General features: G+C 36.1%; 3 protein-coding genes and 1 non-coding gene across 4 annotated transcripts; 3 read left to right on the top strand and 1 right to left on the bottom strand.

Moving 5' to 3' along the window:
- Window positions 1–3,312: 3,312 nt before the first annotated feature.
- On the bottom strand, window positions 3,313–3,384 carry TRNAD-GUC (transfer RNA aspartic acid (anticodon GUC)). Its single transcript has one exon. It is a non-coding gene; the product is annotated as a tRNA-Asp (tRNA).
- A 20,419-nt stretch (window positions 3,385–23,803) lies between these two features.
- LOC136229114 (UPF0496 protein At2g18630) lies at window positions 23,804–25,819 on the top strand. The gene has a single exon (XM_066017691.1). It carries the CDS (start codon window positions 24,452–24,454, stop codon window positions 25,625–25,627), a length of 1,176 nt encoding a protein of 391 aa, XP_065873763.1. The 5' UTR covers window positions 23,804–24,451; the 3' UTR covers window positions 25,628–25,819.
- A 12,617-nt stretch (window positions 25,820–38,436) lies between these two features.
- LOC136230919 (pentatricopeptide repeat-containing protein At2g01390) lies at window positions 38,437–43,001 on the top strand. Its single transcript, XM_066020128.1, has 2 exons — window positions 38,437–39,400; window positions 41,371–43,001. Exons 1-2 carry the CDS (start codon window positions 38,626–38,628, stop codon window positions 42,399–42,401), a joined length of 1,806 nt encoding a protein of 601 aa, XP_065876200.1. The 5' UTR covers window positions 38,437–38,625; the 3' UTR covers window positions 42,402–43,001.
- Window positions 42,641–45,730, top strand: LOC136229898 (uncharacterized). Its single transcript, XM_066018764.1, has 2 exons — window positions 42,641–42,736; window positions 44,632–45,730. Exons 1-2 carry the CDS (start codon window positions 42,648–42,650, stop codon window positions 45,728–45,730), a joined length of 1,188 nt encoding a protein of 395 aa, XP_065874836.1. The 5' UTR covers window positions 42,641–42,647.
- Window positions 45,731–72,089: the final 26,359 nt, after the last annotated feature.

Here is a 72,089-nt window from a genome sequence, read left to right as displayed (position 1 = left end):
AGATTCGATTTTCGATGCTTGTGGTCGGGTTCTCAGTTGAATATTACTTAAGAAAACGATGGTGAATTGGAGAAGGAATTAGAAGAGAAAGATAAATCAAATCGACTACGAAGTGCTCCGGCGAAGTGTTCGTTGGAAAAGAAAGAAGAAGAAGAAGCTCAAAAAGAAGAGGAGAAAAGTGCTTGTTAGAAAAGAAAGAAGAAAAGCAGCCCAAGAAAAAGAAGAGGATAAAATAGAAGGAAAGAATAGCAGAATCTGAACTAATTAATGGAAGGAAAAACAAGAAATAATACTAGTGATGATCAAGAGAGATTGTGAATGGTGACGATGAAATGATTTCTACAAGATTTAATTAGGAGTTCTATAGATTAGGAAAACAGAGCATCTAACTGTTGGAGTGAATCTGTTAGAGATGTCCAAAATTGGACCAAATTATTAACCTTAGGCCTTTAATTGTACCATTTATGATGTTGGGGATAATATTGCTCTTAGTTGACAACGTTAGAGGCATTTTCGCACCTTATCCCTTAATATTATAAATGATATATTTAAAGGTTTAATGTTAATAAATTAGATAAATTTTAGATATAATTAGCGGAGCTTTTTTTTCCAAATAATTCTATTATCTCTAATGTACATATATATAATGTTATCATTTGTTAATAACAAAAAAAAAAAACATGTATACATGCGAAAAAGTTAAAAAAGAATTTATTTCGTGCTCTACACATACACATTGCATAAAAAGAAAAATTAAAAATTCAAATATTTTAATAAAAATATAATATTTATTTCTAAATCAACATATATAAAATTGCTGCAATACGAATAAGATATTTATGTTTTTTCAATGATGTATTTATCATGTTAGACTTTCAATTTTATTATTTATAACATTAGATATAAAAATTATTCTTGATTGATAGCTTTAGAGATAATTGAATAAGATATTTATGTTTTTTCAATAATGTATTTATCATGTTTTCAATTTTATTATTTATAACATTAGATATAAAAATTATTCTTGATTGATAGCTTTAAAGATATTACAATTATATTTTTCAAACGGTAGAAAAAACGGTAGAAAAAACGGTAGAAAAAATTGAGAGTGAGTTAATTGAGAAGAAAAAGTAATAACTTATGCCAACCATGACAATCAGTGTAAATCACACATTTTCCGATCAGTGTAAATTACACATTTTCCGATCAAAATGAAGAAAGAAACGGAGTTCTCATTATACCTCTTATTACCCTGTAGGTATTTCAAAGTTAGGAAAGTAAGCGTGAGAAATATGACTTGGAACTAAACTAAGGTATTTCCTTCACTATACCTCTTATTACCCCGTAGGTATTTCAAAGTTAGGAAAGTAAGCGTGAGAAATATGACTTGGAACTAAACTAAGGCATTTCCTTCTTGTGATGAGAAATATGAATTCACTCGTGGAACAAAGACAGAATTGGTAAAGATTGGAATCCACAAGCTCGAAGCAAAAAGAAAGCTTGGCCCAGTTGTTATTTCCGTTACCTCAATCTCTTGAGCGTTTCAGAACTAACCTCTATTCTTTACTTGCTTTCTACATTACAATATTACATATATAGAGTAAAGAAGGTATAAAAAGAAATATTCTGATAGTGAAGATTTTTTTTTTTTTGAGAGAAATGCTTGTATTTTCATTACATTGATAGAAGAAGTACAACAAGCAAAATACAAATAATAAAACTTCACACAAGTAAAGGCTAAAGGCAATACAAGATCCACAAATAAATAAATAAAAAAGACTACAAAGAGCAAATAAAACCATAAAAGGTATAAAAAACATCAAACAACAATATAACATATATTTTTCGTAAATCAAAATCTGTAGAAAAACATTTGCAATCCAAATTTCATCCTTTAAGCCATTCCGAACATTCGGATCTGAGTCATTTTTTTGTTGCAACCACACAGATTTATTGATCCACGGATAAGATAAACCGTTTCCGTTCTTGCTAAATCCGAGAAAGGTATAAACAATAGAATAATAGAGAGCAGATACAATTCAAACGGATAAAGAAGATCCGATAAAATATATGATACAGACAAAACAAAAATAATAATAACAAAAAATATAGAAACCTAACCCGATAGAAGGAGGAAAAAGGAAGACAAACTTCCTTTATCCTCATTGTAGTATATCAACAAAACAGGAGACTTTAACACACAGAAAGACACAGGAAGAGAAGAGAAGAGAACACTAGTTTAATCTTAATTAAACTCTATTTAAGCAGATACATTATGCAAATTACACAGCACTCAAAATACAAATCAATCCCAAAGAAACTCAAAATGCAACGTGGTTGTTTTATCCTCTCCCTCCTTTTCACCATTTCACTTTTCCATCTCCGGCTGACTCTGGTGCTGGATCAAATAAATAAACTTTCAAAGGTACAGAGGAAGAGTATAATTGCCGGAAGAAAATTCTCTTTTCCTGATAGTGAATAATTGATCTGTGAAGGAAGTAGCTAACTATCCTTTCTTACATTACGTAATTAAAGGTTAACTTACTATCTAATTTTTTAAAATTTAATATAAAAGTCACTTAAATTTATATTTTCTAACATTATGGTCACTAAATTTCAACTAATACCTCAAAATCACAGTTGACGATTTCAAAATGAAAAATTTCAAGAATTAAATTTGTATAGAAACCACATTTATTATTAAACTACAATTTTTATTTTCTAAAATCACAATTTTGCTTTCTCTTCTAAACAACAAGATCTAAATGACCTTAAATTGAAAAAAATTATAGAATTAAAATTTATTAGAATATCACAAATTATTAAAATTTTCTATTTTGAGATCATGAACGGTTATTTTAAAGCATTAATTAAATTTTAGCGGTTATAATGTTAAAAAATATAAATGGAATGATTTTAATGTTATTTCAAAATGAAGTGGGCAGGGTGTAATTTATCCCAAACAATTAAACAATAACTAACATATATGATCCATTGAATCAAATAGGCAAGATGATAACATTGATGGTAGACAGAATCATTTATCTAGATAAAGGGAGAAGAATTTATATATATGGTATGATACTTATTATTACCTGAATTTCAAATATTTATTATCAGAATTTAATTTCCATTTATGAGTTTATGAGGGTGTAAATTCACTTTTTGGGTTTTGTTGGGCCACCCCCTAAATTCCTAGTATTATGGAAATTCTCAACTTCCAGGCCCACTATTTTCTTTTCACTTATTAATTGCGACATTGACCTGATGGGAAAAAAAAAATACAAAAAAGTAAAAAAAAAAAAAAATAAACGCCGTTGCCGGGGATCGAACCCGGGTCACCCGCGTGACAGGCGGGAATACTTACCACTATACTACAACGACTTGATGCTAAGATTTGATATTGATACTATATAAACTAAGACGTCACATGGTCAGACAAAATATGGGATATTGAATTTAATTCTAGGAATCAACTAACTCTTTCAATATCTTCGAAAATCAGTAGTATTAATGTACCTGATTCAGAAAATCTCACTTTTTTTTTTTCTTTTCTTTTTTTATGACGAATAACTTTCTCCTAAGCAATATTTTAGTTATACTTTATTAAATTAAGATTAGAAAATATAAATGATAATTAAATAAATTACGTGTGATTTTTATTATGTGGCAAATGATATGTACATTTTTAAAATGTTATACGGCTTTGATAAGTAATCCGAGTTTTATGTGAGGTTCGATCTATGATAAAATAAAAAGACTAGTCAAGGGAGGTGATCTATATGAGGTTCGATCCATAATGTTTTAATCTATAAAATAAAGAGACTGGTCAAGGGAAGTGAATGAGATCAAGTCAAAATCCTTAAAAAATGACAAATAAATAAATAAAGAGAGTGATTAATATGTCGAGTTGTTGAGTGTTATATTAGAGTTTTGGTGATTATTGTTCAGAAAATAACATATTATTTAATATAAATACAAGATTGAGTATTGATATTAATTCATCTATATATAATATAAAACAGTAACGATGGAGCTGAGATGTCATTTCCTCCATTTTTATTGATAAAAAATATAATAAAAAATATAATATATTAACTTTAGTTATATTATTATATTTATTTTTAAAAAGATTATTTTATCTGTACTATATCTAAGAGATCTACATAATTTAAATTAATCCCTAAAATCTCTCTAATTCTCTGCATATCTATATTTAAAAGTTATATCTAATTTAAATTAATCCCTAAAATATCTCTAATTCCCAGCATATCTATATCTAAAAGTTCTACATAATTTAAATTAATCCCTAAAATCCCTCTAATTCTCTGCATATCTATATTCTATATAAAACAGTAACGATGGAGCTGAGGTGTCACTTTCTCCTTTTTTACTGATAAAATCTATATTCTATATAAAACAGTAACGATGGAGCTGAGGTGTCACTTCCTCCTTTTTTACTGATAAAAAATATAATATAACTTGAGTTATATTATTATATTTATTTATAAAAAGATTATTTTATCTGTACTATATCTAAGAGTTCTAAGAATTTAAATTAATCCCTAAAATCTCTCTAATTCTTTGCATATCTATATCTAAAAGTTCTACATAATTTAAATTAATCCATAAAATCTCTCTAATTTTCTGTATATCTATATCTAAAAGTTCTGCATAATTTAAATTAATCCCTAAAATCCCTCTAATTCTCTGCATATCTATATTCTATATATAATATAAAACAGTAACGATGGAGCTGATGTGTCACTTCCTCCTTTTTTACTAATAAAAAATATAATAAAAATATAATATATTAACTTTAGTTATATTATTATATTTATTTATAAAAAGATTATTTTATCCGTACTATATCTAAGAGTTCTACAGAATTTAAATTAATCTCTAAAATCTCTCTAATTCTCTGCATATCTATATCTAAAAGTTCTACATAATTTAAATTAGTCCCTAAAATCTCTCTATTTCTTTGCATATCTATATATATAATATAAAACAGTAACGATGGAGCTGAGGTGTCACTTCCTCATTTTTTATATCATTAATTGTAATTATTAATTATATTTTTGTTAATATTTATATATTAAGATGAATCCGTGCATCGCACGGGTCAAAAACTAGTTGAGATTATAAATATGAAAGCGTATTTGTGCAACAAATTGAGGAGAAGAATTGACAGTGATATAAGTTGATTTGTTATTAGGGAAAGATTCAATTTTCACGTCTACTGTTGCGAAGCTGCACACAAAAGATGCATCTGACCTAGGAGACCTCACAATGTTTATGGATAAAATCTAATTGTTGAAATTACTAATCTGTCCATCGTAAAATCTGAATATTACAACCGAGTATTTACATATAATTAAGCTCATACCTTACTAATATACCTTAAATCCATAGTTCAAATTAGATAATTTAGTTGGACTCTAATATATAATTGGGTTAATTACAAGTAGATGTCATGTGGTTACACAAATTTGCAGATGATTACTTGAGGTATTTTTCTTTACAAACGCAATCCTGCAGTTGCAAAATTTTGTATTTTTTTTCACTCTGCTAAATTTGGCTGATAACGACATCACAATAAAAATTTTCAAGAATTAAATTTGTTTAATATCATATTTACTGTGGAACCATATTTTAAATTTTTCAAAAGCATCGTTTTTTGAGTTTTCTCTCTATAAACATTAACTTTCTTTCTCGTAAAAAACAACATCTAAATGATCTCAAACCTAAAAAGTTGAAGAATTAAAGTTGCTTAAAATATTATTTAATGCTTGAAATTTTCATTTCGATATCATTATCGACCAAATTCTGACAAAGTGAATCCAAATGCAAAATTTACAAACCACAAGGTTGCATTTGCAAAAAAAAAAAAAAAACCCCCACAAGTATCCATCTGCAAGTCGGAAAAACCATATAAAATCTATATGTAATTAAATTAACCCTATATAATTTACAAGTACCTTAATCCATGTAAAGACAGTGGCGGGACCAGAACTTTGGATGAGCCGACGCTCAAATATTTATTGCAAAATTTTCATTACATCAATAAAAAAATATAATTATATCACGTATACAATTAATATTACATGCTGATATTTGTACTCCCCTTGAATAAATAAAGAGCGGCAATTGAATCATGGGATTATGCAAATTTATAACGTTGCAACATGTATAGATAAGGATAGCAGTAAAAATATTGAAATTGGCACCCTGAATTAGTTTATTTAAAGTGTATGTATTTCAATTTATTCAAAATCTTTCCATTCTTTGTCACGTAGATTTAAAAGGATTAATATATATGTCACTTTGAATACATTTGAGGTAAATGGAACGTTTTCGAAATATAGAGAGGCGATTAACTTTTCTAAACAAAATTAGGAACTAAAAATGTATATAGACTTAAAAATTACAAATTAAATCAAGTACATTGGCAAATTTTAGTTAGAAATTAAATGAAATATAACTTGCTTTGCATTGGTTGTACAGCTTCAATGAAACCACAACTCCATGTTCAACATCTTCAACCTAACAACAAACTCTCCTCGTTGAATTTTTATGAAACTATTCGTTGGACATCAACACAACCTACACAAGTGGCTGGAAAATAAAATTTCCACCGATTTCAGGCTCTAGTCCCGACTAGCTCCGACCTAGTTTTGTCTCTATCAAACGACTACTTATCAAATTTAGTTAAAGACTAGTTTTATATTGTTGTGTTCAACAGAAACAGTTGTGGAAGAAGTGCTTTGTCGAAAACAAGTGATAAATGTTTAGTAAATACACGATAAAAAAAGCGAAGAAATAAAAAAAAAATATATTAGGTTAATACTTGCCATTACCTGTAGCATCTTATAGTGGTGTATTTGGATAGTATCCTTTCTTATGTATCGGCTTGGCCTTTCTCTCTAATTGGGTCTGTTTATTTGTTCATCGCATCATATTGTTAAGGGAAATTTATATAATTAGTATAAAAATTATGATTAAATTATATTATAAAAATTAATTCTTAATATATTATTTTTTTATATACCATAAATAAAATATACTTTTATATTCTAATTTATAAATTCTAGATTTCAATTTATAAATTCTAAATCCTACAAAAATATATGTTAGATTTCTTTATAAACCTTAATATTTAAATATAGGGTTAAGGTGTAAAAATACTCCTAAAGTTTTGGGTTAGGAGCAATTTTACCCCTAACATCTAAAATGGTGCAATTTTACCACTAACCTTGAAAGCCAAGAGCAATTTTATCCCTAACGTCTAAAATGATGCAATTTTACCCTTAATGTTGATAAATTGGGTCAATTTGAGAAATAATTCATTAAACCTTCTTCTCGATAATGAATTTTGTAATCTACACTTCATACGTGTGTCATTTCATCAGTAATAAATCACAAACAAATATTGGGATGTGAAAAAAATAAAAAAAAAGATATAATGTCTTTTGTACGAATTAGATAAAAAAAATTCAAAAAATTCACTGAATTTATAAATATTAATCTCCAATTCTATTATTAAATTATAAAAAAAACATGAAATCTTTTTTTAGAACGAATTGATATGCAATTGGTGCAAAATAAGGAACAAAAATATTTGTGTTATATAATAGGGGTAAAATTGATCCAAATTATCAACGTTAGGGGTAAAATTGCTATTGGCTACAAACGTTAAGGGTAAAACTGCACCATTTTAGACGTTAGGGGTAAAATTGCTCCTGACCCAAAACGTTAGGGGTATTTTTGCACCTTAACCCTTAAAAATAAATACATAATTCAAATTATCAGCTTGAGATAATTATATTTAATCTTTTGAAAGTGAATTTCTGTATAATTTTCTCAATTTATATCAGGATAAGCCAATATTTTCTTTTCATTTAACCCTTTCATCCAATTCTTTAATAATAATATTACATCTTGGAGGTGTTATATCACCCATTACTTCAATCAATTCCTTTAAAAAGCAAAATGCTTTAATCAATTGGTTAATGTAAGTTTTCTCGTATATGAGTAATATTGTGTCAACAACTGACTGGGGATGCAATACGCTAGTGGCGGAACCAGGACCCGGAATAACCTGGGGTTCAAACATATCAGTAAAATAATTTTCAAAATGTCAAAAAAAAAATCGAAATTAATTGTGTGGTTGACAGTAAATTTTCAAATTCCAACCCGTTAGGGCTGGACAAAATTTTTTTACCCTCCAACGCATTAAAACTGTAAAAATGTTATAATTTTTTTAGAAACTAGCATTGAAATAATAGAAAATTAAACATGTTTATTTTTTTTAATGATAAAGACATAATAAAAATGAATATTAAATATGTTTACTTTTTTTAATGGTAAAGACATATTAAAACTGAATTCAAAAGTGTTATCAAAATAAAAATAAAGAGTCCATTTAAATTAATTAATAATGGTAACATGTTTTTATAATTATTGAAAAATAAAATTAAAATAAGTAAAAACTTTTTAAAAGAAAATGAGATTGAAAGAAGTTGAACATATGACCTCTCAAATAGAAGTAAGCATCCTTAACTATCTCATCTACCTTTAAACATTGAAATAATACTACATAGAGTCAATATAATTCTCTCCAAAATATTACCAGACACCATTACTAAAAAAAAATTCTCAATTCTCCGGCCGCCTGCCGAGGCTCAAGCCCCCCCAACCCCCCTTTGGTTCCGCCCCTGCAATACGTAAAGTATCTGCGGATAGTGCCAGTAATTACATGTTCTATTACTCTAATAGATATACTTTTTACATCTCATACCCGTTTCATTTAATTCGCGAGATACACACGGGTACTGTTAAGTATCACATAAAACAAAAAATATTACAAATTTAATAAAATATAAATTTGATAAATTGTCCATCTAAAAATTGAACAGATTGAATTTTAATCAATAAGAATAAAGTAGTTTGGTGGTATCACTCAATGATTGAAGAATATTGAATAAAAAGTTCGGGTTTGAATTTCACATCTTACATCTAAAAAAACAATATTTTTTTAATATATAAAAGAATTATAACGAGTACTGAATATTCTAGAGTATTTCTATATCCGTCTCATACCCGTCACAAATAATGTGTTTGATCTCATCTCCGCTCTATACCTTTTATACCCAAAAAAAATTTCTTTATAGGAGGGGGCAATAAAACATAATGACAACAAATTAGCTTTTGCCATAAAAGCTAAACTATAATGATGCACTCCCTTTTTTTTTTCTTTAAACTAAATTGATGCACTCCTTTATAATGTGTTTTATTTTAGATGTTATCTTAACTTGCAAAAGTGTTAAAATTTATTATTATTATTATTATCATTATTATTATTATTTGATGTTGTAGTCCGTAAGGGAGTAACTACACGGGAGGAGGAGACAAAAAAAAGAAAAAAATGGTAAAGTAAGTATATTATATAAAAAAGTTAGGTTATGTTTACTTTGTTTTTTACAAAATAAACGTTACTTTGTAAAAAACAAAGTAAACATAGTCTAACCCTTTTAGATGTTTTTTTTTTCACCATTGGATGATGATGAACTTTGACAAAGTAAGTTCATCCAATGGTGGAAAAAACAAAGTAAAGCTTACTTTGTAAAAAACAAAGCAAACATAGAAGGCACCTTATATAAAATATAGAAGAACAATTTAATCAATTTATAAACACAATCTCACACACCCTATTATAAAAAGCATATAAAAAAATCTATTTTATGGGGATGGCGTAACAAGTCTCTCTTCCAACCTGATTTTGTGATCCCTTACAACAAAGTTGTTTTTATCAGACGATGAGTGTGTGAAAACAAACGTTGCTGGTCTAATCTTTCGCCTAATCATATTGATGTGCATCGAGAAGAAAAGTGGCTCAAGCCTGCTGAGAATGTCTGGAAGCTTAACACTGATGGTTCTCATCGAGAACATTCTAATTTGATTGCAGCTGGGGGTATTCTCAGAGACCTCAATGGCCAATGGATAGGCGGGTTTCTACATAATATTGGGAAGGGAAGCTCATTCGAAGCGGAGTTATGGGGCTTAATCTCAGGGCTTCGCATAGCTGTTGATCTAGGGGCGAGGAATGTGGAAGTCGAGTCTGATTGTGCCGAAGTGGTGAACTTCCTCAAGAGTCCGTGCCCGTTACACCATCCTTCTCGCTCCCTGATTCGGACTATACAAATTCTCATGACAAAATTTGATCACATTTCTATTAACCATATCTACAGGGAGAAGAATAGATGTGCCGACTTTCTTGCGTCGAAGGCTTTTGAGGCTCCTATTGGTTGCATCACTCTCCACCGTGCTCCCCCCGAGCTGTCGAAGCTGCTGCAATGGGAGCCAGCCTTCCCCGTTTAATCACTACCTGATGTAGCCTTTTTTTCCTGTCTGCTGTGTTGTGTTTTAAAAAAAACTGGTTTAATGTTATTTAACTCTGACGTTACAAACAAATTTATCGATAAACTGAAGCAATTTTATACATTTTTAGCTTATTATTTGTAACTATATTAGTACCACATTAAAGATTTTTGATACATTGATAAAAAAATTGTGATTAACTTATATGTGACAGACTTATTTGCTAGTATTTTAACAGATTCTTTTTGTAACTGCGTTAGTGACACATTAAATATTTTAGACATAATTAATGTTTCAAAGGTCTTGCGTGACCGTTAACTAACAGTTAAACTAACATTTTCAAAATACAGTTAACGTGAAGCTCAAATTGATTTTGATTGGAAACGTTAGGGTTAAATTTGGACTATTTCATAAGTTAGAGCTAAATCTACACTTTGTTCAAATTACATTAGGATAAAATTTAGCCCTCATCCTTAAAATTTGAAAAAATGCACACTTTAAAGTTCACTCCAAAAAATAGTTACGTCCTTAAAAAGACAAATTTTATAAGAGCATATTTAATGGTAAATGGCAAAGTTTGTAAAAACTAGATGCCATAGGAAGCGGATACATATCCTTCGGACATGCCTTGTTCAGATCTTTGAAGTCGACGCACATTCTGTATGTTCCATTTGGCTTTTTGACTAGCACCACATTGGCTAACCACTCCGGATAGGTGACTTCTCGAATTGCATCTGACTTTAGCAAATCCGCCACTGCTTTTTCAATCGCCTTTTGCCGTTTAGGAGCATGTCCTCTCTTTTTCTGTCGCACTGGGGTTGCACCTTTGTCTACATTCAAATGATGGGTTGCTACGTCTGGACTTATTCCTTTCAGTATTTCATTTGGGGCGGAAAATACCGACTCACATTGGACCAGCACCTCGGCAATGGCTTTCTTCGTTTCTTCGGGGAGGCCCGTCGCTATTCGCACATTTTTGTCGCTTGAGATGGCGAATAGTTCCGTTTCTCCCAATGCTTCCGCTGGCAACTTCTCCTCTACCCTATCTTCCTCGTCTGGCTTTGGTTCAAGTGACAATGTATAGGCCTGTTGAGATACAAGTTGATCACCTTCAACTATGACTCGCCCTTGGTGTGTTGGTAAATGTAATGTTAAATGCTTCATTGAGATGAGCGACTCCGTTTCTGACAGGAATGGGCGTCCCAGAATTATGTTGTAGGCCAATGGGAGATCAACAATTGCGAATTCTAAATCACCTCGCCATTTTAGCTTTTTATCGCCCATTTCTGCCTCTAACACCACCTGTCCACTTGTTTGAGAGGATTGACCCCCAAAACCTGTTACATCCATGAATGTATGTTCCACTCGCTCGTCATTAATTCCCAACTTGTTGAATGCAGTCCGAGTAATAACATTACAAGAACTGCCAGTATCAATAAGGACCCGCTTGACGTCCCATCCTTCTACAGCCATTGTAAGTTAAGCTATGCTACAACTTCCTCTCCTTCGCCCCTAATGCCCTCTTGGACTGCGGCGACTCCCTCATCTCCTCCGGTAGGAGGATCTACTTCAAGCGAATCCTCAACCCTTGAATCGTTAACCGCTTCAGTAACCTCTTCGGTGAGAGGTACCTCTTGCACAGGTTGAGAAACGGCTTGGGGTGCCTCTCCTTCCGCGGGATGAATAGGGATCTCGCAGCTAATTGGAGGATCCTGAAGACTCTTCCAATCTAAGAAGAGTACCTCATCCATATCAGCATCCTCGGCTTCCAGCTTATCCCACTCCCCAGTTAAATCCTTTTCAGGGATGGGAACTTTGGGGCGGTTAAGTACTAGACCCTGATGCCCGTGCTCATAAGCCGCATGAATCTGCTCCCCATACCAGTAGATGCGGGCGCCATCTTCAGCCAAAATCTCCTCAACCCTCTTCTTTTGGGCCTCCTTGAAAGCAGCTAGGTCGTCGAGGGCTTTTTGCAGTTCATCGGACTTGGCCTGAAGGGATTTAAGGGCCTCCTCCTTCTCGCCCACGGCCTTCTGACAGGTGCCCTCTAGGACCTTCACCTTCCCTTGGACATCATCATAAAGCGACTTCTGAGTCGCCAATTCCGTACCAAGACTTTCCAACTCCTTGGCTCGCTCTGCATCCCTTCGGAGAATGCCCTCAGCGAAATTGATAATCTACATATAACACGTCTCACAAATAAAAATGGGCGAATAGAAATATGCGGTTACGATGAACACAAGATATTTGAAAGCGAAGGACAAAGCAATAATATACCTCTACAGAACGCTTCTCGATCCCTTCCACAGCAGTAGGGAGCGGTACTTGCTCGCGCACACGGGAGGCAGAGGGAAGTTGCCCGAGGACATTGCATATGGAAGATACAATATCCTTGCAAGAGAAGTTCACGGCCAGGCCGAAAGTCCTAGTCCACCATCCGCTAATATCGGGGATTGGCTGCAAAAGCATAAAGAAAAATATCAAGAGAACGGCAGATAGCTCATGAGGAAAAAGTAGCAATACGAGAGGGAGTAGATCAAGATACCTCGTGAATGGAGGTACTGCTCTTTCCTTTAGACGAGGCGGATACAGGTGCGCCGCCAACAGTAAGGGACACAGAAGTGTTCTTCTTTTTAGAATGAGAAGACTCTGTATCCGCACTTATCTTCCGCTTCCTGGTTAAAGGAAGATCCTCGGAGGCAGAAGCGAGACCTTGTGAAGCGGAAGCCCTAACCGGGGAAGCCGCCCCAATAGAAGGAATCGTCCCTCCAGAAGGATCCGCCCCTAAAACGGAAGCGGTTTCCGTCATCCGCTTCTTTCTTCTCGCCAGGGCTTTAGCCTCCCGATCTGCAGCGATTTGAGATAAAGGATCACCCCTACAAAGGGTTAAAAGAAACCATCAACTTGGAAATAAAAAGTACCTTGCACAAAAACGCGATAAGGAATATAGACAACGCGATCCCCCTCGCGGTACGCAATTGCTACTCGGCTCCTTAGCATATGAAAGGCCTGATCGTATGTCCATACAAAAGGAGGAGTGCTCTTCAAGAACTTGATAACGGCGGATTCTTCCTTGCTGGGATACCCGAAGTTCAAACTCTTTACGTTGGGTCGGCTCCAGCAACGAAGGAAGTTCAGGTTTTCCTCATTAAACTTGACAAAAAAGTAAGATCGATCCCACTCACGGATCTTGTTCAGCTTCTCATCAAAACCATAGTATCCGCTCTGGCGGATGAAAGTGAAATACCCCGCCGAGCTTTTGAAATGGTGGAGCTTGGAGAAGATTTTGGGCGAAAAGGGAACCTCCAAACAATCCGCCAAGAATTTGTCCAGAGTCAAATCGGCCCAGCCGTTAGGATGCAATTGCCCGGGCGCGATTCCGTAACCGCCTAGGACGGAAGCAATCTCATCCGCCAGTGGATAAGTGAAGCCGCAGATAATCTGGGCCACGGAAATAGTGAAGGACCCCTTTGGGTAATCGCCCGGTCCCCTATCCTCCCCAGGAATGATAGTCTCGAGACCTCGGAGCCAGGGATAATGCTCCCGCAAATCATCGATTGTCTCTTGACAAACCAGACTTCCCGACCTGTCCTTCTTTGGTAACAAACGAGGGGTTGGGACAGGTGGCGGAATCAACTTTTTGGGGTCAAAACCTAAACCCTCGTCGGTTGTATTCGCCAGATGAAGGAAGTCGGCGGGATGAGAATTACACCCAGGAGAGCTGGTTGAAGCTTCCTCAACCATCTCTTCGACCTCGTTAGAGACCTCGCGGACATAATCATCGTCAAACGGCGTGAAGTCGAGGTCTGACATGATCGATAAAAGGAAAACAGAAGCAAAAAGCCGAACAAGGAACAAATGTGAAAAGAAAAACTTACATGAAAAAGACAACACAGTGAAGTGACGGGATTAAGAGGTCAACGCCGGAAAAGAAGTAACGGAATTAAAAGGTCGACGCCGGAGAAAACGAAAGAGGGAAAATGCACAAATTCAAAACTTTGAAATAATCGGACAAAGACGAAGCGTCCCCTATAAAAAGACCCTAAAAGGGCTCTTGCTAGACCAAGGGGGAGGCATGTGATAACCCGCGAAGCCCAAAACGGGTTATATTCATTTCGCAAGCCCAGCCCATATTAAAGCCCCATGGGCTAAGATTGGACGGGACCCGAATGAAGGAAGCGGGCGCAGCGAGTAAACCGCCCCGAATTCCTAAACAGAGCGTCAAGACTCCCACTCAGAACCACGTTCGTTGCCATGAAAGCCACGAAAGGGACATGGCCTAAAAAGGGGTAACCGCCCTCAGAACGTGGCCCACTAAGGAGTAACCGCCCTCGGCGGTTACCCAAAAAACACCTATAAAAGGCCTTAAGAATAAGGGGGGAGGTATGGTCACATTTTTTTCCACAAAGCTATTGCTAAATTATAGACTCATTCTTACAAAAACTGACTTGATCGTCGGAGAGTTTTCCCGGAGATCCTGTCTCCGGTTTTGTTTTGCAGGTAACTCGGGCAAAGAATATCAAAGCGGATCCAGCAAGTTATCAAATAGATTTCAAGAAGCAAGATTTTCGTGGCTCGATGAAAAGACGATTAACACCGATGGAACGTTTGTTATCACTGCGAGGAAGATGTCTTCTCCATCCAAAGAGTGTCACAATCAGTGATGGAGGAGGCAATGACAACAATCGTGAGCTTAGTGGGTTAAAAAAAAGGAAAAAGGAGGAGACAAAGAGATTGGGTGTGATTTTACCCCTACAACATGCTAAGAAAAAAAAAAAACATGTGTGTTTTAATCTCTTTTACCTTCGTTCTTTAAACTTTCGTCTTCGTTAGAAAATGAATTGATTCAACTTACATTTTCGACCACGTTAAAGTAGTATATATCGTCTTCGTTAGAAAATGAATTGATTCAACTTACATTTTCGACCACGTTAAAGTAGTATATATATATTGGAAAAAGGATAATGTGTAAAAGTACTCCTAACATTAAAAGTCTAGGGTAACATATAACTCGTGACAAATACAAATATAATTTTTTAAATTATTTTTCATGTCAATTGATATGATTTTGATAGGCCACTGTTATACTTTTTTTTTTAATTTTTTTTTTATAACTTGTAATAACAAATACAATATGGTTCTGATCTTTTAAGAATGTGTGATAAAATGACGCACATGTGAAGTGTAAATGATACGATTCATGAATAAAAATACATTTTGATGAATTATTTCGTAAAGTGACCCAATTTGCTAATGTTATGGGTAAATTTGCTCTTTACTGCTAACGTTAGGAGTAAAATTGCACAATTTTAGACGTTAGAAGTAAAATTACTCTAGATCGTCGATGTTAATGGTATTTTTACACCTTATCTCTAAAAGAAATATTAAAGTAAGAATTTAGAAAGAAAAAAATGATTAATAAACAAAATTTTATTTCCATGAATATAATCAGTCAATCATTAAACTTAACAAAGTCAATGCGTAATTTAATTTTCAATTCCTATTCTAGTTTCAATTTAAATCAAATTTTTCTATATATATCTAATTTTTCTGTTCGAGACTCATCGAATATCTTAAATAAATCTTTTCCCAGCTAATTTTTTTAATATATATTTAAATTCTTTCCAGCCAATTTTTTTTAATATATATTTAAATTCGAATTCAAAATCTTTAATTTAAACGATTTAGAGCATCTCCAACAGCCTCTTAAATTGGCTCTTAAGTTAAAATTTGAGGAGGGAGAATAAAAAATCAGCTCCAATAGCATCTTAGTGGCTCCTCAAATCACTAAGAGCCTCTTCATCCTCTCTATTAGAACATCTCCAACAGACTCTTAGTTCACTCCCTAAAAATAATATAAAAAATTGACTCTTAGTGATTTAAGAGTTACTAATACATATCATCTCCAACAATACTCCTTATATTCACTATCTATTTATTATTTTATTAATAAAGTTATTAACTATTGTTATATTAACCAATAGTGAAACGAGAGAGTTAAATCGATAATTAATTATTGTTCTATCTACCAATAGTGAAAGGAGTGAGACTCATCAATAATAAATTATTAATAAAAAATAAGTTAAGAGTCACTAAGAGGTGGAGGGAGTCTCTCTATTAATAGAGAGGATGAGGAAGCTCTTAGTTATTTGAGGAGCCACTAAGAGGCTGTTGGAGTTGATTTTTATCCCTCCCTCCTCAAATTTTAACTTAAGAGCCAATTTAAGAGGCTGTTGGAGATACTCTTAATAGAGAGCCTCTCTCCACCTTTTAGTGCTTCCTAACTTCATTTTTTAATAATAATTTATTATTAATGAGTCTCTCTCCTCACACTATTGGTAATATAATAATAAAGAATAATCTTAATAATAAAATAATAAATAAGGAGTGAATATAAGGACTATTATTGGAGATGATATATCTTAGCAACTCTTAAATCACTAAGAGTCAATTTTTTATATTATTTTTAGAGAGTTCACTAAGAGTCTGTTGGAGATGCTCTTACAACCTTTAATCAGTAAACAGAACTTAATTACATGAATATTTGAGGGATAATTACTAATCTAACCCAATGAAGAACCCCACTTTACATATCTAACCCACCTTCCTTTCATTTTACCAAATTAGACAAATAAACCCATTTTGGACAAAACTACCCTTGTTCTCATATAACAACCATCTTCTCTTTCCCTTTCATTTACTTTCACATTCTCACAGGAAAATTCATCAATTCAACCCAAGATCTAAAGATATCCATACCCCATTCAAGTTCATGTAAGTATCATTCCCTCATTTTTCATACAGTTGGTTTTCGAATACATTTGCTTGAATCTTGACATTTTCCGATTCCGCCATTGTCTCCCGATGTGTCGCATTCGGTGCTCAAATGCGACACAGAGAATAAAATGCGACAAGGACTAACATATAGCTTGTCGCATTCATATCCATGTCGCATTTGCGATCGCATTTGGCGGTCGCATTTGATGTAGCATGTCGCATTTGGCAGTCGCATTTTGGTATAGCTTGTCGCATTTGAGTCGCATTTTGGTGTATCATGTCGCATTTGAGCATCATTTACATATGAATTGGCTTTATTATGTTTTGATCACGTGTCCATGTTACTAAATGTAGAAGTATGTCAACCAAAGAGAGGTGTACGTGTTTTTTATCTTAGAACGGACTGTGGACTACAGAAGGAAAAGTGATGACATACGTGGGTGGTAAAGCGAAGTTGTTGGTTTTGCCAATAGATATTGACTTGCAAAAGTTGAAAGAGAAAGTTTATGGTGCACTCCGCGTTGACTCAACCTCGTATGATCTCCAAATGTCCATGCAGGCGACATATGGTCCAAATAAACTGCGTGGTGGGATAGCAGATATTGATGACGATGGAGATGTCATGGGATTCATAGAGTACTGCCGAATGAATCCGACCGATTTGATTCCATTGTATGCTACTCTAAACATGCGAACAATACAAGCTTCAACATTGCGACCTAACAAGGATGGACATGTTGGTCAAAGCAAATCAACGGAAGTAGTAAGTAATGATCCCACCATCGAACTGGATGCTCCTATACATGGTAAGGATGACAACGATTGTGGAAATGGTATCGATGATTATATGAATAATGATAATCACGATCATTATGATGAGCATTATGATAATGATTATTGTTACGATAATGGTGACAATGTGGAGAATGAAGATACCACTCAGAATGAAATTCCTGTTAAAAGTGTTCACGAAACAGTTAAGCAATCTAAATGCGTCCAACGTATCCCATATGATGATGGCGATGAAGATAGAATGAAAAGGATGACTGATCTATTTCGATGGTGTCCAAAGCCATGCGATGCGCCCGTGAATATGATTGCACCTAAACAATCAAACGGAGGTACTACTTTGAGGGTCAATGATATATTTTCAAACAAAGTTGAATTGCAAGATTCACTTGGAAAATATGCAATTGAAAATTCGTTTGAATGGAAGGTGTACAAATCAAACAAGTCTTTGTTTGAGGTGAAATGTAAGGATGTGGGCAAATGTAAATGGAGGGCTAGAGGGATCGTCATTCCAGGTTCCAATTTGTTCAGGCTTTCAAGAATAGATGGTATGGACATGCATGCTTGTGGGAGAGATCAGATATGTCCGCACCATAGGCAAGCGGGGAAACGTGTTGCAGGGATACTACTCCGAAGCAGGTTTGATTTGGAAAATCGGGTGCATCGACCAAAGGATATTGTTTTCGATTTTGAACGAGATTTTTCCGTTAATCTTTCTTATATGCAAGCTTGGAGAGCAAGACACTGGGCATTAGAAGCACAAAGTGGTTCGCCGGAGGAATCGTTCATGTTGTTGCCGGACTACTGTGAGATGTTGAAAAGTACAAATCCGGGTACCGTGACACATATCGAGACAGATGATGATGATCAATTTAGATTTTTCTTTATGGCTATGGGTGCATCATTGAGAGGTTTTAAACTACATATTCGACATGTCATTGCCGTTGATGGAACGTTTCTAAAAGGTAAATATCCCGGCATATTATACATTGCAGTTGGTATTGATGCGAACAAAATTATCTTTCCTGTTGCATTTGGAGTTGGACCGAAAGAAAGTAATGAATCATGGCTCTGGTTTTTCAACAAATTGAAAGAGTGTCTGAATGATGTTGAAGATCTAGCCATTATATCAGATCGGAACCAAAGCATTATACATGCAGTTAGTTTGGTTTTTCCTAATGCTGTTCACGGGGCGTGCGCACGTCATCTGCAACAAAATGTTAAGGCCAAATTTCGTGGAATTCGTAAGATAGATAAGGCGTTTTGGAAATGTGCAAAATCCTATCGGTTATCTGATTTTGAGGAATCCTTTGCAACACTTCGTTCACTACATTCCGGTGCTGCCGAATGTTTACTGCAAGCTGGAAAAGAGAAATGGTCCCGTGCATTCTTCTGTGGTCGTCGATATAACATTATCACGACGAATGTGGCAGAATCATTCAACGCGTTAATGGTGGAGGCTAGACGTCTACCAATCACAATGTTGGTTGAGTTCATACGCATGACACTACAAAAATGGTTTTACGAGAGACGTACAGAAGCAGATTATAAACGTGTATTCTATTTTATTTTATTTTATTTATACATACGTAATTATTTACGAGATTAATATGTTGCTGCAGGAGAACGTGTGGGCTATTTGGCAAGGAAGCCGGAAGAAAAGATGATAAAGCATGCAGGGGCAGCGATACGTTGTTCATATTTCCCTGTGGATAATCACACCTTTCAAATCGGTGATCGGGTTAAGGGGGGACTTGTTGATTTAAATGCAGGAACATGTACATGCAGGAAATGGCAACTAGCCCAATTTCCATGTGAACACGTATGCAAAGTTGCTTCCAAACATAGGATGGATAACGCCTATAGGTGGGTACATCGCTACTACACCAACGAGTCAGTTAAGTTGGCATGGGGTGAGTCGATATATCCACTTGGTCATCAATCAGAATGGAAAGTGAACGAGAATCCTATGAAAGTACTTCCTCCTAAGAAGTAGGGACGGTCTGCTGGTCGACCAAAAGGTCAAAAAAGAAGGCCATCTGTGGGTGAAGATGTAATTCGCACAAGGTGTAGCAGATGCAGAAGCATCAGTCATAATCGTTTGAATTGTCCATCCATGCTTCCAAACACTACTCGGCTTCCTAGTGTAATCTCAAGTTCAGCAAGTTGTTCTAACACTACTACCTCGAAGCATTTATGATCCAGTTGATTAATATCATTTGTCTTTAGCATGTGCTTGTATGATTCTATTGGGGACAAACAAATTTATCTTGTACAATACTTTAGCTTGTGTGAATAAATTTATCTTGTACAATACTTTAGCTTGTATGATTCACTATCCCACCCCGGTTCATTGAACCCCCTCACAAACATGGCTTGGCACATACATCCAACAAAGTCAGTATCAACAGTAGTCCATTCTGCAGCCACATCAGTTTGTACTGACTGTCGTCTCGGGTTGGAACTATACCTCCTCGAGTATTTTCCTTAACTTCATCTTTCCCGGTCCCTCGACCTTTATCTTCTTTTGGAGCAACCACCTACAAAAACATGGTAATGAATAATTCATACTTGAAAGCTGTAATTCAACATTTTGTCGCATTGAAGAGAAATGCGCTCCAATGCGACAAGCCATAGTGCAACATCTTGTCGCATTGGAGATGAATGCGCTCCAATGCGACAAGCTATAATGCAACATCTTGTCACACTGGAGATGAATGCGCTCCAATACGACAAGCTGCAGTGCAACCTCATGTCGCATTAGAGCGCATTCCACTACAGAATGCGACCCAGAGATACGATGTGTATAAATTCAACCAACTTGTACCTCTTGCTGCAACTTTGGTGTCACTTTCTCAGGCACAGAATCATCAAGATGGACAACCTCATCTAATTGCGCAACTTCCTCCTACACAGAATCGTCTAGTACGACAATAACATTCTGAACCTCCTCATCACCCTTGGTCAAATCATCTTGAACCATAGCTGCCTCCTGTTCCTTTCCATCTTTCATCGGCTCCTCTTGAACCATACCTGCCTCTTGTTCCTTTCCATCTTTCAGCCGCCCCTCTTCGACCACTGGCTCCTCCCGAATTTTACTGGTCCCAGCCTCCTCATTCTCCACATTAGCATTGGGTCGACCCATCGCCTTTAATTCTTTTATATCTCCCTCAATCAATGATACCCGTTCATCTAGGTTGTCTAACCTACTGTCGACCTTACTAAATTGTCCCTTGCACCACCTATGATGCCTCTCAAGCACATCCGTTAGAACTTTTTGAAGTTGTTTTATCTCGGTCGTTTGTGACCGTGATGCAATATATATCTATCAACTTCATTATCCCCTTTCTCACCACCCTCTTCATCATCACCTCCATCACCTCCATCATCCCCCTCCTCCTCATCACCCTCCTCCTCATCACCTTCCTCTTCCTCAGCTTCAACCTTCTCATTACCTTTCATTATTGGGGCAAATATTGCATTTATATCAACTTCCCGTCCTTCAATATGGTCCACCAAATACGTGTACCAATCGAACTCTTTCTCTTTATCCTCAACCACAAGACGCGCGTCTGGAGGATCAGCAACCTTACATTGAAAAAAAAATAGCAATGTATTGGTAAACAAATACAAAGTAAAGAGAAACATACGAATCTCATTCCACTTACAGAAAACGTTTCTTTGACTGCTTTGTTTGATGGGACTATTCTCTGGGTCCATCTCAGCAAGCGTGGAAGTGGGTTGCCACTTCTCATTGTGTAATATGCATGAGTCACATTCCACAACTCAAGAATCCAAGTCTGCAAATAAGAGGTATCCCTTGATAAGAATTATAACATTGTCGCATTCCATTTGAATGCGCTCGAATGCGACACGGTTATAACCCAATCATGTCGCATTCCAATTTCAATGCACTCGAATGCGACACGGTTTACAATCCAATCATGTCGCATTATATTTGAATGCGCTCCAACGCGACAAGGTTAGCAACCCAACCTTGTCGCATTTGAGCGCATTCCATTCTAAATGCGACACAGGTGGAAATTGGGCGCATTCAAATACCAAACATATATACACAAATCATACCTGGAATACGTGTGCAAATCCAATAAGTTGATATGGAACACGTTTCCTATTTCCCGCTGCATTTGCCTCTAATTGCTTCAGTCTTTTGCTAATGGCCCAGTCCAAGAACCTATATGTCTCCTCCCAAGCCAACGTCCCCCATGGAAACTCATTAAACAGTCTTGGATAATCTGCAAGATCCAAAACCCAATCCTTTGCATGCCTCTCGTTAGCATTATCCAATACATTGCCATGCACAAAGTACAACATGGCAATCATCACAGCATCTTGGTTAAATCTGTCAGTCGCATCCTTCTTCTTCCATTGTATACTTTTCAAAACTTCAAAGAAGTGAATTGTCGTTATTGTCTCGTATTGGTTGAAGTACTTATTTCGCAACCTATGCGGCATCTCTAATTCATACATTCTTTCCATGAATTCCCCAATGTTTACCCCAAACCTTGAACCACTTATCAAGCCAAACTCCCAATCTCCAAACCGCATATCAACTCCCCTCACCCTGAACCACATCTCCCTGTGTTTACTTTCTTTATGTTTAATCTCCCGTGATAGGACATGATGCACTATTCCAGAAGAGAAACTAGCAACCTTCATATCCAAATATTGACCAAAACATGTTTTTCTATACATTTCTAACTGCTTTTCACTCAAATACTTCTTTATCATGACCCCAGAATCCACATTAAACCTCACTGTTACTTGAGCATCCGAATTAACCGCCTTGGGATATTTGAAAATGGAACTATGTTTTCTCTTTTTAGATTCACTGGGATCATGCTGTAACAATTTTAAACATGCACACATTAAATTCTCTAACAAAACTGACATATTCTATGTATAAGGCTTACAATCATGTCGCATTCGTCTGTGAATGCGCTCAAATGCGACAATGTTTCATGGTGTATATTGTCGTATTTGAGCGCATTTAGGTAATAAATGCGACAGTTTAATGGAATGGCTCGTCGCATATGTCGCATTTAGGTAACAAATGCGACACTATGTTCGCCTATTTTACCTTGTCGCATTTGAACGCATTTAGGTAACAAATGCGACCATATCTACATACAGTTAACATACGAGCGCATTCGAGCGCATTTAATCCATTAATGGCGGTAACAGGGAAGAAGATGATGCATGCTTACCTTATGCTTCGTCCGTCCTTCCTCTTCGCTTGCCGCCGCCGCCGTCGCCGTCGCCTTCCGTTTTCTCGCCATCACTTTCGCGCGCAGAAGAAAGAAACGGGAGGTGTCGAGGTAGGAGATGAAAATAAAAATGAAAATGTAGAGAAGAACAACCCGGATTATATATAGTGATGAGTTCAAAACGTAAAATGCAGTTGAAACGAACTGAAAATGAAGAAGATGAACAAAAAATGAAGTTGAATGGGAAAGGTCAGGTGAGGAAGTGGAAGTGGAAGGAGCGGGAGGTAGGAGATGAACCTTCAAACTAAAATAAGGGTAGTTTTGTCCAAAATGGGTTTATTTGTCTAATTTGGTAAAATGAAAGGAAGGTGGGTTAGATATGTAAAGTGGGGTTCTTCATTGGATTAGATTAGTAATTATCCCAATATTTGATTATTATGTGAGTCAAGATTATGCTTTAGACAAAGTGGATGTGTTGATTAATTAGCAGAAGACAAGGGGTGTTGATTAGTAGAAGACAAGGGGTAAAATAGACATTAGCCACTTGAAGGAAAGCAGGCAGGAGCTTGCTTGGATACTTCCTTCCTTCCTTTGCCTTTCTAGTAGTTTATAAAAATCAACAGCATCAGTCTTTTTGTCTCCGTCGTCGGGCAATAAATCAACTACACGCGTAGTTGAATCCTCGAATTCAATCGCATCTTTTACTTGACGACTACATTCTTCGGATTTCCCCTTTTCCTTTTTCCTTTTTCCTTTTAAAAACCATTTGACTGTAGTTTCTCTCATCTTCCTCCATAAGTTATTATAATCTGTCTTTTTCTTCACCCATTTCGTTTTGCCTCTCACAGAGCTCTTGGCTGCTTGAGATCTCTGCTTTTCTGCTTCACCGGTGGAGTTTAAGTTGGTTTTCAGCAGAATTTCAGGGTTTTGAGTTGAAAACCGCATTCTCATTCAAGGTTTGAACTGTAACCACAACTTTTTGCTTTTGAATCTATGAAGTTTATGCTCTGATTGTTGTTTTTGAGCGAGGATTGTCACTGGATGTTGGGTGTTATGCAAAAATAGTTGGTTTTCCCCCAATTGAAAAAGCTACTCTTGCCTCATTTTTGCTCAATTTTGTCATTTCGTTTCAAATTGATTTTTAGGGTGCTGCTTAAATTGGGTGTTTCATTTGAAGTGAAAAGGACCTCAGATTTGTGAATTCAGCTCATTATAGTAATATTATAGATGCAAAATCTCTTTTGGGTATTCTGTTGTTCCGATAAATTCAATTGGATATGATGGGAGGGCAATGTAGCAAATCTAAGGGTGTTGAAACCCCATCACCACCACCAGCTCAGCCACACCCACCACCACCACGGGTCCAAATGACTTCCAGTTCCCAGTATACAGTAGACCTGAGTGCATACGAGGATGCTTGTAAGCTTGATCCAGACCTTCAATCCTTTGATATCACTCTCCATGAAAGGACTAACCGTGTCATTAGCAGCCTTACAACCGGTGTTGAAGTTAGATCACTGTCTTTTGACTCGCTCAAAGAGGTAACTAATTGCCTCCTTGAGATGAATCAAGATGTGGTCAATGTGATACTAGAATGCAAGGAAGATATATGGAAAAACAAAGAATTGTTTTCTTTAGTTCAGGAGTATTTTGAGAATAGTGCTAAGACTTTAGATTTTTGTGGTGCTCTTGAAAGTAGCCTCAAACGAGCCCGAAATAGCCAATTGATCATTCAGCTTGCCCTTGGGAAGTTTGACGAAGAAGCAGGGTTGCAAAATGGGTTAGCAGAGAAGAACTTTACAAAGACATTGGAAGGATTACGGAGGTTCAAGGCTGCTGGTAGTCCTTTCAGTGAGGAGTTCTTTTTACTCTTCCAGTCGGTTTATAAGTCGCAAGTATCCATGTTATCGAAATTGCAACTTCGAAAGAAGAAGCTCGATAAGAAATTGAAATCCTTGAAGACATGGAGGAGAATTACGAATGTGTTATTTGTTTCTGCTTTCGTCGCTGTTTTGATCTTTTCGGTTGTGGCAGCTGCCATTGCTGCACCACCTGTTATAACAGCTTTAGCAGGTGCATTGGCTGTTCCAATTGGGTCGGTCGGAAAATGGTGTAATTCGCTTTGGAATGATTATATGAAAGCATTAAAGGGGCAAAAGGAATTAGCAAGCTCAATGCAGGTTGGAACTTTCATTGCAATTAAGGACATGGATAATATCCGTGTACTTGTCAACAAATTGGAAGTCGAAATCGAGTCAATCTTGCAGAACGCGAACATTGCTTTAGTAGAAGAAGATGCATTGAAGCTTGTGATAGATGAGATCAAGAAGAAGATGGCGGTGTTTATGCAGACAATTGAGGATTTAGGACAGCATGCTAACAAGTGTAGCCGGGACATAACACAGGCAAGAACTGTGATTTTGCAGAGGATAATCCGATATCCGGAACGTTGAAGTTGTTATTTAATACTAGCGTCTTGTACTATTGAACTTGGTTAAGCTAATGTGAAAGTTTAGCCATTTATAGATAATTTAAAGAAGGTTCCAACATTTTATGTTACTGACTTGAGTTGAACATTTATAAAGAGAAGACACTCTTTATCACTTGTATCAGAATTGCTTTCTGTGTGATTTTTCTTTAATATCTGAGTTTGAGTGTCACAGAGAAGAAATCTCTGAAAGTCAGGCTGAATGCATATCGGTAGCTTGTGACGGATCTAGGAGGATGCTCTTTGGTGATCTATGGGTGTTCAATTGATGCGTGTTTTGGGCGTTTTTGCAGAAAACTCTGTACACAGTTTTCATAGAGTTTTCCCGTGTTTTTCAAGAACGAGTACGAGTAAGTGCTCAAACCCGCTGCCCCTTTGGATCCGTAACTTATTTTCAGGTATGATTATGGTTGTTATCTTAGATTTAAAATGCTTTAAAGGAACATGCTTTTCCTATATTGTTATGATCTGATTTTGTATGCCAAGTGATGGTATACATTTCAATTTATCCAAATTCAATCTTATTCTGTCACGTGAACTTAAGAGTTAATAATGTCACCTTAAGCAGTTTGAAGACTAACAAGATACTTTATAGGTTTAGGAGACCAATCAACTTTTTAAGCTAAGTTCAAGGGGCTCCTAATGTATTATGCAAAGTAAATGTTATATCGTGATGTCTGTGATAAGTAACGGTGCGCTTTATGCGAGGTTCGATCCATGATGTTTAATCTGTAAAATACGAGATTGATTAAGAGAGGTGTATGAGATCGACGTCGATACTTGGACGATCAAGTCGGAATCTCTAGAGAGAGTGATTAATGTATCCAATACATGATCTATGGAATGTTTTTATATAGGAGGTCTTGATGATTATTGTTACCAAATTCTATGCATTCACTTGCCATTTGTGTGGAAGTAGGGTCGCAGTGTGGTGTACTTCTTGAAGATCTTGAGGATATTTTTTCGATAATAGTCGTGACGTTGTTCTAAATAGACTAATTTTTTTTTTACCGATGGTCATATTCGGGACAGTTTCAAAAAGAGTAAAGTTATTGTTGTTTCTTTTTATTATAATAAAGTCATTCTAATCATTTCACACATAAAAAAACTCATTAGAATAGTAACATAACAATCAATAACCACGTTGAAAATAACTTAGTCTTATGTATAACATGAGAGCAAAAGAAAAGTCATTTTTGATTTTGTAGCCATTTGCCTGAACTTTAATCCAGTAGCCATCTACCTCATCTATAATCCAAATTTTCATGCTCGTATTAAGCATATTGAGCTCGATTATCACTTTTTTTTAGAACATTGGTTTTCTAGTAATTTGATTCATTCCAACTGAGGATCAAATTGCTGATATTCTAACCAAGTCGTTACCTATTGCTCGTTCATAGTTTCTAGGGCTTGCTTAAATTCTTTTCCTTGTCCTCGGGTTTCAAAAGGGTTGTTAGAGCTAAAGATAATATTTTAGCTTATTCTTATTTCTTGTATTATTTATCATATATTTTTCTTATTTATAATTATCACATATTTTTTTAAGGATAACACTTACTATCCCTGTTAGACTTGTAATTTATCTTTAGCTAGGATTCTCTCACCCCTCTTGTATATATTTCAGCGATCGAGCCTTACAAGGTTAAGGATTTTATTCGATTAATCTTTTATTCAATAATTATCATTCACTCAATTAAAAATATCTACATATATTAAGACCCGGATCTCATAAATTGTTTTTGGTAACATAGGAGGGGAATGACCCTAAAGGCAAAGAAGAGAAAGAAAAAACACATTAGCTACTAATCATCCGAGCAAGACAAAAGCCACACCTATCAGCGAGAAGAAAATCCTAGATGTTTGCAGGAGGAGCAACATACTCGTCAAGTCCTAAGGACAATAGTCCTATATAGTTTGTCATCCAGTTGGTTGCATGGTTCCCTTCCTTAAACACATGCACCAGCGTCACCTCCCAATCCCGCTTAAGAAACTCAGCACACGTAGAGGTAAGTTAAAATGCTGATGTCGGGTACTTGAACTAGTATGCACTAAAGCAATCACCATTTGTAAATCTATCTCCAAAATAACTCTATGATAACCTCTTTCCTAAATAAACTATAAGCCAAAAAATAGATCCTAAAGCTCAGCTGCAATACAATTCCCTAAATTAACATCAAAGCCGTATAACCAACGGCCGCAGGAGTCCTGAATGAGCCCCCTAACTGAGGCACATCCCACATTTCCTTTAATAGAACCATTTGAATTCATCTTAACCCAATCCACCTTATGAAGCTTCCAACCGATCATAACTTCTTGAGAAACCCACGACTTAACAGTCGCCTAAAAGCATAAAAGCCTGAGTAATTTCTGATACTTGCATGCGAAGGAAGGAAACTTTCTCGAGAGCCATACAATTCTTAGTGTAAACATGATTTTGAAATTTCACATTTCACCATCCAAATTCAAGTTAAATTCAAATTATCTTGAGTTTTGTCAACATTCATTTAATTGCCATTTTTTTTCTTTTGTTCACATGTAATTTTTGACTTTAAATTACTCCGTTTACATCTCAAAAATTTTCTATAAATACCATGCATTGGCATAGGTTTGTGCATCCAAGCAATTGACATTCAATTGAGTTTTGTCAAACATTTATTTAATTTCCATTTTTTTCTTTTGTTCACATGTAATTTTTGACTTTAAATTCCTCCATTCACATCTCAAAATTTTCCTATAAATACCATGCATTGGTACATGTTTGTGCATCCAAACAATTGACACTCAATTGCTAATTTAAGTGATATTCTCCAAGAGAGAATTGTGAGGTTAAGAGTTTTGAGTGTTATTTTCTCCATTTTTTTTTGTACCACTTACGTTTCTCTAGTGAAATAATTTTCGGTATCCTTCGCCCTTGGAGTAGGCACGTTGCCGAACCACGTAAATCCTTGTATCATTTATTTTATTGTTCTCTTTTATTTTGTTGTCAATTTATTTATCCAAATTAAATATTTGGTTCCACTGCGGGGTTTTCCCTCTAAAAAAATAAAATTATATTACTATTTCTAAAGCCACCAGGAAATAGCGGAGAAAAAAAAGGACAAAGAGATTAGAAACCATCCAAGACTGGAGGTCAAGAGTATAGAAACTATACAGGCTCACCAGAGGCATGAAATTAGCCTAAACATCTTTAGTACAAGGACAGTCTTTGACTACATGTAAAGGATCTTCACGGCCTGAACAATGTTTACACCGATCATTATCACCCAAATTACGAGTAACCCGATGGTGATAGAGTGGGAGCCCCAAATACTTATCTACCTTTTATGTTTCATCAATACCAAGTTCCGCAGAAATAGCCTGATTGACCCTACTTAGACCAGGGCATGGGCCGGTGAGCCCGCCCGCCCGGTCCAGGCCCAGACCCATTTAGCCGGGTTTGGACACACGAAAATACTGTCAGACCCGACCCGGCCCAAGCTCGTATAAGCCCGCTAAAAATTGGACGGGCTTGGACTTTACAAATTTTACATTGGGCTGGCCCGGCCCGGCCCGATATAACATATATATAAATAAATTATAAATTATCATATAAATTATAAATTATCATATAATTTTATAAACATAAATATATTTAAGGTTTGGTGAAGTTTTTCTTTTAACCTAATCTCCTCCATGCAAATCATGTCCTCTTTTTACTTATTTCTGCATTCATTTTATTTTAGGGTAAATAATTATAAGGTCTTTGTGTTTTTACTTAATATACTACTTAGTCCTTCTGTTTTTAGAAATAATTATATAGTCCCTCTGTTTTTGTTTTTGTCAACTCATTAATCCTTATACTTGGGTCAATGGTCAAACTACACTAAATAAATTTTAAAATACCAAAATTACCCTTTACTTTATGTTTTAATAATAAAACATCTATTTTTTCTATTTTATATTTTTTTTCCTATATAATCACAATCTCTCCAATATAAACTCCAATATAAAGTAATTGATTTATAAATTTTTATATAATTATAGATTTTTAATTTAATAACGTAAAATTTATTGACTAAAAAAATGAATGAAAAATATTTCAAAAATTATTAAAATAGGAGTAAGACTATCATTAAAAAGTTTTTACAATTTTAATAAATTTTACGAATGAAGAAAAAAATATATGATTTTAAAAAAAATTATAATAATATTTAATATTGGTTTAAAGATATTATATTAAAAAATAATTACAATTTAAGAAAATTAATAATATAATTTTTCAAGTATATTGATTTCGGTCTATATGTAGTTCTAAAACTTCATTAAAATTAATTAGATTAAATTTGAAATTAAAAGATATAAAGTTGTATCTATATAACTAGGGGTAATTTTGGACTTTCATTTGCAAAAACAAATGGAAGGACTAAAGAATTTATTAAGATAAAACTTAAGGACCTTATAATAACATGATGGACTTACTAACGTGTTAAGTAAAAATTTAAGGACCTTTTAATTATTTACCCTTTATTTTATATGCATGGACTTTAAAAAGTATATGTATTGAATATTTTTTGATAGTTAATAATGTTGTTCTGTTTTTTTTTGAAGCCGTTGTTCTGTATTTTTTGATATTATATAAAGTGTGATAATTGTACAAATTTATAAAATAGTATGTATTTCGTTTTTTTTTCATGTACAGTATTTAAAATTTAATTGTATTCTTTTAAATATATATATATGGGCTTGGACGGGCGGGTTTAAGATTCATATATTAGGCCCGAGCCCGGCCCGACTAAATTTCCTGCAGGCTGGGCTGGGCTTGGGCTCATCATGCTTTATTAAAAGCTCGACAAGCCCGGCCCGAACCCGGCCCAGCCCGGCCCATGTCCAGGTCTAACCCTACTCAAAACATTCTTTGAAAAAACACCTTAGATTTAGGCAGACTCGCTCGTTGGCCGGAACAATCACACAAAACTGACCAAGGATATTCTTGATAACCGTTACTTTCCCCATCGAGGCTTCAGACGTCAAAATAATGTCATAAGCAAAGAAGAGGCGAGACAACCTGCGCCCATTCTGAGTCAACGAGATCGGAGTCCAATTGGTATCGCCAACATCATCAGTAATCATGTGGCTTAATCTCTCAATACACAACATAAAAAAGATAGGGGGAAAGAGGATCCCCTTTATGAAGACCACGAGAAGAGGTGAGTTTTTTCCCATTCCAAAGAACTGCAATAGATGGAAATAGACATGCAATGCATAATCACACAGATCCAATTATACAGCAAACCCCAAAAGGCACACACAACGTCTAACAAAGAAAATACCAGCTTATGCGATCCTACGCTACGCCGTTTCCAAGTCCAGCTTCAGAATCATAGACCCTCCCCTCCCTAATTTCTTAGGCATAGAATAGACAACCTCCTGCATTTGAGATGATGTTATCAGAAAACTAGTATGAGTGGGGCTAATCAGATGATACAAATGCTCATTTCACCGATTCACAGGACACTTAGGGTCTGCTTGGATGAAAGTTTCACAAGGTTCATTAAAGGGAGGTTAATTAAAGGGAGGGGAAAGGGGGAAGGAAGGTTAGAGAACTTCCAGATCCCACCAATTTGGTGGGACTGAAATTGAAGGTTTTTGAACCTCCATTTAACCCTCATTTAACTTTCATTTAAACTTAAACTCCTTCCCAAGTAAGGTTAAGCAAGGTTAGAAAAATAACCTCCATTTAAACTCCCACCCAAGCAAGGTTAGAAAAATAACCTCCCTTTAATTAACCTCCACTAACCCCAATCCAAGCATACCCTTAGTAACCACTTTATAAATCACATTATACATTGCTAAATTTAGAAAGAAAATGGCTTGAAATCCAGCCCACATCGGAAGATGTGAGACTAAGGAAGACTAAGAAAATGGCTTACAAATGAACAAATGCTTGAGACCTCTGCATTTCTGCTTCATCGGTGAAGTTTAAGGGTGCTATTCTCATTCAGGGTTTTAGGTTGAAAAAGGCATTCTCGTTCAAGGTTTGAACTCTAACCACAACCTTTTTTGCTTTTGAACCTTTGGAGTTTATGATCTGATTGTTGTTTTTGAGAGAGATTGTTACTGGGTTTTAGGTGTTATGAAAAAAAAAACTACTCTTTGCTCAATTTTGTCATGATTTTCAGGGTTATACTTAAATTGGATGTTTCATTTGAAGTGAATTCATCTAACTTTATTAATGTTACAGATGCAATATCTCGTTTGGCGTATTCTGTTCTTGGGGAAAATTCAATGAATGAGTTCAAATGAGGATGCTTGTAACCTTGACCTAGACTTGCAATCCTTGTATATCGATCTCCATGAAAGGACTAACCGTGTCATTAGAACCCTTACAACCGATGTTGAAGTTAGATCGTTGTCTTTCGACTCGTTCAAAGAGGTAACTAATTGACCACATTGACCACATCTTGATTCATCGGAAGGAGACAATTAGTTACCTCTTTGAATGAGTCGAAAGACAATGATCTACTTCAACACCGGTTGTAAGGGTGCTAATGACACGGTTAGTCCTTTCATGGAGATTGATATCAAAGGATTGCAAGTCTAGGTCAAGGTTACAAGCATCCTCATATGAACTCAGGTCTATTGTATACTGGGAATTGGAAGTAATTTGGACCAGTGGTGGCAGGGTTTCAGCACCCTTAGATTTGCTACATTGCCCCATATCCCATTGAATTTTTCCGAAGAATAGAATACGCCAAAAGAGATTTTGCATATGTAACATTAATAAAATTAGCTGAATTCATTTTAAATGAAACATACAATTTAAGGATAACCCTAAAAATCATGACAAAGTTGAGCAACGTGTAGCTTTTTTTTTTGCAAAACATCTAAAACCCAGTAACAATCCTCTCTTAAAAACAACAATCAGAGCATAAACTCCAAAGGTTCAAAAGCAAAAAAAGGTTGTGGTTACAGTTCAAACCTTGAATGAGAATGCACTTTTCAACCTAAAACCCTGAATGAGAATAACACCCTTAAACTTCACGGATGATGCAGAAATGCAGAGTTCTCAAGCACTTGTTTATTTATAAGACATTTTCTTAGTCTCCCATCTTCCAATGTGCGTTGATATATATCAGTAACTTGTGACGGATCTAGGATTCATTGATTGGGGATGCTATTTGGTGATCTATGGGTGCTCAATTTATGTGTTTTGGGCGTTTTTCTACACACTTTTCCATTGTTTTTGAATAATGAGTAAGTGCTCAAACCCGCTCACCCTTTGGATGATTGTGATTGTTATATTAGATTTAAAATGCTTTAAAGGAACATGTTTTTCTTATATTGTTATGATTTGATTTTATATGCCCAGTGATGTTGCTGCTTGCATATCTCTGGTCTAAATTATTCTTGTTGGAATTCAAAACTAGATCAAATCTGGTTATTAAATTGATCTAGGATTTCTGAAATTGGTCTTAAAAATTGATTGGTTCTTAAATTTATACAGTGTTTCATTACCACTGTAACTTTACTTATTAGAAATCTGATTTTTTAATGTGATCTATTAGTCTCTTGAATTTATTTATTATGATTTATTAGCATTTTGAACTTAGTTTAAAGTTATATACATTCTAATCTGTCTAAATCTTCTCTTGTTCTAGCACGTAAACTTAGGGGATTAATTGTGGCATTTTAATTAAGTTGAGCGGGGTAATGAGATATTCTGTAAGTTTAGAAAAGCAATTAGTTTTTTTTAGCAAAGTTTAGAGGATTCTCGATATGTTAAGCCATAATAAAAATGATAGGATGAATTTCAACCTCATCCTCTTGCTCTACCATGTGAATTAAGGGATTGATTATGTTATTTTAATTAAGTTTAAGGGCTAATAATATATTTTATAAGTTTAGGAAACCTATCAGATCTTTTGAGCAAAATTTAGAGGGATCTCGATACGATAAGCTATAATAAAAGTGATTGGATATTTCAACCTCATTCTCTTACTCTGCCATGTGAATTTAATAGATTAGTTATGTCATTTTCATTTAGTTCAAGGGCTAGTGAGATATTCTGTAATTTAGGAAACCAATCAGTTTTTTTTTTTTTTATCAAAGTTTGGAAGTATCTCGAGATGTTAAGCTATAATAAAAATGATTGGATATTTCAACTTTATCCTATTGCTCTATCATGTGAATTTAACAGATTAATTATATCATTTTAATTAAGTTCAGGTGCTAATGAGATATTCTGTAAATTTAGGAAATCAATAAGTTTTTTTGAGCAAAATTGAGGAGGCTCTTGATATGTTAAGCCATAATAAAAATGTTTGGATAAATTTCAACCTCATCCTTTTACTCTACCACGAAGAATGTAAATGATTAATTATGTCATTGTAATTAAGTTGAAGGGCTAACAAAATGCCCTATAAGTTTAGAAAACCAATCACTTGTTTTTTTTTTTTTGAGCAAAGTGGAGTGGACTTTGGATATGTTAAGCCATAGTAAAATGATTGCATAGATTTCAACATCATTCTTTTGCTCTACCACGTGAAATTAGTGGATTCATGATTGCATTTCAATTAAGTTCAAGGGTGAACAAGATACTCTTTGGATACGTTTGGTAATACGTAATGAGCTTTGTAATGGAATGCTCATTACATTAAAAGTTTATTACTATGTTTGGATGCCCTTTATAGTTTTATTAGAATGTAATGGGAATTTCATGATTTCAATTTTCTTCAATAAGTTTTGTAATGAGGATTACCAAAGAAATCAATAAGAATTCCCATTACATTCCAATATGTATTCCTAATTCCTTCAATCTAACATTTTCATTTCCTCCATTTTTTACATCACATTATTATTAATTTTTTATTATTACTATTGTTATATATATTTGTAAAGAGTAAATAGAAATTTATGATTATACATAGCAAAACAAACATGATAATTAGGGGTGTGCATTGGTTCGGTTTAAACTGCATACCGAACCGAGTGAATTCGGTTTTTTTAACAATTCGGTTCGACATCGATTTTAATTTTAAGTTTATTTCGGTATTCGGTTTGTTTCGGTTCGGCAGAAAATGTAAAAACACTGAACCGCACCGAATTACACATATTTTACATATATATATATACATATATATATATATATGTGTGTGTATATATATATATACATATATTTGATTATACAAGTTTGATTTTTTTTATTATTGTTGAGATAATAACCCAATATAGATATATTTTGGAAATATTTCAATTTTTGTTGTTGTTGAGGCAAATTTAATGAGAAAATATACTGATTTTTATTTGTTATTTGTTATTTTTAACTTAATTCGGTTTGTTTGGTTTAAACCGAACCGCATATTTCGATTCGGTTTTAATTCGGTTTTACCTATTACTTGATTCGGTGTCGGTATGAATTATTTTGATCGTTTTGGTATTCGGTTTTTTCGGTTCGGATTTGCACCGATGCACACCCCTAATGATAATGTAATGGTAATTACATTACATTAATTGTAAAATTTTACTAACCAAACATGGTAATGTAATGGTTATTCCATTCCATTACATTACAACCTTGATTACATTATAATCTTGATTACATTACATTGCATTACAACGTACCAAACGCACCCTTTAAATTTGAGAAACCAATCAATTTTTTTTTTTAGCAAAGTGGACTGTTGATATGTTATGCCATAATAAAAATGATTGGATGGATTTCAACCTCATTTTTTACTTTATCACGTGAATTTAAGGAATTAATTATTTCATTTTAATTAAATTCAGAAGCTAATAAGATATTCTATAAATCGAGGAAAGCAATCAATTTTTTTTAGCAAAGTTTAGAGGGATCTTGATATGTTAAGCCATAACGAAAATGATTGGATGGATTTCAACCTCGTGAACTTCAGGGATGAATTATTATAATTATATTTAAAGACAGGGTGTCCAAAGCCTCTTTTAAAGACATTTTGGACAAATCTAACGGTTTGTGTGCTAGCTGGAAAGCTAATTCTCTTTTCCTTGTAGGTCGCCTTACTTTAATCCAGTCTATCAACTGCGCTGCTCCAAATCACATCATGCAAGCCTGTAAGCTTCCTGAGCCGGTCCTCAACGACCTTGATAAAATTAATCGGCGTTTTATGTGGGGAGAGTCTGGGGATGGGAGGAAGATTCACCTGGTCCCTTGGAAGGAAGCCTGCCAGCCTAAGAGCAGGGAGGGTCTTGGTATAAGGCAAGCTAAGGACAATAATAAAGTCCTGTTAATGAAGCTTCTTTGGAGAATGTGGCAATCCCCCTCCTCCCTTTGGGTTCGTCTTCTGTGCGGCAAGTATAGGAAAGATAGAATCTTTGGTGGCCCGAAGGAGAGGGTTGTCAGCTGTTCCTTCCTCTGGAAAGGGCTTAGTGCTGTTTTTGCTGAGTTCTGTACGGGGATTGGCTTGGAGGTGGGTAATGGGAGATCCATTAGTTTCTGGTATGACACCTGGATTGGTGACAAACCGTTGATTGAGGTGTGCATCGCCCCTCCGCCGAATGATCTCCTCTCCTGGAGAATTGATGATGTGGTGGACTCGGAGGGAGACTGGATCTGGTCTAAGTTCGACTCCTTTCTTAGCCTGGAGACCCTCCTTAATATTAGAGGTGTGAAGATTAGTAATCAGGAGGAGGATAAGGACAGACACTGCTGGGCCTTGACTAATAATGGTTCTTATTCTTGCAAATCGGCCTATGAAGCTTTTACCCCTAATAGGGCTGATCCTCCCTTGGAAATTTGGAAGTCCATTTGGGCCCTGAAATTCCCCTACCGCATTAGGAGTTTCCTATGGCTGGGAGTCAAAGACAGGCTCCTCACGAATGCAGATAGACACAGAAGGCACTTGGCTGTATCTGGTGCCTGTAGCAGATGCAGCGGCCATGTGGAAACCTTGTGCCATGCTTTGAGGGATTGCCCGAATAGTAGAAAGGTTTGGGAAGGGGTCCTTCCTCACCACATCCTTCCTTCCTTTATGGGGTTCTCTGATATTGACTGGTTCTTTGAAGGCGTTAATGGGAATTTGTTGGCCAGTATGGAGCACGGGGCTATTCTCTTCGCTATTATTTGTCACCAAATGTGGAAATGGAGGAATGAAGAGTTATTTGTTGAGAAGACTGTCTTTATTCCTGACCTCCGGTTTTACTTCTCGAAAAAACTCTCTGTTATTACAAAGAGTTTTGAAGGAGAGCCCCTGGTTCACCCCTCCCCGGTTAAAGAGGTCCAGTTAGTTGGTTGGAGGAAGCCCAGGGAAGGGGTTGTCAAGTTGAATACGGATGGCTCCTGCCTTAGTAATGGCAGAATTGCTGCTGGTGGAGTTCTTCGGGATGCTGGTGGCGCCTGGCTGGCTGGGTTTACCCATAACTTAGGTACGGGCTCCTCCTTTACTGCGGAGCTCTGGGGGATCTTGTCTGGCATTAAACTCGCTATTCGCATGGGTGTTAAAAGACTTTCGGTGGAGTCTGACAATTTGGAGGCTATCAACAGGATTTCGGATAGACAGGCTGTTTGTCTTAAGAGTCAGAATCTCATTAAAGCCATCTTGAGGCTTCGTCCTGCCTTCGATTCTCTTACCTTCTCCCATATTTATAGGGAGCAAAACCGCGTGGCGGATCGCTTGGCAGCTGCTGGGCATGGGGGATGTTAGGTGTTTCTACCCTTTCCGTTCCTCCTTCTTTTCTGTTACCTTCTCTTCTTGAGGATAGGATTGAGGTCAGTCTTCCTAGACTGATCCCGGGTTAGGTTTTTGTTTGTTTGTTTTTTTTCTTCCCTTCTTACCAAAAAAAAAAAATATTTAATATTCATTATAAATAAGTTTGTTTTTTTTATAAGATGCAAAATTTCCCCTAACCTCTTGAGTCCTAATGTTCGAAATTGTACAATACTCCTAACGTTGTCAATTAAGTTCAAGTTTATCCATACATAACAAAAAAAAAAAGAAAGAAACTAAACTGATTGTTATATTGTTTTTGAACTTGCTATTTAGTTATCACATCAGACCTTTATCAATTATGTCTAAAATATTTATTTTGTTACTAATACAGTTATAAATAACATATCAAAATGATAATATTTAAATCAGCATACAAGCTAATCACACACACACAAAAAAAAAAAAAAATACTTACCATGTTATAGAAATATGTATAAACAACTAGTCAAAATACACATAACTGCTTTTTTTTATCGACAAACGTGTTTGGAAGATCCGATATGATAGTTGAATAACAGTTAAATCAGTCAGTTCAAATTTTATAGTGTAGGGGTAAAATTGAACTTTCTTAACAACTTTAAAAGTAAAATTACACAATTTTAAACATTATGTGTAAATTTGCACTTTTCCAAAAATAATAGGGATAAAGTTGAATCTTATTTTTATTTTTTTACTAAAAAAAATGCATAAAACATGCTACATAAACAATCTCTGGAATGGAAATTCTCTTATGTTGGGTTTAAAAATTTCCAAACCCGTTTTTTATAGGTTGGATCTGGAGATATATATTTAGTATTTAGCACGGCTCGATCTAAACCTGAAAAAGTCTGAACTTAAAATGATTGGATTTAGAATTATCTCAATATTTAAAGTCTAATCCGGCCCGACCCGAACTATAAAAGTTCTATATAATTTAATTATATTCAGTATTTTACTTTATATTTATAATATTAGTTTTAATTATTCTATTATCATTTTCGCCCGTTTCTCTTTCTCTGAAATAAATATATTAGGTGGATGGATATGGTTGGACATGGTTTGAGAATTAATTTTTTCAGTTCAGTCTAGCCCGTCTAAGCCCGATGTAAATGCCCGATGTAAATATAATATGAGGTGTACTGAACTTGAACATAACAGTTATATGTAAATAGCGACTCGTAGTTTACAAATTCCATTTTCGCGCAATTCCTGTAACTTTCGATCCGTCAGATGAAGAGTTCAGATCTTTAAATCCTCATACATGTTGCGGGCTAATGGTGTCAATAGATTTCTTACCCAATTTTTGATTTCTTCATCCATATATAACAACGATTACCCCCTTCGCTATCTGAAAAATTTCACGAAATGTATCCATTCCCTTCATCAATCCAAGCCCCCAAATTCCGTCAAGCAATTCACCGGAAATTCAAGAAAACCAGCCAAATCAAGGACGAAGAAACACGCAGAAGACCCAAAAGTTTACATGAGGAACACCATTTCAAACATCTACAGAATCTTGAAATATTCCACTTGGGATACTGCTAAAGAGCAATTAACCGAACTTCGTATAAAATGGGACTCGTACACAGTCAATCAGGTGCTAAAATCCCATCCACCGATGGAAAAGGCGTGGCTGTTTTTCAATTGGGCTTCGAGTGTAAAAGGGTTTAAGCACGATCAATTTACCTACACAACAATGCTCGACATTTTTGGAGAAGCTGGAAGGATCGAGTCTATGAAATTCGTGTTTAAGCAAATGCAGGAGAAGGGGGTAAAGATCGATTCCGTTACTTATACTTCATTTATGCACTGGGTTTCAAGCTCTGGCGATGTTGATGAGGCTGTGAAGATTTGGGGGGAAATGAAGGAGAACGGGTGTTATCCGACGGTTGTTTCTTATACAGCTTTTATGAAGATTTTGTTTGATAATAAGAGAGTTAAAGAGGCAAGTGATGCTTACAAGGAGATGCTTGAATCTGGAATTTCTCCGAATTGCCGTACTTACACTGTTCTGATGGAGTATCTTGTTGCTGCTGGTGAGTTGCTTTTTTGTCCTCTAAGTGTTTGTTTAATTGCCTGTGTGAACTTGTTTTTTCGTTGATTAGTGTATGCACTTAAAGATGCCACTTTTTATATACAGACCATTTCCTAATGCTCGATACTGTATGCTTATTCATGTTTAAAGTATGATGCTCTTAGGAGTGTAATCGAGCTTTGACGTACTTATGCTAGGCTGGTTAGAAAATTAACTAGCTCAAGCTTAAGATTCTGTTCGTAAGCCTTTACGAGATCGCGAGTAAAACATTAATTCTGTTCATGATCTTCACTAGTGAACAACTCGTTAATGATCATTCATTATATTGGTTTGAAATTTATTTAACACAAAAATACAAACCTACAAAATTAAAGTTTACACAAAACTACATTGTTTTACATTTTCCATTTTATAGAAATACTATCATTAGAAAAATAATCGAACCAAGCTCACTCACGCTCTTGTTCACGAGCTTGTTCATGAACCTGTAACCGATTCTTCTCGCGAGCTTTCGAATTGAGTTTCGCTGCGCTCAAACTTGGCTCGTTTATAAATCGAATAAAAAACGATCAAACTTTTATGGAGCAGCTCGGCTCATTTACAGCCTTAGCTGATCTAGTGGAATAGAATGTATATGTGAATGATTATGGTTGTTTCTTTGGCCTTGTGTCCGCATTATGCTGACTTGTAACTATCTTAACTGGAGCAAATTAAAAGAATTACTAATTTAGTTGGCTAATACTTCAACGATGTAAACTATTTGTTAAGCTGTTGTTACTAGTAACAGAATCTATACCAACCAAGGCATAGTTATCAAAGGCGCTAGGCTCTAGGTATATTGCATGAGAAGCCAAAAGGCAGGCTCTGTTCAAGAGGTGCACGCCTGAGTGTGCCTTTATGAGCCTAATGCCTCGCCGGAAGCAAAATTTAGAAGCTACGCAATGTTTTTTGGGGTTCCAAGTTGAAAATAGGATGTTTTGGTCTGAGTCTTTTCCTATCTATATAACTATGACTGAACTGAAGTTAAATTAGACTAAAAAGGAAAAGAAGATTTGGACGACAGAAATATCAGAGGGGGTAGAATATCATTGCAAACCGGGAATGTCTTAGGATGAAACCTAGTAGTGAAAGTTTTGCTTCTCAAATTTAGGTCCTCATTGCCTAGTATTTAATATAAAACAAGAGTTTCTACTTCTGGAAGAAGAATATCGTTGTAACAAAAATAAGAAGGAAAAGGAGATTTAGACAACAGAAATATCGGAAAGAACTAAAAACAAGCTGCTCCATTTTGAAGAGTTGTGAAATATCGCAAATGGAGATTTAAGTCTTGATGAAAAATAGTTGTTAGACTAGTAGTTAATTAACTTTGGGAATGGTTGAACTTTAGTTTTTAGATTTAGAATATTTATTATAAATAATGATTATGGAAAAGTTAGTAGTTAATTTGGAATTTATTTCATGCATTTTATGATTAAGATTATGGATAATTAGATATGATTTAGTAATTGACTATATGTTGCAATTTAGAAATGTTTATCGTTGTTCATGATTTTATTTATTATTTTTCTTCAGTGCGCCGTGTGTCGCTCAGGCCCATGCGTGAGCCTTGCGCCTAGGCTCCAAGACCTCCTTCCGCCTTTGTGCGCCTTTAATTACTATGAACTTGGGGGTAGATTACCATTGGAATATGGGAATGTCCTAAGCTGAAACCTAGTAATGCAAGTTTTGCTCCTTAAATGTAGGTCCTCATTGCCTGGTATATAATATAAAAACAAGAGTTTCTACTTCTGGAAGAAGACTATCTTTGCAGCTTAAAATTCTTTTATGTGCTGATAGTTCTTGACATTCCGGTGTTTTGTTTTGCTGCAATTGTTGAAACTTTCATTGTAGCCTATCATGAAAGAGGCTGTCTGATTTGAATTGTTGCATTTACCTTTTGAGAGGCTAATTGTGAATTCCTTGATGGTTTAGGCAAATGCCAAGAAGCCCTAGAGATTTTCAGCAAAATGCAAGAGGCAGGAGTGCAACCTGATAAACCTTTATGCAATATTTTGATCGCAAGATGTTGCGAAACTGGTGAAACAGACACGATGCTCCAAATTCTTCAATACATGAGAACTAATTACCTTACTCTTCGTTACCCTATATTCTTACAAGCACTCAAAACGCTACGAATTGCTGGTGTGAATGATACCCTCCTCTTTCAAGCTAATCCTCACTGTGCTACCGATGCTATCGAAACAACCGATCACAGTATATCCGGTGAGTTTTTCGACAGAGGACTTCTACTTATTCTCTTGAAAAAGCAAAATCTTGTGTGGGTTGATCGTTTCCTGGCCGAGTTAATGAACAAAAACATGTTTATGGACTCTTGGATTGTTTCAACCATCATCGTGGAAAACTGCAACCGATGCAGAACAGATAGTGCTTTGTTGGGTTTTGAATACAGTATGAGAATGGGCATAGATCTTGAAAGAACAGCATATGTTAGCTTCATAGGGATATTGATCAGATCAAATAATTTTGTAAAAATTGTGGAGATCGTGAAGGAAATGATTACGGCTGGTTATTCTCTCGGATTATATTTAGGTGCTCTATTGATTTATAGACTTGGATGTGCTAGAAGGCCAACATGTGCGTCGAAGATTTTCAATTTTCTACATGATGAAGAGAAGTGTTCTGCTACTTATACTGCAATGATTAGTGTATACTTCTCTGCTGGAAGTCCCGAAAAAGCTGTTAAAATTTATAGAACAATGAAAAATAAAGGGATTAATCCTTGTTTAGGTACTTATGATGTTCTAATATCCGGTTTTGAAAGACGTGGCAGGCTTTCTGAAACAGATGTATATAGAAAAGAAAAGAAGAGCCTGATAGCTCACGGCTATTGCTCTGATAGTGTCTCGGAGGAGGAAAAGATGTGCGACCTTCTATTTTCTGGGGGGTCAGTGCAACGAGCCGGTTCTGAGGGGGGATGTCGGAGTGGAAGGTCTGAGCAATAAACGGAAGGATGAATTGAATCTCACATCGAGTGATTGAATTATATTTAAAAAGTGTGTTTCCAATACATGTTGACGTGTTTTAAAGCAATGAGACTTGATAAATTGGATTTGGGCTAAAACGATAATATTTCGTGGGTGTTGCTTTTGATTCATTTGCTCCCCTTTTTTGGAAGCTGTGGAAGAAAACTTTTGGGGTTTTTCTACTTTGACAGCCAATGCTTCTTCATAAGTTAAGAGAAAAAGATTATGCACAGGGCAATGATAAGCATTAGCAGCCATAGAAGGGATAGCAGTTCTGTTGATGCTCATTTTGGCAAACCATGTAGACGATTCCGGTAAATTACATTCACGGCCCTTGAACTATAGTGCTTCATATACTTCAATTCTTGACATAAAAAATAAAAATCCTTAAACTTTATATTCTTTAAAATTTAAGTTGAAATCAACAAAATTAAGTTAGAAATTTAACGAAATGACGAGGGTAAAAAGAGGTATTTGACCATAATTTTGGTGACATGATAAAAAAATTCATCATTTCGTTAATGTTTTTTTAACTTTAATATTATATAATGTAAAATTTAACATTTTTTTCCATGTCAATGAAATTTAGAGGCTGTAATGTTTGTGTTAGGATGTATGTTACTTATAAATAGGGAGAATTACAAAACTAGCACATTTTAAGGTGTTAGTTTTCTTTTCTAACTCATTTTGAAAAACTAACCAAAACTAACACATTTTATTAACTAAATTCTAACCTTGCCCTCCTCTCTAACCTTTTATAACGTTGTCTTTCCCCCCATTTTCCTCTTTTTCTCGCGCGCTCTCTCTCTCTCTCTCTAAAGAACAAATCAATTTACAGACAACGATCTACAATCAATCCAACCCACAGTTTGTGCTTCAAGATTTTATACACAATCATGTAAGTTTTTCATTTATTTACAATATTTAAAGCTTCGTCCTATTCATGGTTAAGATGTAGCATTTTGTTTCTCTAAAACCCAATGTATATTGTTGCTGTTGCTTTTTCATGTTATTCCTGTTCGTGCGAATCCCTAAAAACAGTGACATTGTTGTAGGAAGATGCATTTGGTTTGTGACTTCACTCTGTGATTTTTCCCGAAATGGTCGATATACGTCGATATCTTATGAATATCGACAGACATATCGGCGTCGATAGCTGATGAATATCGACGTATATCGACCTCGGTTAAATGTGATTTTCCATTCTAAATCATAATATTCAAACACAAAACACAAAAAACATAGATAAGAATAATATTTTTATATTATAATAAAAAAAATACATAAAACATCAAAAAATGAACAAAAACACAATAAAACATAAGAGACAAACACAAAACACATAAACAAAAGAGAAACAGACACAAAACACATAATAACAAAAGTACATAAACATTAAAAACAAAAAATACATAAACTAAACATTCAGGTACTCAGGACCCAACAGGGCGTCAGCGTAGTCCATCTTGGACTTCTCCTACTGCCTTTTGAGGCGCCTAATTGTCCTCATGAGCCGCCTGTTTTCTTCCTTAACTGACTCTAGATGGTCAGTCATGGCATCTGCAGTGAAAGACATGGTGTGCTCCATGCCCCTCATGAAGCGGATAATTTCGTCCGTGTCCCCTTCACGAAACGAATCGCTGAACGAAGCTATTAGTGCTTCGAACTCAGACAGAGGAGGTGGTGGTGGTGGCGCTTCCATTTTTGGATAAACTAGAGTGTTTAAGACTTTACTAGAATGAATAAAGGGACAATAACTATGAACAGACAAAGCGTCTATTTATAGGAGAAAGAACCATAATGTTCATGGGGAATCTCAACAGACTAGCCTCATATTTAATTAATGCTTAGAGTGATATTCGAAAAAGAGTGAAAGTCAAAGTGATCATTACCTGCATTTAATGCTCATTAACAGATCATTCTAGAAAAACGTCTTTTGATCTTCCGTCGATATCTGTCGATATATGATCAATATCGACAGCTATCACGAGAATGCATCGTAGATATATGTCAGATATCGACGGAGGAGTTAGTCGATATATGCCGATAGGTGTCGATATGTGCCGATAGGTGTCGATATTTATGTTGTATCGACATATATCGACGTATCTTATAGTTTGAAATGTGTATACCATGATATGTTTCAGTAGGTTTCTTCGTTAAGTTACAAATAATATATAATTTACTTCTTTTTTTTATGATAATGCAGAAATATGTCCACCCCGAATACTTGTCTGTGTATGCTTTCGTGGGATGGAGTATGGAAAAAAGAGGGGCCCATGGACACAATGATATATGTTGGTGGTCAATCGAATGTGCTCCATTTTTCAACGTATCAAACTTTGAGAGATAGAATTCACGCTTCGTTGAACGTTGATGCAACCTGTTTTGACATACAAATGGCAATGCACACAACATACGGTCCAAATAAACTTTTTGGAAGATTAGCAGACATAGTGGATGACAGTGATATTGCTGGATTCGTTGAGTTTTGTCGATGGAATAAACCCGATGTGATGCCATTATATGTTTCTATGACTCCTCGAACAAGTATTGCGGAAGTACGGCGACCAATTGTTGCTGAAGTACGGCGACCAAGTGTTGCGGAAGTAAGACGACCAATTGTTGCTGAAGTAAGACGACCAATTGTTGCTGAATTATGGCCACAAAATGTTGCTAAAGTAGAGGCAACCAGAATAAGTTCTTGTGTTCCCAACATAGCAATTGAGACTCGTGCTCCGGCAAAACATGTCATGAATCCATATACCCAATCTCCTCTTGGGCTAGACGATATTATATTGGATCACAATTGTGGGTATGAGAATGTAGTGAACGGGGATGATCAAGGATATGGTAATGGCTGTGATAACGATGATCATGGATATGATAACGATTACAATGGATATGACAATGATGATCACGTATATGATAACGATGATCGCCAAAGATCCGTTTCAGAACCATCGATTGATAATGTTCAACCAAGTTTGAATGAGATTGATGATGAAGCAAGAATGAGAAGGAGAACGGATCCATTTCGGTATGTTCCACAAGTACCAGAGGAGGGAGACATTCTGATGAAAACTACAGAATCTTCGGGGGATGGTGGTTTGAAGGCGCACGATATGTTCAAAAGCAAACGAGAACTGCAAGATGCACTTGGGAGATATTCAATTGATAATATGTTCGAATGGAAGGTGCACAGATCAACTAAGTCTTTGTTTGAGGTCCGATGCAAAAATGTTGACACATGCAAGTGGCAGGCTAGAGGTGGAGTCATACTAGGTTCAGATATGTTCATGCTCTGAAGAATTGACAGTATGGACAGTCACACTTGTGATAGGGGTGGACAACTATTGCCGCATCATAGGCAAGCGGGGAAACGAATCACAGGTATCATACTTAGTGAGAAGTTAGACATGGAGAATCGGGTGTACCGTCCAAGTCACATCATTTGGGAGATTGAAAAATTATTTTCAATCAACCTATCCTATATGCAAGCTTGGAGAGCAAGATGTTGGGCGGTAGATAGCACGAGTGGTTCACCTGAAGAATCGTACATGTTGTTACCTGACTATTGTGAGACATTGAAATTTGTTAATCCAGGTACGGTGACACATATTGAAACTGACGATGAAGATCATTTTAAATTCTTCTTCATGGCTATGGGTGCTTCAATCCGGGGTTTTAACGCACATACTCGCCCCGTTATATGTGTAGATGGAACACACTTAAAAGTTAAATATGGCGGAGTACTTTATGTTGCAGTTGGAAATGATGGTAATAATCAAATTTATCCACTTGCATTCGGAATTGGGCCGAATGAATGTAATGAATCATGAGCTTATTTCTTCACCAGGTTGAAAGAATGTATTGGTGATGTTGAAGACCTAGTCATAATATCAGACAGGAATAAGAGCATTGATTATGCAGTCAATATGGTGTATCCAAATGCGGTACATGGAAGTTGTGCTCAGCATTTAAAACAGAATGTGAAGGTTAAATTTGGGGGCGGAAAAAAGTTAGACATAGCGTATTGGCAAGTTGCAAAAGCCTGGCGGACCTCTGATTTTCAGGAAAGATTCGCCAGACTTCGTAGTATATGCCCGGGGGCAGCGGACTACTTAGAGGAAGCTCGAAAAGAGAAATGGACACGTGCGTACTTTTGCGCACATCGGTATAACAATAATTCTGGAATTTTATATTTTCAAGATATTTAGATTTTGTTCGGTTTAGAGAAAGAAAGTGGCTATTTAGAGAGAAAAAGTTATAAAAATGGTTATTTTAGAAAATTGAAAATGTATTCGTTCTAAACTTCTTTAATTTTTAGATTTTTCTATCCCGGGTTGGATTGATAAGAATGCTAGTTAAAGGTAAAAGTTCATGAATCTTTGAGCTAGTAGGCATACATTGTATGGGACTCCAATTCATACCTGTTTGAAGAATCTCTATGGTGTAGATTATTGTTTGTTGATTGTCTTTTGTTGTGGCTACATTAATCTATTTTTTTAAGGGACAGATAAACACCTTCTTCAATTAATATTTTTATGTATTGAATATGGTTTCTTGCTTGCTTTAAGGGAACTAACACAACAAAAAAAACATGTAAGATAATGATTCTAATAATAATAATACTATTAAATCCACCAAAACATGAAAACTGACATCTTTCCGAAAAAGGATTCCTATTTGAAGAATGCATAACCGTAAGCTCATACTAACTCGTCAATTTAAGATTAAGATTAGAATATAATGATATGGATGCATAATGCTAGAATTGGAAAAAGACTAATTACATAGATCTAAAACCTTGATTTAGTTTGAGATATAAGCTGAAAACAGCCCATGAGACTAGCTGCCTCCCATGTGAAGTTTTGAAATTATAAATATTGATACCTCTATCCATTATCCAATGAATTTCAATTCAATTCCTTTCACCTTCCTTCAAAATCTAAAAGGAACAAACATGTTGAGGTTCCTGGCTTTTTGGATTTTTTTATATGTTAGATTTTAAATCTTTCAAATTTATCCACTAAGTTTAAATATTATTTGGGATAAATAATTATAAAGTCCCTGTGTTTTTACTTAATACACTAGTCAGTCCCTTTGTTTTTAGAAATAATTATATACTCTCTCAGTTTTTGTTTTCATCAACTCCTTAATCCTTATGTTTGAATTAATGGTCAAACTATACCAAATAAATTTCAAAATACCAAAATTACCCTTTACTCTATGTTTTAATAATAAAACATCTATTTTTTCTACTTTATGTTTTTTCTCCTTTTTTCCCACATAATTTCTACAACATTGAGTAATTAATTTATTAAATTTTATATAATCGTAAAGCTTTAATTTAGTAACCTAAATTTTATTGACTAAAAAAATGAATTAAAAATATTTCAAAAATTATCAAAATTAGAGCAAAACTATATAAATTGTAAAAAGTAATTTTTATTTATCTCTAATAAATTATATAAATGAAGAAAAAAATATATGATTTTTTTAAAAAAATATTAATATTTCATAATAGTTTAAAGACATTATATTAAAAAATAAAAATTTAAGAGAATAAAAATACATTTTTAATGATTAGTATGTACAATTATATAAATTTCAGTGTATATAAATTTCATAAATTTTATTAAAACTATTTAGATTAAATTTGAAACTAAAAGATAAGTTTATTTTATGTAAATAAGTAGGGGCAATTTGGACTTTCATCTACAAAAACAAATGGAAGGACTAAAGAGTTGATTAAAATAAAACTTAAGGACTTTATAATAATATGATGGACCTACTAATATGTTAAGCAAAAACATAAAGACCTTATAATTATTTACCCTATTATTTATTAGATTTCAACAAATCACATCAAAATAATTGATTTGTATTAAATTTATAAAAAAATTAGACTCAAATACCTCTATTTCACCTTATTAATAATATTTTTTTAAAGAAAACTTCTTTTCAACTGTTTCGTGCCATGTTCTCTGTGGAAGAATTAATAACCGTCTCTCTCCTATGCTCTTTCTATTCTTTTTTTTTCATTTTTTGTTCAAATTTTATAATCTGTTAAGCTTCAGAACTTTTCTCTTTCAACAATCTACTTTGAGTAGGAAGAATAAAGTTTGTCTTACTTCTTTGCATTGGATAAGTGCCAAATTTTACTAACAACTCTCCTTTGCATTGGATAAGTGCCAACTTTTATTTTGTTGAACGAGGATTTCAACTTTTTTTTCTTCTTCTTGTAAATATAATAATAATTAAAAATAATAATTAATAATTTTAATGATAAAATAATAAATAAAAAGTGAATAGGATGAATATTATTGAAGATTATTTTTAGAGAATGGATTAAAAGCCTCTTTGAAATGCTCTCAATAAGAAAGATGATAAAAATGCTCTTAGTAATCTAAGGAGTCACTAAGAGATTATTGCAGTTGGTTTTTAACCCTCTCTACTTAAATTTTAACTTAAGACTTCAAGTAGAGGCAGTTGGAATGCCCTTAACTCTTACATTTTAAAATTGTTTTATTAATTTCTTAACTTGTTTAATGTAATATAATTAACCATTCTATTATAAGGGCCCGTTTGTTTTACCTACTGTTTGTTGTTGCTGTTTGCTGTTGCTGCTTGCTGTTACTATTTGTTGTTTGTTGTTTGTTGTTGGAAAAAACTGTCTTTCCAAAAAGCAGAGATTCTCTGCTTTTGTAAAAGATTTTTTAGATGTAAAGGGCAAACAGAAAGTCATTAACCAAACACCCAATACTGCTTTTTCGATGTAAAAGGCAAACAGTAGCACGAAAAGAAACAATCAAATACGTCCTAAGTGTCACCGTAAAAGATATTTGTATGAGTTATAGCATGCATCACTTTAATTAAATTTAGGTTATTTGACCAACTTCAAGGAATTGATGTATTTGGTAATTTAACATCAAAATGATTAACATATACCATTCAAAATTACTAATCAAATAATTGACAATCTCTACTAATTAATCTAATGGATCAAGAAGATAATTTTCTTCTTAATGTGAATTGGCAACAAAAATGTATATATAAATATAAATATAATCAACATTAGAGACATTATTTACAAATCTAAAAGTTTGAGATATGTCTATAACTCTATTTGAATTTATTTGTGTCCTAATTTGAATAGAAAATCAAAAGTTTTATGTCTAACCTATTACTACTTTTATTTATTCTCAAATTATATACGAAAGGATTAATATCTCCAACACCATCATTACATGCACAACAACAAAGTTTGGTTTTCTTATCTCGTGAGCCTTTACCCTTTTGATACGGGTTTAGTAATGTCGATTTCCTCCTTAGTGGAGGTGGAGGTGGAGGTGGTGGTGGTGGTTACGATTGAGGCATCAAAAACTCTTCATTTCTCCGTTGATGATCTCTAGCGGGTTGTTGGATCATATTTTGTACGTCTAGTTGGAACCTCTCAATGGATGTTCTCATTTCTTCCGCAAATAGTCGGCGTTGTTCCCTTAGGATCTCTCTTAGCTCTGTTTTGAAATCATCCATCTTCTTATCTTATGTCTTTGTAGATTTTTGTGGTAACCTTAGTTGAACCATTGCCGAAAGAAGTTTCGGGTTAGAAAACGATCAGCTCTGATACCAACTGATATAGATTCGTGAAGATGATGAACGTTTTGATCTTAAGCCATCAAAGAATAATCGTTTCACTAGCTAAAACTAGTAAGAAATAATCCCAAAGGTTGATAAACCTTGCTTCCAAAGAGGAAAATATGTTTGATTTCATAAAAGTTGTTGGTTCTTATAAAATGTGGGCTTAAATACTTACCCAAACCCTAGGGTAATAAAGACCAAAGGAACCTCCCCTCTTACTTTACAATTCCAACTAGCAATAGGGGCAAAAGGGGTTTTACAAGCAACATGGAAAAATAGTAAATAAACATCAATGGCAAGACATCAATTAACAAATGTCAAAACATCAAATAAGTTGTGGCAAACAATGAGCAGGCTCCGCAGAACTTGGTGGCTAAGGCAGTCCACACACGGTATGGTCTATCTGACACGCCATGTGGCCTGATTCTTGTCCATTCCACCACGAGCACTTGGACCTTGACTCATCCTGTGCGTTTCCCAACCCTTATAAAGGATGTCATTCTTATGTTCCACATGGTGTGTGAATTAAGTGACACGCTATGTAGCTTGACCAACACAAAACCAGTGAGCAACATCTATGGCATGTGGCTTTAACACATCGTATCAAACCTCAGCGCTCGAATCCTTCCCTTCTGACCTACCCATGCGACGTGTTGAATAGGCCACATACCGTGTGAGCCCAATTTCACTATTGGGCTGGTTTCCTTATTATGATGCCCTCATCAATGAGCCTCCACCTGTTAACAACGACATCCCTTTCAATGAGAAACGATCTTTTAAAGATGGTGTTGTAGTCCAATGCTATATGAGCCACCCTAAATTTTGCTTTGACCACCCACCGCCTTTTACCCTCTTATAATACAATGAAAAGTATTATACATGTACCTCCTAGTGGAAATGTACTTTCATGTAACATCTTTCAAGGTATCTTTAAATCCTTCAAAACTCGCACAATCAATAGATTTATTGAGCTCCATGTTTCTACTATAATCTTGTGCAATGGCAAATTGTTGATATCAGCAACTATTATCAAACCCTTATTTTGCATTGTAGCGATGGGGACTATATATGGAAAGCTTGCCTTCTTCCCCCAATTTCTCCTTTATTTGAAGAAAAACCACACGAGGGATATATTCCTTGGCGAATGACATTTGCTTCACCTTGATAACTCGAACAGTCAGGGCAGTCTGCTCGAGGCTTAAGAATTCTTGAGTTATGTTGCTCACCCTCCGTCATTTGAGTCTCTTGAATTTTAGTTGTAATATGGTGGGCATCATCGCATTAGGATCATCTGTCTTTCTGGAGTCCTTGAATTGACAAATGGATCTTGAGTTGTTTAGATTGAAGATCAAAAGGCTACCGAGTAAAATCTACACTCATTGCACTATATGTTGGGTCTAGTCCAACCTTCAAGTTAACTTCCACATAATTTGTTAATCCACTATATGTTGGGTCTAGTCCAACCTTCAAGTTAACTTCCACATAATTTGTTAATCCGCGCTTGGATGCGCCCCTTTCCTTGAGTACACTCTAATGTCAAAGTCAATGACCAATAATAATAATAATAATAAAAAAAAAAAAAAAGTGGAATATCACATAATGAGGATAAATAAACTAAACAATACCCATTTATAGGATACAGTAAAACTTCTATATAGAAATACACTTGGGATCAGATTATTTTTATAACAATTAGGAGGTTACTACTGAATAGAGTTTGGTCATAGATGTTATTACTAAGTTGAAACCGAGTCTTTTTAATAACAAAATAGAGGTTATTCCTATATAGAGTATTCCTATATAGAGGCTTTATTGTATTTGATAGTGGATTGGTTCCCGCCATGCTAAATTCAGCGAGTCTCTCATTATCATTCGACTTGTTAGAATTGGGCCTTAGGAAATAAATTTAGCCTCTATTAAACTTGATTTTATATATATATATATTTGTTCAGAATTGAAATTGGTCATGAACAGCATTCTTGGAAGGAAGGATTGAAGCTTATCCATATGTTGAGTTACTATGGTTCTGATTTATTTATAAAGTAAGTAATTAATTAGGAGATGTCTTTCTGATTATTCGATAATTAATAAGGATGATCCATTCTAACAGATACCATCTCTGTACATTGTTGACATTCTCAATGAGTCAAATGCTTTTAAATTTTGGTCTCTCAAAAATTCATCAACTCTTCAACCATACTAAAGGCCAACCCAAAAAGAAAAAACCCCTATCTGCAGATTAGTCAATTTATCAACATAGTAAAGGATCATCATCAGTGATGGATCCAGGATCTGAGGGAGGGGGACAAAACTCTATGTAAAATTTTTTAGACTAATGTTTATAGCCAAGAGCAAAAATACTCTAACGTTTTGGGTCAGGAGCAATTTTACCCCTAACGTCTAAAATTGTGCAATTTTACTCCTAATGTTTGTAGGCAAGAGCAATTTTACCTCTAACGTTGATAAATTGGATCAATTTCAGACACTATTATAACATACAGTCATTTTTTTTTATTTTGCACCAATTCCATATCAATTTGTTCTAAAAAAGGATATAATGTTTTTTTGTAATTTAATAATAAAATTGGAGATTAATATTTATAAATTCGGTGAATTTTTTGAATTTTTTTATCTAATTCGTACAAAAGACAGTATATTTTTAATATTTTTTTCTTATTTTTTCACATCCCAACATATGTTTGTGATTTATTATTGATAAAATAACGCATGTGTGAAGTGTAGATGACAAGATTCATGACCGAGAAGACAGTTTGATGAATTATTTCTCAAATTGACCCAATTTATCAACTTATGGGTAAAACTGCTTTTGGCTTCTAACATTAGGGATAAAATTGCACTATTTTAGACGTTAGGGGTAAAATTACTCCTAATCCAAAACATTAAGGGTATTTTTACACTTTAACCTTTCTTTTTGGACTAATTTTTTTTTTTTAGGAATGAAGGGGGACAAATGCCCCTTTGACACCTCCTACATCTGCCTCTGATCATCATGCCTCTTTGGTTTCGACTCATCGCATCGGTGTTAAGTAATATAATGAAAGTAAAATCAGTTCCATAAAAACTAACTTCGAGTGCTATAATTCTATTGAAATTCTTAATTATTTAGACGATTTGTAAATCTAGTTGGTTGAAACAAAATTAAAAAAAACAATCAAATAAAATAGCGAAGTTATTTATTTTTTATCTTTTATGTGAATAATAGCTAAGAAGCTCGATCATCTTGACCGCACTTATTACTATTAGTTTTTATTTAAATTAAATTTGTTTTTCTTTTTAAACTTTATTTTTATATTTTTTTAACACTCTTCTCACTTTATGTGTTTAAATTTTACAAAGTTGAATGTATATTTTCATATTAAGATTGAAAAATGGTGTTTATTATATACTATATGTTATTTTATTCATACGTGTGAAGAAAAATGGGCGTTTATATGTTATTGATAAGTGCTAAAAAAGAATATGTATCTGTGTAAGCAAATTTGGTTTAGAAATCTGTGTAAACAAATTTTGCTAAATATGTTTAAACAATTTTGGTAGCCTAATATATATATATATATATATATATATATATATATATATATATATATATGGTAGCCTAATGAAAATTTGCTTTTAAATTTAAGTATTAAATGATAATTTGATATTATCTTTTGAAAATAATAATAATAACAATGTCATATTAAATTATTTATTGTATTTATTAACTATTTCATTTTAGAGAAAAAAATCATATATTAGTCTTACATTTTCTTTACATCATTTTGTAACTGTTGTATTTTTTTTAACTAATATATAATATATCTTTTTCTTTTTGATCATATCTTTTTCATCTTCCAACAAAAAAAATATAGAGACAATTTAAATTATATACAAAAATTTATGGACACTCGAAATTGACTAGTTGAACATACTATACGAACACATTAATGAATTAGTAAACTCCATTTTTAATATAATAAAATCATAACAATGATATTCTTAAATTTTACATAAAAATAACTAGGGGTATTTTTGCCTTTTTTGTATCCTTAGTATATTCGACAAGTAATACCACTCACTTAACCTGTATCCCAACACACCCTATCATTGACCCAATTCATCTACACCATTCATCACACCAAGCAGTGATCAATGGCTATGATTGCAACACTTGTCCATGTCCTTTAATTACTTAACATGGTCTTTTCTTGTTGAGCAAATCTAACGTTACTATAAATGTGTAAGGATTATGTCACTATCTTTTTAATGAGAAATACAACAATATTACTTTTTACCTCATTCAATATTATAGCAAACTCGGCTTTAAACACAAAGACTGGGCCACATGTTCTGAAATATGGAAATCCATATTGTTTTTCTTGGGTCTGTCGTCGTCTCATAGAGGTCTAAAAACCAAAACATCATCTCACGATCGATTTGTCTTTAATTATAAAGTTTAGAATATTTATACATTGATATCTAAAATTTATTTATAAACTTTAAAACTATTATTTTAATTTTGAAAAATACACTTTTTTTCTTTTTTCTTTTTTTCAGTTCTCGATATGTCTTTCTCTCTCCTCTCTTCTATCTCATATATAATTTTAATAAAAAATATAATTCAAGTATTTTTTGATCCAAAAAAAATATAATTCAAGTATTTTAGTAAATAAAAATAAAAATATTAAATACTTTTATTTTAAAAATTGTATTCTCCATCACTTTGTATCTAAATTTTAATTTCACACTATTATTTTAAATATTAAAAATAAATTTTTATATATTTAATATTTTTATTTTTTATATTTCTAAAAAAATATATATATATATTTATTTTCATATATTAAAATATTTGAATTATATTTTTTTATTAAAATTAGATAAGAGAAAGTGGAAAGAGATGAGATGAGAGAGAAATACATATTGGGAATATATTTAAAAAAATATAAATTTGTATTTTCAATATTTAAAATAATAGTTTTAAGTAAAAAAGATAAATTTAAAGTATGAAAGTTTAAATATATTAAAGTTTAGTTAGCAGAAAAGTAATTTATCGCAAATCATTAATTTAAATGAATAAATAAAATATTGAATAGAATAAAAATTAATTAATATTATTGAATCATTTAGTGTATTACTATACCTAGCTATTGATTCCCACATTTAGCTTCGGGAATAGACCAAATACCCTTTGCACAAATTTGAAAAATCTCAAAACCTCTCAAACACCTTAAAATCTCTTCGATCAAATCCGAACTAATTTCTCAACGAAAACATGGATCGTGGGAGGGGAAGACGAGGAAAAGCACTAGTGGTGCAAAATCCGGACTAATTTTATTGATTTTAAGCCGATTTTTGGGTCTGTAATCGATTTGTGAGGCTATCACGCCCGCACCTCTGGTGCAGCGTATGAATATCACGCTGCACCATAGGTGCGGGCGTGATAGCCTCATGTCCGCACATATGGTGCGGCGTGATATTCATACGCCGCACCAGAGATGCGGGCGTGATAGCCTCACCCGTCCCTTTTTCGGGGAATTTTTTTTATTATTTTTTAAATAAATTTAATTTTACTTAAATTTTAATTATTGTTATTTGATTATAATTTTAGTATTAATTTGATTATAATTTTAGTATTGTTTGATTATAGTTTTTTTTTTAAAAAAAAAATTGCGCAATGCGCTTACATTAAAGAAGAAAGAAAAATCTCCACCAGACCCGGATGTGATTCGAACCCATGACCTCCCAAGGCATAGGTAAGCTCTCAACCACTAGGCTAAGAGCTTCACCACATTGTTTAATTATAGTTTAATTTAGTTGTTGTAAATTATATCTTTATTTAATTTAATTTAGTTTAAATTTTTATGTTGTAAATTTTATAATGTTAATTATAGGTAAATTTAGTTCTTGTAAATTATATTTTTGTTTAAATTTTTATGTGTAGACGGAGCGGAAGACTGTCCCGTCATCAGCTAGGTGCCTAGATATGGACGAGGAGGAGGATACACCACGTCATACGAGATAGCGTGGTATTGATGTATCAGGCCGTAGACGGAGAGGGGCTGGGACGCAGCAGATGCGAGGGCTTCGATAGAGCAGATGTTTTACCCTCCTCCAAACATGGATATATGAGTATTTTCTGGTGTTCCGGCCCCATCGACTACCACTCCAGATCTCAGATGATTATCCCCAGGCGTGCAAATGGGAGGTCGGGGTTCTAGGCAGGAAGGTCGCCCGACTCGAGACCATATGTGCACAGTTGGACCGCATGAGGCAACCGAGGTATTATTTAAAATTTTAGTATTATTTATAATATAGTATTAGTTATAATTTTAGGGTTATTTAGTATTTTAGTATTATTTATAATTTTAGTATTGTTTATAATTTTAGTATAGTATTATTTATAATTTTAATATTATTTAAAATTTTAGTATTATTTAGTATAGTATTATTTATAGTATATTATTATTTATAATTGAGTATTATTTTTTGCACGTGACGTGGTTGCCTTATGGTCCAGTCGCCGATGACGATCAGCTACGAGTGTCCTACGCCGGTTGGATACGATGTAGAGACATAGTTGAGCCGTATATGCCTGATCGAGTCCTACGTCAGGTCGGATATGTTCAGCCTATCCCGGATGAGCGTATTAGACCTGATACTGCATTCCGGCTATGGAAGTCTATATCGTACATGCTCGCGCATTCATCTGTCACAGTTGATGATACCTGGCGGAGATTTCCATCGACTCGTGGCGTTGATCGGAGGAGATGCCAGCCAGTTGGATATGATCACATTGCTTGTGATACATGGTACATGGAGTGGTACATACGATATTCACATCCTCATCTCCTTCATGCCCTTCGGGATGTATCGGTCCAGCATGCTCTCTCCAACAGCGAATATGTAAGTTTATTATTATTTTTGTTATTTATTATTAGTTTACATATGTTTGTTTTCTAATATTTATTTTTTTGCAGTGGGTTAGCCGTTTGTGGCGCATCGCTCAGCGGTCAGTCGTCGGGCGACATGATAAGGAGGGTCCATTTATTAGGAGAGATATGGATGAGTTTATGGACGAGGCGAACTGATATATTTTGTTATTTACTAGAACTTATTGTTTTTAACACATTTTAACACTTTTGAAAATCTATGTAATATTTTGTGTATATTAATTAATTTTAGTGTTAATGTTGTTAATTTTTATTTCTAAAAGGTTTGATGACTTGTGGAGAAATTCCGATCAGCTTCCGTCCCTGTGGGGGCGTCGTTGGGTTCGACGGGGGGAAGCTCTGATGCCAAAGTCAGTAAGAAAGAACAAGAGAGCGAACTGAATTGACAAAGGGTAAGTGAATGCGTACCTTGGTAGCCTGAGACATAGGCTATATATAGTCATGAAGTTGTAACTTCTAGCAACTAGAAAGTCTCCATTAATGTCCCATTAATGGCGGTCACAGGTTACCCTTAAGTTGGCGGTTAGCTAATTGATAGCTCATTAATGGTCTTTACTGCTAGATCGGCCCAGCCGTTCTAATGGCGGATTGAGTGTTTATGGAGATTCGCCTCATAGGTTCGCCCACGAGTCTCTTTTGGTGAGTCCTTGGAGATCCGTCCGTCGGATCTCTTTATTTCCATACGCCGTGGTATTCCCGTTTTAGATGACCAACACGTGGCGTTCTTTAGGTGAATATCCCTTTTGATCCTTGGGATAATATCACAATGTTATCAAGGTTAATCCGCAATAAACCGTATAATCCGAGTAATCCGCAATAAACCGTATAAAACATACACTAAATATATATTTTTTCCCCTTCCGCCATGCGGGCATGAGGTGTGATAGCCTCACCACAAGGTGAGACGTGATTTCCTCACGCCCGCGTGGCGGGAGAGGAAAAAACTCTCCATTTACTACTCCAAAACTTCAAAGAGTATTTTCGTCCTTTTAGAGGTTATGAATGGAAAATTAAGGCTATGTTTAACAATACCCATCATTTAAGATGTAGAACCTGTCACTTCATATTAATTATTTCTGATTTGTAAAAAGCTTGTAGAGGAGCTTTCTTGTTTCTTACCTACTAAGATAGTGTTTGTACAAATTAAGTTTTTTGTTTTTTCAAAAAAGAAAAGATATGCAAGAAACACTAATTATAAAATTTAATCGGGTTAATACACATATTTGCCCTTGTGTTTTCGCGGAAAAATAGATTTACCCTTAAATCAAATAAACCCACAAAACTATCCCTGGATTTTCCATAAACCTGCAATTATACCCTAATCTGACGGAGCTGCTAAACGGCGATGACATCAAACCTTCTTGTCTCCAAAAAAATTGGATGACGACAATCAAAATTCATTTGGTTTCTTATTGTTTTCTTTTGGTATTGCTTTTGGATTAATTAGGAGGTTTAGACGCCATTTTATTAGGTTGATTGAGCTTTTATGAAAATGAATTTTGACCAATCTGTTCTTCTAACTTGCTTTTAATCGAAATTGAATGTGCATATTTTTTAATTAGAAGGTTTGATGTCATCGCCGTTTAGCAGCTCCGTCAGATTAGGGTATAATTGCAGGTTTATGGAAAATTTAGGGATAGTTTTGTGAGTTTATTTGATTTAAGGGCAAATCTGTTTTTCCGAGAAAACACAAGGGCAAATATGTGTATTAACCCAATTTAATCAGTTAGAAGAAGATTAATATTTCCCTAAAATGACCTGGATATAGGTCGGTGTTCATCCTCTAATTATATTATTGTTGGAATAATTAATTGTAATTTTTAGTTTTTTTATGAGCTATAATAAATTGATCGAATTCCATAAATCAAGACACCTCAACTCTGGTGTGATTCACGTTTCTTGTACTACATAATAAAAAAATAAAATACAAATTAATTTATTGTGGATGAAATTCAAAGTAAGGCTAAATAATAATTTAAGAAATAATTAGTTGGCAGATAGATGGAGTACTAAAAATGAAGGATAACAAAAAATAATGTTGGATTTATGGATTACCCAATCCACGTATAAATGTGTACTGTTAGGCAGAGGCTGGCTGATGCAGCTTTCCATTTTCACCACAAATCAATTCAATAAGTATAGGCCATGTGTTAAATACAACAACAATAAAGTCTTAGTTCCGAAATGATTCGGATCGGCTAACATGAACCATCATATAAAACCGTGAAATCAAGTCGTGTCAGCGACATAAATTCTCTTCTTTCACTCCGTCCTATTCACTACCATATTTTCTTCAATCCTCAACAAACTAATATTACTCTCGATCACCCTCTTTCAAATTTGCTTAGGTCTTCTCCTACCTTTCACTGTTACATCCTTTTATCACTCTTCAGTCCTCCTAATCGACGCATCAAGCGTTGTTCGTCTTATATGGCCAAACCATCTGATAACCCGCGAAGCCCAAAACGGGTTATACTCATTTCGCAAGCCCAGCCCATATTAAAGCCCCATGGGCTAAGATTGGACGGGACCCGAATGAAGGAAGCGGGCGCAGCGAGTAAACCGCCCCTAATTCCTAAACGGAGCGACAAGACTCCCACTCAGAACCACGTTCGTTGCCATGAAGACCACGAAAGGGACATGGCCTAAAAAGGGGGAACCGCCCTCAGAACGTGGCCCACTAAGGAGTAACCGCCCTCGGCGGTTACCCAAAAATACCTATAAAAGGCCTTAAGAATAAGGGGGAAGGTACGTTCACATTTTTTCCCACAAAGCTATTGCTAAATTATAGACTCATCCTTACAAAAACTGACTTGATCGTCGGAGAGTTTTCCCGGAGATCCTGTCTCCGGTTTTGTTTTGCAGGTAACTCCGGCAAAGGATATCAAAGCGGATCCAGCAAGTTATCATTGGTGCGGTGAACGTGGACCTTTTTTTACCAACATTTGGTTAAAGGTACATGAAGAACATGTCAGAACCATCACGAACGACCGGCGTTACCACTAGATCAACCAGTATGAACTCCAGGGGACCACGGACTGCGAATTCGCAACCTGCAAATACACAGCCTGTGGTGCCTAGCTCATCGGGTCCTTCGGGACAATTGAGTCCGTTATTGGAGGTCCAAGTGCAAACTGAGATGGAAATGTCCAATAGTGATTTCGTACAGATGGCTGGACAAGTATTGGCCTCGAACATGAGCGAGGCGGCTGGAGATCGAATGATTAATTTACTAACGGCCCTCGTCGAACACAATACCGCCGTGGTGGCTGCTCCTCAAGGACCTGTGGTTATCTCAACACAATCACCGACTGTCCCTGTCATACCGGCCCTCCCGCAGCCATCTCAGGCACCAAATCAAGTGGGCTAGAGTAGTCGCACAAACCCACACAGCCACCCGAGCAACTACTCGCACCCAGATCTCATTACGATGATATATCCGACCTGGCAGCCATCCCAACCGTTGCCAGGAGTGCAAGGCACTCTTCCGCTACAGCAAGTGGAACCTTTTCCTCACGGACATTCGGAGTTGATGACTCCTGGGCGAGAGCACACATGGAACTTTGATCCTATAACGGGTCAGCGGTTAGTCCCCCAACAGGCACACGTCTCAACACCGATGGGCGGATGGATGCCACCCAGAATTCACCAACAGCGGTTGGAAGAAGTCAGGTGAATACCCGATATTGACTTAGAAGATCAATTACGAAGCATGATGGAGCGAATGGGGTACTCGCCTAGGCCGAGAGCAGAGATCCAGAGCGATTCACCTTTTGCCCCTTCGTTGCGGGAATTCATTCCAGATCATAGAATCAAGGCGCCTGCCATACCAAAATACTATGGGGATCCAAATTCTGACCCTGAGGCTCATGTCAGGAACTACAGAGAGTTAATGGATGTTGCAGGGGCAAGCGAAAGCATAATTTGCAGGTTATTCTCGACAACTTTGGGCGGTGCGGCATCTGATTGGTTTCGATCTTTACCGGCAGAATCTATTCACAATTGGCAACAATATAGTCGGGATTTCTGTGCGAAGTTCGTGGGCTGTAAAGCAGCAGATGTGACAGATAGGCAGCTGAAGGAGATCAAACAGAGGAACTATAATTCCCTAAGGGAATTTGTTGTCGCCTTTAACGATATCCTGGTGCGATTGCAGAACCCAGATATCGTGAGTATTCGCAACATCATGGCGGATGGAACCACAGATTGGAGCATGCGGGAAGAGATCATCCGTAACAACCACGCACTGTAGCCGAGCTCATGAAGATAGCAAAGGAATTCATGGAAGTGGATGATGTCAACAGGGAACATAGGGCCCAAACTCGGTGAGAAAGAGATGCCGCTAGAACCACTTCGGACAGTCGGCGTCAGACCCAGTCCAAAAGTAATTTTGTTTGAAGAGGCGATCGTCCCTTTCAAGGTGGAGGATATCACACGCCACTAAACGCGACTCGCCAGGAGGTGTTACTTTGGATCGAAAAGAGCCCCCTGAAGAAGGATGTGCGGTTCCCCGAGGTAAAAGGTCGAACCAGTTTGGGGCGACATCCTAACAAATATTGCAGGTTCCACAGGTTGAATGGCCATGACACAGATGATTGCTACGAACTGAAGAAGGAAATAGAAAAACTGATCGAGAGAGGCAAGCTGAATCAATTTGTAAGAAAAGATACAGCTGATGAGAAAACAACGCTCCCGCATGAGGGAGAAACACGGCCAGAAAAGAAGCAGAAGAAAGGGGTGATAAACGTGATAGCAGGCGGAATCTACGAGCCTCCAACAAAAAGAACTCGCTGTGAATGGCGAAAGAGCAATACACATAGGGGGGATGCCCTCAATTACTCATTTGCGAGAATCACGGAGCCGCATGCGGATGCCCTGGTGATCACGATGGCCGTTGAAGGATGGGACGTCAAACGGGTCCTTATCGACACAGGCAGTTCTTGCAATGTCATTACCCGGACAGCATTCAACAAGTTGGGAATCAACGACGAGCGGGTGGAACACACCTTCATGGATGTAACTGGTTTTGGGGGTCAATCCTCCCAAACGAGTGGGCAGGTGGTGTTGGAGGCAGAAATGGGCGATAAGAATCTAAAATGGCGAGGTGATTTAGAATTCGCAATTGTTGATCTCCCACTGGCCTACAACATAATTCTGGGACGGCCATTCCTGTCGGAGACGGAGTCGCTCATCTCAATGAAGCATTTAACGTTACATTTGCCAACACACCAAGGGCGAGTCATAGTTGAAGGTGATCAACTTGTATCTCAACAGGCCTATACATTATCACTTGAACCAAAACCGGAAGAGGAGGATAAAGTCGAAGATAAGCTCCCAGCGGAAGCATTGGGAGAAACGGAACTATTCGCCATCTCGAATGACAAGAACGTGCGAATAGCGGCTGGACTCTTAGAAGAAACAAAGAAGGCCATTACCGAGGTATTGATCCAATGTGAGTCGGCATTTGCCGCCCCAAATGAAGTGTTAAAAGGGATAAGCCCAGACGTAGCAACCCATCGGCTGAATGTAGACAAAGGGGCAACCCTAGTGCGGCAAAAGAAGAGGGGACATGCTCCTGGGCGGCAAAAGGCGATTGAAAAAGCAGTGGCGGATTTGCTAAAGTCAGATGCAATTCGAGAAGTCACCTATCCGGAGTGGTTAGCCAATGTGGTGCTAGTCAAAAAGCCGAATGGAACGTACAGAATGTGCGTCGACTTCAAAGACTTGAACAAGGCATGTCCGAAAGATATGTATCCACTTCCTAACATTGATTTATTGGTAGATGGAACTGCAGGATATGAAGTTTTATCGTTCACCGACGTGAAATCCAGTTACCATCAGATACCCATGGAGAAGGCGGATGAAATCAAAACATCATTCATAACTCACCAGGCGACTTATTGCTTCAAGGTGATGCCCTTTGGATTGAAAAATGCGGGAGCAACATACCAGAGGATGATGAACAAGATATTTTCAGACAAATCCGGTGAGAACTTCTCGATCTATGTTGATGACATGATCATCAAAAGCAAGAAAATGCAAGACCACCCGCGGGATATCAAAGAAATCCTAGAAGTGTTGATCAAATATGGCCTCAAATTGAACCCAGAGAAGTGCACATTCGGAGCAAGAACGGGAAAGTTCCTAGGTTTCATTGTTAGCGGCAAAGGGGTTGAGGCGAATCCTGAGAAGGTTAAAGCAGTAATGGAGATGAAGACGCCAAGGAACATAAGAGAAGTACAGAGACTGAACGGGCGGTTGGTGGCATTAGGGCGATTCATCTCATGCTCAGCTAGGCGATGTCTACCTTTCTACAATGCCATCAAAAAATCCAAGTCCTTTGAATGGACGCCGGATTGTCAAGAAGCATTTGAGGGGATAAAACGATTACTATGTTATCCACCCTTAATGAGCAGGCCGGAAGACGGAGAAGATTTGTTTCTTTATGTATCCGTCACCAGCATGGCGATATGCACTGTGATGGTGCGAGAAGAAAAAGGGCAACAACATCCAGTGTACTACGTGAGCAAAGTCCTGAAGGATGCAGAACTCCGGTATTCGAAGTTGGACAAAATGGCCCTCGCAGTGATAACCACGGCGGCTAGATTGAAACCATACTTTCAGGCGCACACTATCATTGTGAGAACTGGCATCCCAATACGAAAGGTACTGCAGAAACCTGACGCATCCGGCCGATTGATGGAATGGTCAATTCGCCTGGGCGAATTCGATATCCGCTATGAAGGAAGACCAGCGCTAAAGAGCCAAGTGCTCGCCGACTTCGTGAATGAATTCACCTGGGATGATGATGAATGTCCAAAGGCACAAAAAGAAGAGTGGAGCATGTACACAGATGGGGCCTTATCTACAGACGGAGCTGGGCTAGGAGTAGTCATCAAGGGTCCGGAGGTTATTCGCCTGTGCTATGCAGCGAAATTAACTTTCAAAACTACCAATAATGCAGTAGAGTATGAAGCAATGATATGCGGATTGAAGTTGCTCAATGAACTCACCCCAAAAAGAGTGGTAATCTACAGCGATTCCAAACTCATGATAAACCAGATCACAAAAAATTATCTGGTGAAATAGGAGGAGCTTGTAAAATACCATCAGGTAGTCGGCCGATTGACACAAGAGTTAACGCACAAGGGAGTCGTTTGGGAGATGGTGCATGTTCCACGAGGCCAAAATGCAAAAGCTGACGAATTGGCAAAAGCAGCGGCAAGTAGAGAACCATGGAGTCAAAAAGCATGCAGCTTGGAAATAAAATCGGCACCAGCATTCGAGGTTGATCAGATTATGATCATCGAGGAACTGGAAGACGATGAAGATTGGCGGATACCAATCCGACAGTATCTGGAGCAGGGAGATTTGCCGGTTGATAAGAGCTTAGCCAGAAAAATAATTAGGCAGTCGGCACGATACTCAATACGGGATGGAACTTTGTATCGGAGATCATACACATGTCCATGGTTGAAATGCGTTAGTCGCAATGAAGGAGACTATGTGCTGCGAGAACTACACGAAGGAATTTGTGGCGCGCACGAAGCTTCGACAGCATTGGCAAGAAAGGTCAAACTGTTGGGATACTACTGCCCCAAGGTGGTGGAAGATTCCCAGAAGATGGTTGCGGAATGTCACAACTGTCAAATCCATGCGAATGAAAAGCATGTTCCCGGAGCCGAACAAATCACTATAATGACGGCGTGGCCATTCGCAACATGGGGAATTGATATAGTGGGTCCATTCCCAGAAACAACAAAGAAAAGGAAGTATTTGATAGTCGCAGTAGACCACTTCAGCAAATGGGTAGAAGCGGAGGCAGTAACCGCACAAACACCTGAGCGAATGATCGAGTTCTTACGAGAGAACATTATCATGCGATTTGGGATCCCACAGAAGCTTATAACCGACAATGGCACCCAGTTCAACTGTGCCAAGTTCAAAACATACTGCGAAAGCATGGGAATCAAGAATCATTTTTCTTCGGTAAACCATCCCCAATCAAATGGTATGACAGAAGTTACCAACCGGGCCATGGTTCAAGGCATCAAGAAGCGACTAGGTGACAAAAAAACAGGTTGGGCGGATGAGATACCCCATATGTTGTGGGCATACAGAACCTCTGTAAAGGCAGCAACAGGCGAAACACCTTTCTCGCTAGTTTATGGAGCCAAAGCAGTCCTACCTGTTGAAATCAAGTCGCCCACAGATCGGACAATTTATTATTGCGACACACAAAATCCTATCAACATCAGAGATGCTTTGGATTCTGTGGAGGAACGAAGAGAGAAAGCTTACATGCGAATGGCAATGTACCGCAATAGAATCAAGAAATACCACGACAGAAGAATGCGAAAAGTAATAATCAACGAAAACGACTTGGTCTTGAAAAAAGCGGATAAAATACAATCCAGAGATGGCAAAGGCAAGCTGGGCGTCAACTGGATCGGACCATACAAAGTATCCAAGAAGCTGGAACCAGCCACTTTTGAAATAGAAGAAATGAGCGGAAAGAAGCTCCCGCGCACTTGGAATCTAGAGAATCTACGCCTATATAGAAAGGCCGAGTAGTTCGAGGAAATGACGAGTACTCTTTTTCCTTTTATGAGTTTTTCCCACTGGGTTTTCTGATAAAAGGTTTTAATGAGGCTTCGATCCCGCACAATTGGTGTACATATGTAATAAACTTTTTCTCGTCATCAATAAAAGTTATTACATTCACTCAGTATGTTACAACAAAACGCGGATTCCTTACAAAAAACACATAAATGTGTTGCCTCTTAAAGAAAGGCGGATGCATGATTACGCATCACTCGCAAAAAACCTTAGGGTTAAAATCAATAACACATAAATGTGTTGCCTCTTAAAGAAAGGCGGATGCATGATTACGCATCACTCGCAAAAAACCTTAGGGTTAAAATCAATAACACATAAATGTGGTGCCTCTTAAAGAAAGGCGGATGCATGATTACGCATCACTCGCAAAAAACCTTAGGGTTAAAATCAAAAAAAACCTTAGGGTTAAAATCAAAAACACATAAACGTGTTGCCTATTAAAGAAAGGCGGATGCATGATTTCGCATCACTCGCAAAACCTTATGATCAAAACTTATGATTATTTTCGAAAGAAGAATTGTAAGTTAAGGCATAAAATTAAGCGGATAAACGAGTACTCAAAATTGCAAAAAGGGTCTGGCCACCCTAGCTATGAAAAAACACAAATATGGAGTCGACAAAAAGACAAAGGGCACACATAAAGGGCAAAAAAGTGACAATCACACACATATGAAAACCAACAACCGAAAGAAAATATGTATATCAGAGCGGTTTGTTACATGGTTTTTACATACAAAAGTCCAAATATAAGTTAAGCTATGCTACAGCTTCCTCTCCTTCGTCCCTAATGCCCTCCTGGACTGCGGCAACTCCCTCATCTCCTCCGGTAGGAGGATCTACTTCAAGCGAATCCTCAACCCTTGAATCGGTAACCGCTTCAGTAACCTCTTCGGTGAGAGGTACCTCTCGCACAGGTTGAGAAACGGCTTGGGGTGCCTCTCCTTCCGCGGGCTGAATAGTGATCTCGCAGCTAATCGGAGGATCCTGAAGACTCTTCCAATCTAAGAAGAGTACCTCATCCATATCAGCATCCTCGGCTTCCAATTATCCCACTCCCCAGTTAAATCCTTTTCAGGGATGGGAACTTTGGGGCGGTTAAGTACTAGACCCTAATGCCCGTGCTCATAAGCCGCATGAATCCGCTCCCCATACCAGTAGATGCGGGCGCCATCTTCAGCCAAAATCTCCTCAACCCTCTTTTTTTGGGCCTCCTTGAAAGCAGCTAGGTCGTCGAGAGCTTTTTGCAGTTCATCGGACTTGGCCTGAAGGGATTTAAGGGCCTCCTCCTTCTCGCCCACGGCCTTCTGACAGGTGCCCTCTAGGACCTTCACCTTCCCTTGGACATCATCATAAAGCGACTTCTGAGTCGCCAATTCTGTACCAAGACTTTCCAACTCCTGGGCTCGCTCTGCATCCCTTCGGAGAATGCCCTCAGCGAAATTGATAATCTACATATAACACGTCTCACAAATAAAAATGGGCGAATAGAAATATGCGGTTACAATGAACACAAGATATTTGAAATAATCGGACAAAGACGAAGCGTCCCCTATAAAAAGACCCTAAAAGGACTCTTGCTAGACCAAGGGGGAGGCATGTGATAACCCGCGAAGCCCAAAACGGGTTATACTCATTTCGCAAGCCCAGCCCATATTAAAGCCCCATGGGCTAAGATTGGACGGGACCCGAATGAAGGAAGCGGGCGCAGCGAGTAAACCGCCCCTAATTCCTAAACGGAGCGACAAGACTCCCACTCAGAACCACGTTCGTTGCCATGAAGACCACGAAAGGGACATGGCCTAAAAAGGGGGAACCGCCCTCAGAACGTGGCCCACTAAGGAGTAACCGCCCTCGGCGGTTACCCAAAAATACCTATAAAAGGCTTTAAGAATAAGGGGGAAGGTACGTTCACATTTTTTCCCACAAAGCTATTGCTAAATTATAGACTCATCCTTACAAAAACTGACTTGATCGTCGGAGAGTTTTCCCGGAGATCCTGTCTCCGGTTTTGTTTTGCAGGTAACTCCGGCAAAGGATATCAAAGCGGATCCAGCAAGTTATCACCATCTTAGTCGGTTTTTCTTTATTTTATTCTTAATAGATGTAACCCTAGAAAGTGATAGGCAATGTGTTGTGACCATTCTCCATATTCTTGTATGATGGATATAGTTGGGTTGTGAGGTGTGACTTGGGTTAACATCCTTATATTTTTAAATTTGTTATATAACTATACATATAATAGTTTTAATTTATAAAGGAGGGGGAGTGGTAATTTTGATGTGAGATTAAATTTTACGGATTTTATTAAGGACGTTACGGTCTTTTAGCTCGGGGATTTGACATTAAGTGGGATTAATTCTAATTAAACCACTCTCCTAACTCTAAAACGTAATTTTTGAATAAAAATTGACAAAAGATTCATCTTTCTTTCTTCTTCTTTCTTTATTTTCGAACACTGTATAGATGGAGATTCAGCCAAACAATCGAAGTGATTTATACATATTTTTTATCCTCTTAGAGAAATGTATCAAGTGAGTATGATTTTGATGTACAATTTTTAATATTACAATTGAGATTATATATGTAAAATGAGATTCTAGGATGATTGATGATTCAATGATTGTAATTCGATTTTGAAAGATCAACTATATTTAATTGATTCTATATTGTTCTAAACGTGTAGATTAACTTGTGTTTCGAATTTCATGCGAATCGAAGGTTGAGGGAGCAAGTTTTGAGCGAAAAACTGCAAAAATCATCAGCTTTCGCGCCTGATTCGGCAAGTCAAGACCTTGACTCGTCGAGTCAAGCTTCTTTTTGGGTTCTAGAACTCATTTAGGTATGTGACTCGCGGAGTCATATGACTAACTCGGTGATTCAGTGCAAATTTGTCTCTTTTTGTTCGGTTGGACAGATTCGACGGTGTTTTGTTTTATGGACATAACTTTTTCATACAAAGTCTGATTCAAGTTAAATTATATACATAAGATAAACATGTAGAAATTCCATGCTGAAATCATTTCCAAAATCGAACTTAAATGGCCTCAAAATTGCGTCTCAATCTTATGCATTTGTTGAAACTTTCTTTTTATGTTTACCCTTTTTCTCCATTTTGAATTCATATTTGTTTGTTTGACCTTAATTTTGTTTGTATGATTTGTATTTTCTAATAGAACGTTTTAGATACATATTAAAGGTCTTGAAGTACCTTTTTGACATTTATAAACATTTAATACTTTGCCTTTGAAAGTAATTGTTAATAGAATCATTTGGTTTATTAAGCGATCTTGAGATGGAAGAATAAGATTTTGACCATCTCGTTTACCTTGGAAGAGAGGTAGTGTGTGCGGATATGATTTGAAATGATTTGGATGATTCATGTTGAACTTATTATGTATGTGACTAAAATGAGTAGCATGTATATGTTTGAAATATTTGAGATGTTTGTTGAACTGCGTTATCGGTATTGATACGACAATATGATAATGATGAGATATGAATAAGTTGAAACCCGAGTTGTTGTCTGAGATATTATGAATCGTTATGAACTTTAGACGGGAATGAAACGACATGTTGATAAAATATCTTGCTAGCTTAAGTAGGTAAGAACAACGGCCATATGGTTTGAATTTGTAATCAGATCACCCTACTTGATATAGAGTGCCTCGATATAGAGGTTTTACAGGGTAAGTTATTATTATACCGATATGGATATTGAGAATACTCCTTATATGGGGGATAACTCCTGATATGACATGAATACAAAAATACTTGATATATGTAATAAATGATCGTGTCTCGATATGGACGTGAAAGCACGCATCAATTACTAATAGACAATTGAGCTTCTTATTACTTAAGTGTAGTTGGGGTCTAATTAACTAAGTTGATAGGTTTAATTATAGTAAGATGATATATGATTATTGCTAATATGATATATTTGGTGGATAAGTTTGTTGGTATGTTATGTTGTATGGGCTGTGATCTTTTGATGTTATATGCATGTATATATGTATATGCATGTATATGATGTTCTGATTTATTGAGTTTGCAGCTCACTATTTGTCACCGTGACATTTTCATATTGAAGTTTGATTCGAGCGGAGAGTTTATCATTGATATTGCATTAGTTGGCCAGTCATATTAAGCATTCATTTTTATGGAATTTAAATTCGTTGTATTCAGAATATTTTTTTCTATATTTGGGATAATATCATGTTGGTCTAGTGGATTCCTAGCCTTTTAGGAAGTGTATTTATTTTGAAACTGGTGTTATGAATTTTCAAATTTTCATCACGTTGGAATTGATAGTTCACATCTCTTTTGATGGTGTTTTAAACATTTCAATTTTTAGTTATAATATAATTTTTTTTAATAATTATCTTCGTCGTGGAGTTCAATGAATAAATGTATTTTTAAGGTTGCAATAAATGCAATATGATGACGTGTTATAAGTGACCGGAGAGGGGGTACAAGTTAAGTAGATGAATTATAAGTGTCGTTAATTGAAAATCTTTATGAATACTAACTAATATAGTAGAAATTTAAGAATAGGTTATGATATATACGTGAACCTTAAGAATAGGTTCTAAATGAAATAGCTTTAACCATTCCTCTCCATTTTAAGTAATTTGTTGGTGGCTCACCGACGTAAGCACTGACGTAAATCAATATTATACTTAAATCAAGATAGTAAATGATGTAGATTGAAGTCGGGTGAAGGTTTTAATCGTAAACCAACAAAGATTACAAACTTTTCTAGCTCAAATAGAAGGTTGAATAAACCCACAAGGATAACCTTGGTGCTCCAATGGAGGCTTTAATTTCAAATAATATCAAAGTTGGTTCACATTACAAACAAAAGAGCTTATATACTCTCCCAAATAATAAGGGAAATGACCCTAAAGCCCCAAGTAGGGTTTCTAAGTTAGCATTAAGGATAGGGTCATATTGGGAAAGAGAATAGCAAGGGTAGTGTAGGTAAATAGTAGTAGTGGCAAAACAGTAATTTCAATTGAGGCAGAAAATGGTCCCCAACAGGGAAGAACTTGGTGGAGAAGTCTTCTTCCGGAAGCACGCCCCGCGCCACTTGGAATACGCCCCGCGTATAGGAGTTTCTGGGATTGGGAGCTCACGAAGACGGACTCCACGCGTGGCGTGTCTGGGTATCCGCCCCGCGTACTTGACCTCCTGGAGTTGAGGACTCAACTTGGTGCGGGTCACGCGTGGCGTCTAAGAGAGTACGCTCCGCTTACTTGACCTTCTAGGGTGATTCACTTCTGAAGCCTCTCTCCGCGCCCCGCATACTAGTTAGGGCGCTCCGCGTGGATGAGTCACTGGGCTTTCCTCCATAAACAGGGGTCTCCACGCCCCACGCGCTCTTAGGCACGCCCCGCGTGTTCGGTTGGTTGCCTTTGCCCTTGCTTTCCCCTAATGGATCTCTTCGTGTCTCGTTTCTAGTCTCCGAGTTCATGCTTGATGATGAGATGCCCTCATCAGTAAAGTATAAAAGTAGAGGGTGATATTTTGGGCATATCTTTGTGATCCCCATATTTCTTATTTATATAGACAATATAGCCTTTTTTTATAACCTGTTTCTATCAGCGTCTTTACATGTGTCATGCTGCTACTGGGATACATACCCTTTTCCAAAACAGACTTTCAAGCGTGAGGTCACCTTCCTGAACTATAATGGAGATGTCCTGTTGCTTCTTTGGGACACATTAGGTCAGCTCTCTTAGGAGCCGCCTTATGGAACTTAAGCCCAAACGCAGTATCAACTTTATCAAGTTGGGTTATTATCAGAAACGCCCCTTTAGTAAGTAGATGAAAGAATGCATTTTAGGTTTCTCTAGAAAAAACTCTTCGATTTTTTATGTCCACGTTCCTCTCCCCGCTACTGACAACGTGATTCACCATGTAGATTCTTTCTCAACACATGTATGATTATGACTAGAGTAAATCAAATCACCTTAATTGTCCTTTCTACTTCCTCGAAAACATGTACTTTTTGCTCTACAGTTCTTTCATGTTTCCATATCGACTTTATTATTCCCTTTTTTGGGTAAGTTCTCGACAACTTATTTTAATTTTTCGACGATTTTAATATATTCTTTATACATTAATCCTTTATGGAGAAGAGAAACTTGAATAGTATTGTTGAATATGCGAGAATTAATGGATTCTAGGGATAAGGAGTCTCAAGAGGGACACTCCTCGCTAAATGAAGTAACGAAATGGAACAAAAGGATTTATGGCACGAGATCTGAAAACTATGGGTCTCTTGTTCTTTCTCGTGGTGCTCTTTCCTCCTTTTGTTACAACTTTCTTTAACTCGGCTAACAACACCCCTGGTTATTTGGCGTCGAGTTTGTGCGATGCTTTGATGTGATAATGTCATGGAATTTTGGTGTTTTAGCATTTATGAGGACTAAATCCGCAATGGTTT

Source organism: Euphorbia lathyris, chromosome 5 (genome assembly GCF_963576675.1).
Source record: "Euphorbia lathyris chromosome 5, ddEupLath1.1, whole genome shotgun sequence".
In the NCBI taxonomy this organism is placed as follows: domain Eukaryota; kingdom Viridiplantae; phylum Streptophyta; class Magnoliopsida; order Malpighiales; family Euphorbiaceae; genus Euphorbia; species Euphorbia lathyris.
This window is presented reverse-complemented; position numbering and strand designations above follow the sequence as displayed.

What these genes read in the sequence shown, in the direction of transcription:
- LOC136229114 (XM_066017691.1), top strand. Translation starts at nt 24,452, where the DNA reads ATGATGGGAGGGCAATGTAGCAAATCTAAGGGTGTTGAAACCCCATCA.
- LOC136230919 (XM_066020128.1), top strand. Translation starts at nt 38,626, where the DNA reads ATGTTGCGGGCTAATGGTGTCAATAGATTTCTTACCCAATTTTTGATT. An exon ending in GGAGTATCTTGTTGCTGCTG is followed by an intron (nt 39,401 to 41,370) that starts GTGAGTTGCTTT and finishes TTGATGGTTTAG; the next exon opens with GCAAATGCCAAGAAGCCCTA.
- LOC136229898 (XM_066018764.1), top strand. Translation starts at nt 42,648, where the DNA reads ATGCACAGGGCAATGATAAGCATTAGCAGCCATAGAAGGGATAGCAGT. An exon ending in AAACCATGTAGACGATTCCG is followed by an intron (nt 42,737 to 44,631) that starts GTAAATTACATT and finishes ATGATAATGCAG; the next exon opens with AAATATGTCCACCCCGAATA.